We start from the raw sequence: 72089 nt of genomic DNA, 5'->3' as shown, positions 1-72089 counted from the left end.
TGCTGGCTGCTCGCGGGCGTCCGGACCGGGCCCTGTTGGTTCCACCTCCAGGTCCTCCAGCTCCCGTCCCTATGGAGCTAGGGGGGGCCGCGTCCAGGGGAACCGGAGGAGGAGGCTCCTCCTGTACCCAGTGTGGTCGGAGAGGACACACTACCGACCGGTGCTGGGAGAGCTCCTCTGGGAATCGAGATGGCAGGCGGAGCACTCCTCGTTCACCTCAGGTGAGTAAGCACCAACCTCACCCAGAGCTCCCTGTTGGTCATATGTTCGTCTTAGTAACTTTCCCCTTGTTTTCTCCCTCTTTCCAGCATAAGGCGCTAGTCGATTCAGGCGCAGCTGGAAACTTTATGGATCGTGGGCTCGCGTTAAGGCTAGGGATTCCCCTGGTGTCGTTGGACCAACCTTTCCCCGTGCACTCCTTAGATAGCCGACCATTAGGGTCAGGACTGGTCAGGGAGGCCACGGTGCCACTGGACATGGTAACGCAGGGGGATCATGGGGAACGGATTAGTCTCTTCCTTATTGATTCGCCTGCGTTTCCGGTGGTGCTGGGGATTCCCTGGCTGGCCAATCGCAATCCCAATATTTCGTGGAGACAGGGGGCTCTCAGAGGGTGGTCAGAGGAGTGCTCAGGCAGGTGTAAGGGAGTTTCCATCGGTGCGACGACGGTGGAGAGTCCAGACCAGGTTTCCACTGTGCGCATTCCCTCAGAGTATGCCGATTTGGCTATCGCCTTCTGTAAAAAGAGGGCGACCCAATTACCACCTCATCGACGAGGGGATTGCGTGATAAACCTCCAGGTAAACGCTACACTTCCCAGGAGTCACGTGTACCCATTGTCACAGGAGGAGACGTTGGCTATGGAGACATATGTCACGGAATCTCTGAGACAGGGGTACATTCGGCCCTACATGTCACCTGTCTCCTCGAGTTTCTTTTTCGTGAAGAAAAAGGATGGTGGGCTGCGTCCGTGCATTGATTATCGAGGTCTAAATTCTATCACAGTAGGGTTTAGTTACCCGCTACCTCTCATCGCTACGGCGGTGGAATCATTTCACGGCGCGCGTTTTTTCACGAAATTGGACCTCAGGAGCGCATACAATCTGGTGCATATCTGGGGAGGAGACGAGTGGAAAACCGCATTCAGTACCACATCGGGCCACTATGAGTACCTCGTCATGCCGTATGGGTTAAAGAATGCTCCAGCCGTCTTTCAATCCTTTGTTGACGAGATTCTCAGGGACCTGCACGGGCAGGGGGTGGTGGTGTATATTGATGACATCCTGATCTATTCCGCCACCCGCGCCGCGCATGTCTCCCTGGTGCGCAAGGTGCTTGGGCGACTGCTGGAGAATGACCTGTACGTCAAGGCTGAGAAATGTGAGTTTTTCAAACGAGCCGTTTCCTTCCTGGGGTATCGCATTTCCACCTCGGGGTTGGTGATGGAGGATGACCGCGTTAAAGCCGTGCGTAATTGGCCGACTCCGACCACGGTAAAGGAGGTGCAGCGGTTTTTAGGGTTTGCCAATTACTACCGGAGGTTTATCCGGGGCTTTGGTCAAGTTGCTGCTCCCATTACCTCACTGCTGAAGGGGGGTCCGGCACGCTTGCGCTGGTCAGCAGAGGCGAACAGAGCGTTCAGTCGCCTGAAGGAGCTGTTTACCAACGCTCCCGTGCTGGCTCATCCGGATCCCTCTTTGGCATTCATAGTGGAGGTGGACGCGCCCGAGACTGGGGTGGGGGCCGTGCTATCACAGCGCTTGGGCACGTCACCCAAACTCCGCTCGTGCGCTTTCTTTTCCAGGAAGCTCGGGCCGGCGGATCAGAACTATGACGTGGGGGACCGGGAGTTGTTAGCTGTGGTCAAGGCTCTGAAGGTGTGGAGACATTGGCTTGAGGGGGCTAAGCACCCTTTCCTCATCTGGACTGACCACCGTAATCTCGAGTACATCCGGGCAGCTAGGAGACTGAATCCGCGTCAGGCCAGGTGGGCCATGTTCTTTACCCGTTTCCGGTTCACGATCTCTTATCAGCCAGGTGCACTGAACACGAAGGCCGACGCACTGTCCCGCCTATATGACACCGAGGAGAGGGCCATCGATCCGGCTCCCATCATTCCAGCGTCGTGCTTGGTAGCTCCGGTGGTATGGGAGTTGGACGCGGAGATCGAGCGGGCGTTACGGTTGGAACCTGCAAATCAAATCAAATGTATTTATATAGCCCTTCGTACATCAGCTGATATCTCAAAGTGCTGTACAGAAACCCAGCCTAAAACCCCAAACAGCAAGCAAAGCATGTGAAAGAAGCACAGTGGCTAGGAAAAACTCCCTAGGAAAAACTCCCTAGAAAGGCCAAAAACCTAGGAAGAAACCTAGAGAGGAACCAGGCTATGAGGGGTGGCCAGTCCTCTTCTGGCTGTGCAGGGTGGATATTATAACAGAACATGGTCAAGATGTTAAAATGTTCATAAATGACCAGCATGGTCAAATAATAATAATCATAGTAGTTGTCGAGGGTGCAACAAGCACGTCCGGTGAACAGGTCAGGGTTCCATAGCCGCAGGCAGAACAGTTGAAACTGGAGCAGCAGCACGGCCAGGTGGACTGGGGACAGCAAGGAGCCATCATACCAGGTAGTCCTGAGGCATGGTCCTAGGGCTCAGGTCCTCCGAGAGAAAGACAGAAAGAGAGAAAGAGAGAATTAGAGAGAGCATATTTAAATTCACACAGGACACCGGATAAGACAAGAGAAATACTCCAGATGTAACAGACTGACCCTAGCCCCCGACACATAAACTACTGCAGCATAAATACTGGAGGCTGAGACAGGAGGGATCAGAAGACACTGTGGCCCCATCCGATGATACCCCCGGACAGGGCCAAACAGGCAGGATATAACCCCACCCACTTTGCCAAAGCACAGCCCCCACACCACTAGAGGGATGTCTCCAACCACCAACTTACCGTCCTAAGACAAGGCCGAGTATAGCCCACAACGATCTCCGCCATGGCACAACCCAAGGGGGGGCGCCAACCCAGACAGGAAGACCACGTCAGTGACTCAACCCACTCAAGTGACGCACCCCTCCCATGGACGGCATGGAAGAACACCAGTAAGCCAGTGACTCAGCCCCTGTAAAAGGGTTAGAGGCAGAGAATCCCAGTGGAAAGAGGGGAACCGCAGTGTCCGGCAGGTGTCCAGTACGTGCCGCTTGGTCTCCGTGATTGATTGATTCGATGGGCCCATAATCTCCCCTCTTCGGGTCACCCTGGGATCGAGAGGACAGTGCGGAACCTGAGGGGAAAGTACTGGTGGTCCACCTTGGCCAAGGACGTGCGGTTGTATGTTTCCTCCTGCTCGGTGTGCGCTCAGAGCAAGGCTCCTCGACACCTGCCTAGAGGGAAATTACACCCCCTCCCCGCACTTGTCAGTGGACTTCCTCACTGACCTTCCCGTCTCTCAGGGGAACACCACTATCTGTTTACCCATGTCTTCCGGCACTACGGGGTGCCCGAGGACATCATTTCTGATCGGGGTCCCCAGTTCACGTCCAGAGTTTGGAGGGCGTTCATGGAACGTTTGGGGGTCTCGGTCAGCCTGACCTCGGGTTACCACCCCGAAAGTAATGGGCAGGTGGAGAGGGTGAACCAAGAGGTGGGTAGGTTTCTAAGGACGTATTGCCGGGACCGGCCCAGGGAATGGGCGAGATGCGTCCCATGGGCAGAAATAGCCCAAAATTCCCTACGTCACTCATCGACCAACATGTCACTGTTCCAGTGCGTGTTGGGCTACCAGCCGGTCCTGGCTCCATGGCACCAGAGCCAGACCGAGGCTCCTGCAGTGGAGGATTGGGTGCAGCGCTCGAAGGACACTTGGAGAGCCGTCCAAGACGCACTCACTAAGGCGAGTGGACGGCAGAAGAAGAGCGCTGACCAGCACCGCAGTGAGACCCCTGTGTTTGCACCAGGGGATCGAGTCTGGCTCTCGGCTAGAAACCTGCCCCATCCGCTTGCCCTGCCGGAAGCTGGGCCCGCAGTGTGTAGGGCCGTTTAAAGTCCTGAGGAGGATAAACGAGGTGTGTTACCGGTTACAACTTCTATCTTACTACCGTATTAACCCCTCGTTTCATGTGTCTCTCCTCAGGCCGGTGGTGGCTGGTCCCATGCAGGAAGGTGAGGTGCCGGAGGTTCCTCCACCCCCGCTGGACATTGGGGGTCCCCATTCTGGACTCCAGACTTCGGGGGGGCCGGGGGCCTACAGTACCCCGTCGACTGGGAGGGGTACGGCGCGGAGGAGAGGTGCTGTGTACCTAGGAAGGACATTTTGGACCCCCCACTACTGAGGGAATTCCACCGCCTTCATGGGGATCGCCCTGCGCCTCGTCCTCCGGGTCGCCCTCGAGGCCGGTGGCGGCACGCTGCGGGAGCCGCACGTCAGGAGGGGGGTACTGTCACGAATTCCACCGAAGGTGACTCCCCTGCCTGCTCGGGCGACGCTCGGCGGTCGTCGTCACCGGCCTACTAGCCGCCGCTGATCCTTTTTCCTTTTCGTTTGGTATGTCTTATTGTTTGCACCTGTTCCCCATTTGGTTCTCTTGATTTATGGTTATTTAAGCCTGTTTAGCCCACCCAGGTTTGTGCGGGATTATTTACGTCAGTGTGTTTTGTTATTGAAAGTGCTGGCGATCGTATAGTGTTGTTTTATGTGCGTGCTGTGCACCTGTTTGTTTTGGGCACCTCGCATTTTCACGCCGGTTGTGTTGGCGTCGACCGTTTTTGTTGTGTTACGGAATAAACACATTATCTCCTTACCTCTGCTCTCTGCGCCTGACTCCTACCACCACTCCTAGCATTTACTGACACCAGGGGTAATCCTAAAACTTGGGTCCTCAGCCAAACCGGTTTTGTACACAGTGGGGGTAGTCAGACAGCCCAGGTCACAATGGGTAATCACACAGATATTTCTCTCTCTCTTCATAGCACACTGTTCTCACTCTCTTCATAACACACGCTTCCCTCTCCATTCTCTGCCCCCTTTGTGCAGGCCGCTTCCTCTTTTATCCCCAAGTACTCCCTGGCTTAATGATCCACAGGCTCGCCTCATTGGGCAGGAAGTCCATATAAGGCTCGGGAGTGGAGCCAGCGGGCTTCAACAAATCTCCCTTCAATAACCACTCCCCTCACATCTTCCTGCCATCTGCCACACAATATACATTTTACGTTCACAGTAGATTTTACATGAGTTATCTTGTTGTTATTAGTCCCACCCTTCAGCTCCATTCAACCGCTCCTATCTATCTCTTAACACCATCCATATTGGATTTCTATTTGCCAAGTATTTTTCAACTGTGCTGTTTCACAAAAGTTCTGAATCTTTCTATTCTCATATTTTCTACAGATTGTAAATTAAAGATAAAAAATGTTTCTAAAAGTATTATAATATTATTGATCGATTGACTGACTTTTCAAATCACCCAGTAGTGCTATCTGCAGAGTTAGCTCCAGTTAAATGTTGCAATTCTTCAGCCATTCCTGGACTTGTGAACAAAAACAAGCTACATATGGGCAGAACCAAATGAAATGATCCAATGACTCTGTGTCTTCAAAGAAAAATCTGCAGTGCTGTAACATTCTATTGTTTGCAAGAATTTTGTAAAATAATTTAACTGGAAAAATGATACGTTTTGAATCCAGCGTCATTTTGCGTATCAGTTCATAAACCATGTGCCATGGAATCGGTACATCGAAAATGTCTTCCCAACTATTTTGCAATCTATATGGCACAGCTGTAAATTTTTTGGTCCTTAAATGAAACTAGTATACTTTTTAACTTTTCACAATTTTCTTTAACCAATTTTGGTCTTTAATGCAGGACCAACAGAAAAGTTCCTTACTTTTCCCCCCTTCTGCTTGCCTCTTCCATATTTGCTGTAATGCTGCAATTATTTGGTTGTAATTTTGGGTAGAGCAGACATTTCCATATATTTTGTTAGCTTCATCTGAGAGTTGGGGCACTCGGCTGAGAGTCAGACTCAGCCTCCGGCAGTATTACTTATGGCTAGGATGGTTAATTGAGCTCGGGCTGATTCAGGTGTGAGTTATCTGGCCCAAATGTATATATTTCTTGGGGCTCGGGCCGATTCCAGTGTCAGCTATCTGGCCCAAATGTATTAATTGTGGCTCGGGCCGATTGGGGCTACTCTCTGGCAGATGATTACACAGGCTGCTTTATATAATTTCATTATATATTTTTCCATATTTTCTCATTGTTTCTGTGATCAAAAAATACAATTAACATTTAAATGCAATTCTTTAAGAGTCCTGTGTCGTATTTCAGTATTTTGATACTTTGTGCAAGGCAATTAATAAGCATTAAAAACTTTGCAGATGGAGCCTCCCGAGTGGCACAGCGGTCTAAGACACTGCATCGCAGTGCAAACTGCGTTGCTACAGATGCTGGTTCGAGACCCATGCCGGCCGCGACCTGAAGACCATTGAGACGACGCACAATTGGCCCAGCATCGTCCGAGTTAGGGGAGGGTTTATCCTTGTCTCATCGCACTGTAGCAACTCCTGTGGCGGGCCAGGCGCATGCATGCTGACACGGTCACCAGGTGTATGGTGTTTTCTCCGACACAAAATGTTTTTTGTGGATGGGTATAATTTGTATGTATAAAATGTATAATAGTAATGTTTAAAATTACTAAATCGGGTAATTTTGTATACATTTTACATTTGCATTGGGCCGTTTCTGGGGAGATTTTGGCAAGATGCCGGCAAAGACGGCTGAATTGCGGAAGACGGAAACGGCCAGATGTACTTGGGCCGATTCTGGGCAGTCATTCATTTTGATTCCAGGCCGAGTCTGACACCCTATTCCGGGCCACTTCTGGGCCGATTCCTTATTGCTAGCTGGGATGTGTGACATAAGTCCACCAGTCCTATTTATGATATAATTTACAAAAATTATTTAAAAAAATATATTTTTTTATCAATTAGTATATTGGCGTTTAACCAGTTTATCTGTCTGTCTTTTCTGGTGGATTAAACTGACAATGCAACCAACTTTCTATGGCTTGTTTTAAAAATAGCGATATTTTGGAAATTACTCAAATAGCCGAAAGTGAGAGGTTGTAATCTGAATAAAGGGGAAAAGCCATTCTTGAACATCGGGTGAGACGTTTTACTAATTTCATAGAGAACCAGTTTGGATTTAAGTATAACTTTTTTATGACTGACGTCTTTTGTGAGAGGTCTAATGCTTTAATATTTAATAATTTCTGCCCTCCGAATTCATATTCATTATATAAATAAGCCCTTTTAATTTTGTCTGACTTACCATTCCAAATAAAATTGAATATTTCTTGATCATATCATTTAAAAAACTGTTCGCTAAGTGTAGGCAAGACCATAAGCAAATAGGTAAACTGTGATATGACTAAAGAGTTAATCAGGGTGATTTTTCCACAAATAGACATGCATTTTCCTTAAAATTTTTTATTGGAGTGAGATATACATATATACCGATTATGTCCACATCACAGTCAGACCATTTTATTGGTAAACTACGTGGTAATGTAACGTTTTTTTTAGTGATCCAATGCGTAATATACAGTGGTTCTTCCTTTAAAAGTTTAAAGAATACACAGTGACCGTTAGTGGTAGATGGTGGCATTCTGTCATTGCACCACACGATCACAAGGGAGAGTTAGAATGCTGATCTGTCAGACTGACGATTTTCGAAAAATAGGCATGGTGGGCATTTGGTTTCTCCCTCTAAAAACAGAAATAAATCATTCAAAATAACAATCTGGCTTTATTTACCACAGTGTGAAAGAGTGATAGCCCCTCTATGTAAAGTGAGTTTCTGAAACATGGAGTCCTTCTTTGCTGATGTGAAGAAATGTAATGAAAGAGTCCAGCAATGATTTGTCAGCATAAAGTTGAGTGACTCACTCATTCATGGCTTTGGATCTAAATAAATAAGTACCAACATTCTTTCTGATAGTCTTTAACTTGGTCAAAACATTTCTTTATTAATCTGCTCATGTTGTGTGTGTTCAATTATTTGTGACGTGACATTTAAGGCATATTGAAGATAGAAGAGTTAATGAGTTCCGAGACCCGATCTGTTATCCAACGATTATTATTATTAACACTGCATTATATTTATATAAAAGTCCCTTAGATATTCTCACAGACCAGATTTGCCCTAACGAAAAATGCACCTTAGATATTAATTTAGAATCCTCCAATCCTCTAAATGCAATTAGATCTACAGGGACATTTTATTGACCTGCAAGTATTTTCATTTAGAAGCCACCTCTTATTGAGTTCCATGAGCCATCATACCAATTATTATTGGATTATTCACTCATCAATGGCTTTGAATCAAAATAAATAAGTACCAACATTTTTTCTGACAGTCTTTAATAAATAAGTGTTTGGACTGTTTTGACCAAGTTAATCGGCTCATGTTGCATATGTCCAGTTATTTGTTACATTGTGGTTACAATGAACAAAATTTCTAACTCAATATCACAGACCACAGTTGCCCTAACGAAAAATGCATCAAGCATTATGAGCATTTTTATATTTTAATCAAATTCAATAATATATTTGTACCACTTTAGATGCTGTGTTTTGATTTACAGTAGTGATGGAAAAGTAATTATAATATAGCAATTAAACACTGGGATGAATGTGAATGTGCAAGTTGAGATCCTGGGGTGCAAAATAAATAAATAAATACAGTATGGGGATGAGGTAGATTGGATGGGCTATTTACAGATGATCTATGTACAGGTGCAGTGATCTGTGAGCTGCTCTGACAGCTGGTGATTAAAGCTAGTGGGGGAGGTAAGAGTCTCCAGCTTCAGAGATTTTTGCAGTTTGTTCCAGTCATTGGCAGCAGAGATCTGGATGGCGATGCGGGCAAAGGAAGAATAGGCTTTGGGGGTGACCAGTGACCATATACCTGCTGGAGCGCGTGCTACGGGTGGGTGCTGCTATGGTGACCAGTGAGCTGAGATAAGGCGGGGCTTTACCTAGCAGAGACTTGTAGATGACCTGGAGCCAGTGGGTTTGGCAACGAGTATGAAGCATGGGCCAGCCAACGAGAGCATACAGGTCACCGTGGTGGGTAATACAGTATATGGAGCTTTGGTGACAGAACGGATGGCACTGTGATAGACTGCATCCAATTTGTTGAGTAGAGTGTTGGAGGTTATTTTGTAAATGACATCGCCAAAGTCGAGGATCGGTAGGATGGTGTGGCGGATGAATCAGAATTAGTTGGGTAACATAGATAATTATGATGCTTTATGTGTATAATATGCTTATGTGAGATACTTGTCATTAGAATGTATCCCTTTGGACTCTGGTGTTTTTCAGTTGCACTTTTCCCTTAGCTGGGGCTCAGTCACTTGGGGCCCAGAGAGGGGAGAGGTCAGACTTGTCTTTCACATATCCCTGGTGCTATGCAGAATATCAGAAAGGGAAGAGGACAGGATGGAACATTGTCTTCATATGTGAATGTATCTGTTAAACCATGTGAAGGGATGGCGTGATTAATGGGGAACCAATTACTTGTCTCCACAATGTCTGTGCGCAAGCCACTCCCTCCTTTGGCATTGGGGGAAGGTGTATGGCAGTGTCTGGACCATTGTATGTCCCCTCTGATGTTGCACTTATCCTGGGATAGTGTATGACCTAGAGGCTCACTCTCCTTAGTGAGCTTGTCTAGGAGTGGTGTCAAGAGGGGGTTTACTTGAGATGGGAGTATCTAGAGTTGTCAATTGATTTTTGCCATTGGATGAGCTAATGGTTCTGTTCTATACCGTACCAGGGAGAGACAGTTCCAGTTTGGAGTAGGAGGACCAGACACTGGTCTATACAATGAAAACTGTTGACACAGCAGTTGCTGTCTGCTATGTTTTATAGATATCTTTCATACAAATCTTAACCTTGTGACCCATTCTATGTATCTGTGGTTTGTCATGTACGTTGAGAGGGGTGTATCTTGGCTATAAAAGATCTTTGTACTTTTGTGTAGTCACTTTTCAATTGTTCATTTGAGATAGCGGATCATTGAAAGTCAAAGTGCTTTTGCAAAAGCTCTTAATTATTAAAGATGTAGTTTAAGTATAACTGACTGGTGTGTGAAGTTTGTTACTCTCCTCATTTGGTAATGCAGAAATTAGCCACCACAATGGTCAGTTTTACGAGGGTATGTTTGGCAGCATGAGTGAAGGATACTTTGTTGCAGGATGAATGAAAAAAGGAAACCGCACACTGTTCTTGATAGTATCACTGATATTTAATAAGCTTACGTATCGGCCTAACGGCCTTCGTCAGAGCTTTTGTGAATTTTCAGAAAACAGCACCTCTATGTAGACCTAGCCCCACCCACATCCGTTCCACGTATGGAAAGGGGTTGGAGGCAAAGGAAAAATAAATAAGTGCTACCAAACATAACAATATGCATTTCACAAATATTACAAAAGTGTATAGACAAGACGTACCGAACACATCCATAAAATCACAACGAGGACATAGCAAGTTTTCATTAATCATTGGGTACATCATACGAAAAAACAAAGTAATCTTAAATAGGAACATATTTTAAATTCACAACATAACATACATAGGCATTTCATCATTAAGTCCTTTAGGAAATAATGTCTGGAGGGTGAAAATCCAAAAACATTCTCTTTTGCTCAGAGTATTATTAATATCACCTCCCCTGTCTGATATCTTGACTTTCTCTATACCACAAAATCTAAAGGTAGAAATGTCATGCTTTTGGTCATTAAAATGTACTGCGACTGGATAATCCCTGTCGTTTCTCCTGATTGAACTTTTATGTTCACTAATTCTCTGTTTGAGAGAGCGGGAGGTTTTACCGACATAGCAGAGCCCACATGGACATTTAATAATGTAAATAACATGGGTGGTGGTGCACGTGATGATATCGTTAATTTGAAACCGTTTTCCTGTGTGTGGGTGGCAGAAATATTCACACTTCATCATATTGTTGCACTGTGCGCATCCTCTACATTTATAGCTACCATTTGGTAGCGGGCGTAAAAGAGCCTGGCTGATTTTCTTTCGTGGCTGGCAGTTGGCATGAACCAATTTATCGCGCAAATTGCGACCTCTCCTATACACAATGAGTGGTGGATTCTTGAATTCAGCCGGCAAAGCTGGGTCCGATGATAAAATATGCCAATGTTTCTTAACCTCTATGGGCTAGGTGGGACGCTAGCGTCCCCCCCGTGGTGCACTCCATCAACAGCAGGTGCATTTCAAGAGCGGCAAATTTGAAACCAAATAAATGTCAAAATTCAAATTTTTCAAACATACAACTATCTTACACCCTTTGAAAGATAAACATCTCCTTAATCTAACCACGTTGTCCGATTTCAAAAAGGTTTTACGGCGAAAGCATAAAGTTAGATTATGTTAGGAGAGTACATTGACAATAGCTGTGTGTAATGTTTTGTCAATTCAAAGACAGGGTCACCAAAACCATAAAACCAGCTAAAATGATGCACTAACCTTTTACAATCTCCATCAGATGACACTCCTAGGACATTATGTTAGGCAATGCATGCATTTTTAGTTCTATCAAGTTCATATTTATATCCAAAAACAGCGTTTTACTATGGCATTGATGTTGAGGAAATCGTTTCCCTCCAATAACCGGCAGTCAAGTCAGCACCACAAATTAAATAATTAAAATTAGAAAACATTGGTAAAATATTATATTGTCATTTAAAGAATTATAGATTTACATCTCTTGAACGCAATCAACTTGCCAACGAATGTAGTTTTGTTCAAAAAAGCTCATCATTTATGTCCAAAAATCTCCGTCTTGTTAGCATCTCCATCTAAGCCCGCCGGACTTCACTTCATGAACGAGGGGAAAAAATATATTTACGTTCGTTCAAACATGTCAAACGTTGTATAGCATAAATCATTAGGGCCTTTTTTAACCAGAACATGAATAATATTCAAGGTGGACGAATGCATTCTCTTTTATAACGTATTGGAACGAGGGTACCCAACATGAACTCGCGCGCCAGAGTCTAATCGGCCATCACCGTTCCATGGCTCTTGTTCGGTCAGATCTCACAGTAAAAGACTCAAAACACTTTGTAAAGGCTGGTGACATCTAGTGGAAGCAATAGGAAGTGCCAAAATATTCCTCAGCCCCTGTGTTTTTCAATGGCATAGGTTTAAAGGTAATACAACACATCAGATATCCACTTCCTGTCAGAATCTGTCTCAGGGTTTTGCCTGCCAAATGAGTTCTGTTATACTCACAGACACCATTCAAACAGTTTTAGAAACTTTAGGGTGTTTTCTATCCATATATAATAAGTATATGCATATTCTAGTTACTGGGTAGGATTTGTAACCAGATTAAATCGGGTACGTTTTTTTATCCAGCCGTGAAAATACTGCCCCCTAGCCCCAACAGGTTAACCACACCTCCCACTTTTCGCGAATTCAAAGTATATGTGGTTGTGAACATAACGGAGTGTTCTTTTGCTTTAGCTGGTCTTTTTTGTAACAATTCATCTCGTGTTTTTCCCAATGCCAAATGAAGAGCTTCATCCACACATTGTGGCGAATAGCCTCTTCTTAGAAACCTAGTGCGCATCTCCGCTGCTTTTTCTAGATAATCATCATTGGAATAGCATATACGGCGCAGTCTGAAAAACTGGCTTCTAGGAAGTCCTCTTTTTAATGGCTCAGGGTGGAAGCTGTCCCCCTGTAATAGAGTATTTCTGTCTGTTTCTTTTCGATACAGAGTTGTAAACAGGGTTCCATTTGATTTCTCAATCCACATATTGAGGTAATGAACGCGTTGAGTGTCACTTTCAATAGTAAATTTGAGATTGGGATCCATGTCATTGAGTAGTGCCATAAAATCTGACAGCTCTTGTTCAGTTCCATCCCATATGCAAAAAATGTCGTCAATATATCGATACCACTTCAGGATTTTATTCAAAAATGGATTTTCGTTTTTGTTAATGACTAAACGTTCTTCAAATAGACCCACATAAAGGTTAGCATAGCTCGGAGCGAATGTGGAGCCCATCGACGTTCCATTCGTTTGGAGGTAGTATTCATCATCAAACCTAAAATAGTTATACTTTAAAACATATTCTGCCAGCTCTAAAATAAAGTTTGTTGGTGGATATTCATTAGTATCTCTGTCTCCCAAATAGTGAGCTAGTGCTGCCAGCCCCCCGCATGGGGAATGCTGGTATATAGACTCTCGACATCTAATGTGACCAGAATACAGTCTTCTTTCAAACCCGTTATTGGTGAGATCTTGTTTATGAAGTCTATAGAGTCTTTTACATATGATGGCAATGCTTGCACATGAGTTTTAATAAAAGCGTCTACAAAGTTCGACAATGGCTCTAGCATTGAGCCTATTCCTGCAACCACTGGTCTGCCTGGATAATTGCCTTGTTGTGTTTTAGGTTTGTGTAATTTCGGTAAAATGTAGAGGCATGGACGTATGGCACATTTGCAGCAAAGATATTCATATTCAGGTTTTGAGATAAGGTGGTTTAATAGGGCTTGCTCCAAACTAGAGCATATATCCCTTTGGAACACCTGTGTGGGATCAACACTTAGTTTTCTATAGAAACGTTCATTACTGAGTTGTCTCTGAATTTCTTCTTTATATTTTTCATAGTCTAAAACAACTACAGCACCCCCCTTGTCTGCAGGTTTAATAACCAACGATGAATCTTTCATTAATTCATTAAGTGCCTGTTCTTCTGTTCTAGTGAGATTTTTCTGAATGTGGTTTGTTTGTCTCGTATACACTGACATGGCTTCTTGTTCGACTAACCTACAATAGGTATTAATCGAAGAATTGTTAACTATGGGACAGAATTTGCTTTTGGGCTTAAAATGTGTGCCAGTTCGTTGATGTGTTTCTTGGCCCGAAACAGTGTTTTGTGAAAACACATGCTTAAGTTTAATCTTTCGGAAGAATTTGAACAGATCTACTTTCGTATCAAATGGTTTATCTGTACATGTAGGTACAAAAGAGAGACCCTTAGATAAGACTGAGACTTGAGCGTCAGTAAGGTCTTTTTTGGAGAGGTTAATTACCGCGTCCTGCTGTAGCTCCGTGTCCACGGCCTGTGATCCTGGTCTCCTCTTCGACCGCTTGCCTCTCCTACATCGTTTCTTTTCTTTCGTAGAGCCTTGTGTTGCTTCCGGGCTAGAAAAACCGGCTGTGTGCCATGATAGCTGGAGTCACTGTCTGTAGGGAATTCACTCTCGGTGGATGCCTCTGTGTCCACATTTCCATGTCCTCCTGCTGCTGCGTATCTGCGTCCCACAATCAGTGGTGCGTCCCTACGTCGGCCTCTCCGTGCTCCTGTCCTTGGGCCTTCCCATGCATACACCTGGTTAAGCTGGTAATCCTCTGTGTCACGCTGATATTTCTTGATCTTTGTTGCTTGTAGAGAGTCTCTGTATTTCCCAATGGACTGGTTGATCGCGTCGTCTATGGCTGTAAAATTAAGGCCTAGAATCTCCTTCATCACAACCTCATGTTCGCTAATCTTAACTTCAACTTCTTTTGCTTCCTTCGACACATGCTCAACGATTAATAACATTAAATCTAGTGAACATTTATTGAGTATATCACCCCATTGATGAACAAAAGTTTTGTCGTTTTTCCCTATTGTAGGTTCCTTCTGTATTCTCAGTCCTCTTGGAATGCGCTTGTTGCGCCAATACTCGCTAAGAGTGATACTTTGTTGCGAAATAGGAAACCGATACTAGATTTAATTTTGGATTGGAGATGTTTAATGTGAGTCTGGAAGGAGAGTTTACAGTCTAACCAGACACCTAGGTATTTGTAGTTGTCCACATATTCTAAGTCAGAACCGTCCAGAGTAGTGATGCTGGACGGGCGGGAAGGTGCGGGCAGCGATCGGTTGAAGAGCATGCATTTAGTTTTACTTGCAGTTGGAGGCCACGGAAGGAGAGTTGTATGGCATTGAAGCTCATCTGGAGGTTAGTTAACACAGTGTCCAACGAAGGGCCAGAGGTATACAGAATGGTGTCGTCTGCGTAGATATGGATCAAAGAATCACCAGCAGCGAGAGCAACATCATTGATGTATACAGAGAAGAGAGTTGGCCCGAGAATTGAACCCTGTGGCACCCCCATAGAGACTGCCAGAGGTCCGGACAACAGGCCCTCCGATTTGACATACTGAACTCTATCAGGGAAGTAGTTGGTGAACCAAGCGAGACAATCATTTGAGAAACCAAGGCTGTTGAGTCTGCCATTAAGAATGTTGTGAATGACAGAGTCGAAAGCCTTAGCCAGGTCGATGAATACGGCTACACAGTAATGTCTCTTATCGATGGCGGTTATGATATTGTTTAGGACCTTGAGCGTGGCTGAGGTTCACAAATGACCAGCTCTGAAACAAGATTGCATAGCGGAGAAGGTACGGTGAGATTCAAAATGGTCGGTAATCTGTTTGTTAACTTAGAAAGGCAGGGTAGAATAGATATAGGTCTGTAGCAGTTTGGGTCTACAGTGTCTCCCCCTTTGAAGAGGGTGATGAAGGCTATTCCAAGAGAGAAATTGCCAAGAACCTGGAGATCTCGTTCAACGCTGTGTACTACTCCCTTCACAGAACAGCGCAAACTGGCTCTAACCAGAATTGAAAGAGGAGTGGGAAGGCCCACAAATACATCTCGTACAACGCAAGTACAAAAACCATGGGACTATGCAGTCGTCATACCGCTCAGGAAGGAGACATGTTCTGTCTCCTAGAGATGAACGTACTTTGGTGCGAAAAGTGCAAATCAATCCCAGAACAACAGCAAAGGACCCTGTGAAGATGCTGGAGGAAACAGGTACAAAAGTATCTATATCCACAGTCCTATATCGACATAACCTGAAAGGCCGCTCAGCAAAGAAGAAGCCACTGCTCTAAAATCACCATAAAAAAGCCAGACTACGGTTTGCAACTGCACATGGGGACAAAGATCGTACTTTTTGGAGAAATGTCCTCTGGTCTGATGAAACAAAAATATAACTGTTTGGCCATAAGGACCATCATTATGTTTGGAGGAAAAAGGGGGAGGCTTGCAAGCCGAAGAACACCATCACAACCGTGAAGCACGGGGGTGGCAGCATCATGTTGTGGGGGTGCTTTGCTGCAGGAGGGACTGGTGCACTTCACAAAATAGATGTCATCATGAGGCAGGAAAATTATGTGGATATATTGAAGCAACATCTCAAAACGTCAGTCAGGACGTTAAAGCTTGGTCGCAAACGGGTCTTCTAAATGCACAATGACCCCAAGCATACTTCCAAAGTTGTGGCAAACTGGCTTAAGGACAACAAAGTCAAGGTATTGGAGTAGCCATCAAAAAGCCCTGACCTCAATCCTATAGAACATTTGTGGACAGAACTTAAAAAGCATGTGCAAGCAAGGAGGCCTAGAAACCTGACTAAGTTACTCCAGCTCTCTCAGGAGGAATGGGCCACAATCCACCCAATTTATTGTGGGAAGCTTGTGGAAGGCTACCCGAAACGTTTGAGCCAAGTTAAACAATTTAAAGGCAATGCTACCAAATACTAATTGAGTGTATGTAAACTTCTGACCCACTGGGAATGTGATGAAAGAAATAAAATATGAAATATATCATTCTCTCTACTATGATTCTGTCATTTCACATTCTTAAAATATAGTGATCCTAACTGACCTAAGACTGGGAATTTTGACTTTGATTAAGTGTCAGGAATTGTGAAACTGAGTTTAAATGTATTTGGCTAAGGTGTATATAAACTTCCAACTTCAACTGTATTTATTTGTTTATAGATTATTCAATATTGTTTATGGATGACACCAATTCCCTTCAGTATCTAGGATTGTCAGATGGTATACTGTTCCATCAGTGTTACTTTCTTTTTCAATGTTGTTCACAGATGAGGTCTCAGTGAAAGTCTCTGACAAGACACTGATGATTGAGAGGATGTCAGGCCTTCAGGTGTCAAACAGCCTCTCTCAGGAGATCATAGTGACAGTGAGTGTCCACATGGCTGACAAGGTGTGTGGAGCTTGTGGAAGTCTGGATCCTTCAGGTGACATCCCGGGCCCTAGTCTCCACCTGACTATGCAGGAATACATGGACGGCTGGAATGCACCAGACTTCCCAACCTGCAGGTGAGTAACTGTATACATTTGAAACTGATTCAAATCTGAAAAGTATTCAATAACATTCAAGTTGTGAAAATGTATACTTAATTAGGGTCAAAGCTTCCTCAGTTGTATGCTCTTTGACCCCTTACAGTGGCGGCCTTTTCACACCTTGGAATATTCTTTCATCCACAAGGCAATTCAACTACCCTGATTAATCACCTCTGAGAGAGTCAGTCTTCAATAAATGTTTGTGATAACTTTAATTCTATTCTTACCGAACAATTACATTTTGTGAAATTATTCTGTAAAAACCAAACAATAAAATGTCTACAAGAAAAGCATCAATAACTGATGTATTGTCTATATTGTACTTCTCCAGATGATAATTAATTCCATGTTCTGCATTGGGGATTACATTAGGGACAGGTTATGGAAAATAGTTCATTTTTTACACAGAAATATATGGCTTCCTTGTGATGTCTTGGCAGGACATACAGTGCATAGTGGAAGTCTATACACCCCTTGCACAATCTTCACATTTTGCTGTTTTAAAATGACATTTAAAAAGGAATTAAATTAGAATTGTTTTCCGCCTACAGATCTCCACAATCTACTTCACATTTTCAAAGTTAAAGAAAATTATAGAACATTTTCCAATGAACAAAGATGTTTTGATTGTGTACACTCTAACAGGCTAACCACACCGCTCGCGTCGTGTGCACGTTGCAAAATAAATTTAGAAATCTATATTATTCAATTATTGCAGCCACACTGCTCGCTCGCGCCAACGAGCGTCTGCGTTGCCTAGGGCTAAAATAGAAATCAGTTCTATTTCTGACGTAGATCGCGCTGCAAGTCCTGCCTCTCCCATCTCCTCATTGGTTTATAGAAGCAGGTACCCATGTGCCATCTCCTCATTGGTTATACCCATGTGGGTGACTGAAAGACGAACGAGGTCAGTGGCGGTAATGCACCTAATTTATGAAATAAATGTATGCACGATGGCGCACGCTCTCAGACGGTTTGGGTTCCGTGTTAGAAAAAAGGCTCCAATAGGGTTCTTCGGCTGTCCCCATTGGAAAACCCTTTGTGTTCCCGAAAAGGTTCTACCTAGAAACAGGTAGATAGTATATTTTTTTCTAAGAGTATGTCTTCACACACCAGAGTTAATACTTGATGGAAGCACCTTTTACAGCTGTAAATCATTTTGAATAATATTCCGCCAGCAAGGCTGGCGGAATATGGCAACATTTATCCATTGTTTTTGTCAAAATTGCTCAAGCTCATTACATTTGGTTGGGAATCATTGATGGACAGCAGTATTCAAACTTTGTCTCTGATTTTCAAGCAAATTTAAAATCAGAACTGAGACTGGACCACTCAGGAACACTCAACACCTTTTGGAAAGCCGTTCTGGTGTGTCGTTGGCATTAAACCTTGTGAAATTTTCCCGCTGAAAAATAAAACTATCCAACTGTTAGGTTTTCAGAAGACTGAACCAGGTTTTTCTCTAACTTTTTACCTGGGCTTTGCTTCTTTCATGTCTTTTGATCCTGTAAAACTTTTTAGATTTCATTTTAAGTCTGTGCAAGGCGTGTGTAGACTTTCACTGGTGACTGTAGTGTTTTCTGGGCATGGGGAATGTTTTACATGAACAAGGAACAAGCTTGTATTTGACTGGTCACCACAGCACTATTTCCTTGATGTAATATACACGTTTATGAACCGAGATTTAATTGTATTTTTTATTACAAGAATGTGTATTCGGAAGGATACCTCCATCACAACACTAATTTATAATTCAGTATAATTTAAATATCAAATTACATGTAGAGATAATGAATCCAGCAAATCCAGCTTATTACTTTCTATTATATAGTAAATATTATTACTTTCTATTATATAGTAAATATTTTAAATCGACTTGATTACCATTGTAATGATTTGACCATTCCAAATCACATTCTGGAATTGTTTAGAAAATCTGCGGTGAGGTTTTGGCAGAAAATGTAATTCCTTCTACAAATATTTGAATTACTGTTTGTACAAATCATTGACAAATGGTCACAGTGATTTAGGCAATATATATTCTTGGTGGGATTCTCCAATAGCAGATTGTTCTTCAGTTATAGCATAGTCAGTTCTCTCATATCACATTAAAAGAGAAGGGGAAAGTTGTGAGTGCATATAATTTCCTACTGGAAGCTGTCATGTAAGCATGAATGCTAACACCTTTTTCTCAAATTACAGTGTGTACTAACTTTCAAACCTTCATTATGGAAGTTAAAATCACAAGTTTCAAGACCATAATCCCACAAACACCATTGTTTGACACTGTAAGGCTCTATATATTGATTCCTTAGACTGAATAACAGTCTCATATATTGAAGGTTAGGTTCATAATCATATGATATTACAGTGAAGTGGCTCAACATTGGGGGAAGTCAGAGGCTACTTACTTAACCATGTAATCCTGCATTAAAGAAATGGGTGGGGCTGGCTTAAGAGAGTGTGAACAATGCTGAATTGGTGTAGACAAAGGAGAGCTCTCCAGCAGTAGTACCAAAACATTCAAAGGCCATTTTCTCAAAATTGAGGTTACACGTTTATCAACTTTCAAAGCAGAATTACTTTCCCATTGTTCCTCAAAAATGCAGTGTATGATATACCATTTTGTAGCTCTATTTCTCTGCTTTCATTTCAAATGTTGCTACATAAGACCTATTCAAGGTGGTCGGTCACATATGGACTTGATATTTTACCAAATAGGGCTATCTTCTGTATACTACACTAACCTTGTCACAACACAACTAATTGGCTCAAACATATTAAGAAGGAAAGAAATTCCACAAATGAACTTTTAACAAGGTACAACTGTTGATTGAAATACATTCCAGGTGACTACCTCATGAAGCTGGTTGAGAGTGTGCAAAGCTGTCATCAAGGCAAAGGGTGGCTACTTTGAAGAATCTAAAATCTAAAATAAATTTTGATGTTTTAACCTGTTAGGGCTAGGGGGCAGTATTGACACGGCTGGATAAAAAACATACCCGATTTAATCTGGTTACCACTCCTACCCAGTAACTAGAATATGCATATACTTATTACATATCGATAGAAAACACCCTAAATTTTCTAAAACTGTTTGAATGGTGTCTGTGAGTATAACAGAACTCAAATGGCAGGTCAAAACCTGAGAGATTCCTTTACAGGAAGTGGCCTGTCTGACCATTTCTTGAACTTCTTTTCCATCTCTATCATTTACTAAGGATCTCTGCTCTAACGTGACACTTCCCACGTCGTCCATAGGCGCTCAGAGCCCGGGAAAAAACAGAATGTCGTCATTCCAGCCCCAGGCTGAAACACATTATCGCCTTTCTCAAGTGGCCGATCAAGGGACACTGGGCTTATGCGCGTGACCCCGACCGCCCCGCCTTTGGGATTTTTTCCTCTGTTTGCCGAAAAGGAGATTCCCTGTCGGAATATTATCGCTTTTCTACGAGAAAAATGTCGTAAAAATTGATTTTAAACAGCGGTTGACATGCTTCGAAGTACGGTAATGGAATATTTAGAATTTTATTGTCACGAATTGCGCCATGCGCGTGACACTTCTTTACTATTTCGGATAGTGTCTGGAACGCATACGAACAAAACGCCGCTATTCGGATATAACGATGGATTATTTTGGACCAAACCAACATTTGTTATTGAAGTAGCAGTCCTGGGTGTGCATTCTGACGAAGACAACAAAAGGTAATCAAACTTTTATAATAGTAAATATGATTATGGTGAGTGCTAAACTTGCCGGGTGTCTAAATAGCGAGCCCGTGATGCCTGGGCTATGTACTTAGAATATTGCAAAATGTGCTTTCACCAAAAAGCTATTTTAAAATCGGACATATCGAGTGCATAGAGGAGGTCTGTATCTATAATTCTTAAAATAATTGTTATGCTTTTTGTGAACGTTTATCGTGAGTAATTTAGTAAAATGTTAGCGAATTCCCCGGAAGTTTGCTAGTTCTGAACGTCGCATGCTAATGTAAAAAGCTGGTTTTTGATATAAATATGAACTTGATTGAACAAAACATGCATGTATTGTATAACATAATGTCCTAGGGTTGTCATCTGATGAAGATCATCAAAGGTGAGTGCTGCATTTAGCTGTCTTCTGGGTTCTGGTGACATTATATGCTGGCTTGAAAAATGGGTGTCTGATTATTTCTGGCTTGGTACTCTGCTGACATAATCTAATGTTTTGCTTTCGTTGTAAAGCCTTTTTGAAATCGGACAGTGTGGTTAGATTAACGAGAGTCTTGTCTTTAAATGGCTGTAAAATAGTCATATGTTTGAGAAATTGAAGTAATAGGATTTTTAAGGTTTTGAAAATCGCGCCACAGGCTGGCAGTGGCTGTTACGTAGGTGGGACGCTTGCCCATAGAGGTTAACCTTTTTTTGGTTACTACATGATTCCATATGTGTTATTTCATAGTTTTGATGTCTTCACTATTATTCTACAAAATAGTAAAAATAAAGAAAAACCCTTGAATGAGTAGGTGTGTCAACTTTTGACTGGTACTGTATATATTTACAAAAAACATATATGGTGGATTGGAAATGAAGCTACAATCTATCTGCAATATTAAAGCTGATCTACCCCCTAAAAAAATAATATATATATAAAAACATATATATATAGTTTTCTAAAGCATCTGTAATCTGATTACAATATTTTTGCTTGTAATGTAACTGATTACAGTTACAGTTTCTTTGTTTCTTTGTTACATGTAATCAGTCCTGCTTATATTATTGTTAATGTTCTATGGAGCTAATCATCACAAACAAAAGCATGCATGGCTACATACACACACTCAAGAGGGGGCCTATGGAATTCACCTTGAATAATCAGCAATTGGGGGTAGATGTTGCAATAAATATTCAGTTACTGTTAGTTTAGCCTACTCTTTGTTAGTAACTTCAGGCGGTACTTAATTTTTTTTTTAAGGAGAAGATTACCCCTCTAAGATCTCCATCTCCTTGTGCTATGTTGGTGTTGTCCCCCTGTCATTTGTTGCTCCTGCAGCAACAGGTAAATTTTGCAAATCCGACACGTGCGCCATCGAGACTCGCGAGTCTCCGTCGGGAGCGGGACATTCCGTAGTAGCAGGATGTGAGAGAGGTGACAGGAACTCCGCCGTCATGACAACAATCCGATTACATTGAGACACTTATCTGTGCAGGCTATTTATGTGCATACCAGCAGTGTTTAGGAGCAAGACCCACTTAGAAGAACCTTTGCAAGCACTAAACAAGGTGTATTTATTTGTATACTAGTTGTAATAGAAGAACTAAAGAGAAAGTACTTATTGAGCAACGTTGCAACTTTTCTTTGATGAACTAGCCTACCTATTTTATCAATGTCGGGATGTATGGAGGAATAATCTGTGGACATTTAGGCTATCAAGTGGAGGACACTACGCGCAAGAAAAGGTTGCCATATTTTAAGGTTGTTAATCAAATGCGTATTGTTGATTCAAACTTTTCTTTTGAACAGTAATCATGTCAAGTGTATGCATCAGGCTATATTTATGTTGGTTTTAGCGTGCATTCGTGCGTTTCGACGGGCTGCAGAATAGGCTGACCAGAATAGGCATAGGCCGATTTTTACTGTCGTTGTTTTGTTCCTTGAAGCAAGTTCTGAAAAACATATATAGAAATCTAATTTCAGTTTTTTATATTGGAAGAAAAAGAGACTGTGCTCATCCTCTGTCATTCAGGGGCTGATGAAGGTAACCTACATGGTGTAAAGATGGATACTAGTCCTACAAGAAGTATTGATGGACAGACATGTGTGGGGGAGAGCCCTGCCCGCAATGGGGAGTCCAGGCACCGAGGCAGCACCAGGGGCAGCTTCCGCGCCTTTGCCACATGGAGCTCATCCTCCCAGTCCTCCCAAAAGGAAGATCTAGGGAGCAATGTTAGTAAGAGACTTAATTCCATTGTCAACTCCCAATACAATGACCATCACAGCACCACAGCAGATCCCAAGGGCCAACTGTGGGTGTCAGCAGAACCTGACACAACCACCACCAATACCGCTACTACCACATTCTCCAAAGGAGCAGAAGTCATCACTTCTACTCAGGCCTCAGAGACGGAGGAGAATGACCATGTGGACCAGTCCACCTACTTTCAGAGGCAGTTTGGGGCGCTGCTCCAGCCAGGGGTCAACAAGTTCTCCCTGCGCATGTTTGGTAGTCACAAGGGCGTGGCAGCAGAACAGGCCAGGGTCAAATCCTTTGGAGTGTGGATCATCCACCCCTACAGTGACTTCAGGTAACTCAGAGAAGTGGGAGTGGAACAGGGCTACATAGAGAGCACAGAGGATTGGAAACATTTAAAGAAGCCTAGACTGAGTGGCAAGACCAATGGGGGAGGCCAATCAGATTTTTCAATGACTCAGATTAATAATCCAGTTCAGATTACAACCATCCATGATGCAATTTTGCTTCAGATTAGATAGAACCATCCATGATAACGTGCTATTTCTTGTCCATAACTTCTAAACAATCATAGCAACTCAAAAATGCTTTATTACTTAGGCCTATCACAAACTAGTTACATCAAGGGCAGTGTCCTGGACACAGATTACACCTGGTCCTGGAGTCAAAAGCAAGAAAATGCTTTTTAGTCTAGAAAAAACAAGATCAATAGAGAATCTCCATTGAAAAAGCTTTTTAGTCCAGGAGTAGGCTTGACTTCTGTACTGGAAACCGTCCCCAAGTGTACAGTAAGTAGACGGATGTTAGAGGCTAAAAACCTGCTATGATTTATTTTTCAAGGGCAGCCTGCACTGTCGATAAGAAGATAAAGGGATTTGATTAGTGATACAGTATATTGAATGAGATCATCTGGATTAGAGCAGAACCCTGCGTACCTTTGTGTCTCGCCCTGTCTGTAAACCTAACCCTAAAGGAAATGTTAAAATCCCATGCATGTACTAATCCAAACTCCCACAAAAGTTGCAATCAATTCAAGAATCTTATCGTTTTCAATTGGAGCGTGTTCAGCTTTTAAGATTTTTATCCAAACACTTTTCATGGAACATATAGTAAAGCCAGTCAATGGATGTGGCAGTGGCTTTAATGTCTATATATAAACATCATACATTTTCCACGTGTACTCAACACTATATAGGTCAATGCCAGACAGTGAGGTTAAATCCATGCTAAGGGATTATTGCCAACAAGAAGAAACCCCATAATTCCAATCTTGCCCTGTATTATGTCATAAATACTGAGACAGATGAGAGGAAGATTACTGTAGGTCTGCCCTCTGCCCTCTTCAACCTTATGTTCAACCTTCACTTTAATGGGGGTGGGTTTTGAAAACATACATCTATACATCCAATTGATCCAATTGATTGCTTTACCAATGTTATCAATCTAAAAAGGAAACTGTTCTGAAACTTGAATGCACACATGTGCTCACATACATTTATAGAGTAAGTAATAAGGGCAAGTGAGAATATACTCTCTTGTTGTGGATTTACAGTACAACTACAAACAGCTACTTTTAAACTGCCATTACTTGAGTGCAGGTAAAAAACTTAGAGGAAGGGAGGCCGGGGGAAAGTAAGCCGGTAAGGTCTGGTATGGTATGGGTACCCATACAGGGTAACGTACCGGTAAGACATGAGCCTATTACAATAATTAAAACAAAGATGTCAAGAAAACTATTAGGCTATTACACTATAATTTATCATTACTGCCTGTCAGCCGCATGAAAACTTTTTCCAAAGTAACTTCAGTTAAGAAAACTATATTTTACTTAAGGGTAGCTTTAGTGTAGATCAACTTCTTCCAGTGTGAAGTAATTGGTAGCTTGGTAAAATATATTTTCAGAGTAGCTTCCCCAACACTGCTATTAAGCCAATAAAAAATGTTTGTACACACACAAGCGTGTGCACACACCTGTACCAGGAAGAAATTAGATCTACTTTCACCACTGCTTACATCCCAAATGGCACTCTATTCTGGCACTCTGTTACCTTTATAGTGCACTTCTTTTGACCCGAGCTCAAAGGGCCCTTGTCAGAAGTAGTGCACTATAGGGTGCCATTGGATGCAGGCATTCAGTGGCAAAGAGATCCACTGAGTGACTGAGACCACTTTGGACATAGCAATTACACCCAAACCAAGTACACATTGCAAACCTAGACATGAGACAATGAGAGCTTATGTGACAACATGCGGTCATCTCTGTATGTACTGTCGTGTCTTTGGCTATGCCGGATTAAGTGATATGACATGCTATCCTATAAAATCCTTTCTCTGTAATTAATATCACCTGATTAGCTAATCATGTAAATGTAATTAACTAGAAAGTCGGGACACCACGGAAGAGTGTTTATAGAGCCGTTATCTTCCGAATAAATTCTTAAAAACGTAGTATTATTTTACATCGATAGCAGTCAATATTAATCGTCACCTTATTTTCAGTCTCATAATGAAAGTTGTAAATTCTTGGTTAACTTCACGAACCCTGGCTAACAAGTTGAATCAGCAATACAAAATTGGGTTTAATTATTTATTTACCAAATACCTAAACTAATCACACAGAATTACATATACCCAGAATGCAAATGATGTCATACAGAAAACGACCCTGGTGGACGGAGCCGACATGGCGGCTTGTTACACAAAGAAAGGGGGTTGGGCTTGAATGAAAGAGCGGGAAGACTGAGGAACACAGAAACAGCTTTGCTATGCCATCGTAAATACATTATCGTATGCATTCTAAATTACCGCCCATTTGGAAAAGGAAAATGCAATAAATATTTACTCTGAGCTGCGCTTCGGTAGGTTGGTCGTAGATGCTGGCCGTGTTGGCCAACAGAGATCTTTCTGTCCTCGGAAGAATGTCACTGGTGGTAAGGTGGATACGTTGTAGTGTCTTCGTCGTGTGTTAGACTAGATACGCCGTCCGTCCTTTCCTAGCCCACGTCTACAGCGGCCGCTGCTAACTCAACGGCTAGGGAGTATCACTTCTGTAGTGAATAAGGGTTCAAAGTTCATACCATTCGCAACCAAAGCTCACGCCGAGGTTGGCTTAGTTCTGTACTTGACATTTGTGTCCTTTTAACGCAGAGGCTGCAGACCTCACGTAGTGGAACCCTGGTTACATTGTGTCATTGTCTTATATAGTGGCGAGGGGAGAAGGGTGTGTTTCATCGTTTATAACCCCTGTCTCTTCACAGGGGCGGGCCACTGATTAAGCAGGGCACTTTCCTTATGAAAACCCAATTCGCTCATTTGGAAGCTAAAATTACATGTAATCTTCTAACAAACAGTTTCAATATCAAACATTTAACTTGCACAACAATTCCATGTGAATTTGATAACTAGAATATGTAGACTTCCCAGGTACAGTTTATGTCGTCCTGTCATCAGTCCTAATGTCTCAGATGACAACCGAACTGACATCCATACTCATTAAGTTCCAACGCATATTTCCAACTGGTTCTATTACCGAAATATGGTTCCTTTTCCCCATTTGTTTTATGTTCCCAGACTCTCTATATTTAACAAAGGCTATTCAACAGTCCTTCAGTAGGGTCAGAGAGAGAGGGGAAGGGAGAAAGGTATTTATGGGGGGGTCATAAACCTTACCCACAGGCCAAAGTCATGACAGTGCTGTAGAAGTCTTGGAATGTTCCCAGCTTTAGTGTACTAACTAGTGCATTATTAAACCAATTTATATTGTACTGTAGCAGACCCTCCTCTGTTTCTCTTCATGGAAGTTTGCTGAGGATGCTGTAGGCCTACTTGGTGTGATGTACATTTTTAATGAATGGCTTTCCTTTTACAGCAGGGACTGTCTGTGTTAGGCTCAGTAGCACTCAGAAACGACTCATTGGACATCTATCACTGTTCTGAGTGGATTGGCTTGCTTGGCCTTTATCTTTGTGACACTATTATGTCAAGGGGTACTCCTGTCACTTGAGTTCAAATTTCACTCAACATACATTTAAATTTAGTGGCAACAAGTGTCTGACAGTTACGAGAGCATTTCGAACAGGGGAAATGCTGATGTCATACAATAGATATGGGTCTTTCTATAAATAATGGGGCCAATGTGTGACATTGGGTTCAACATTTCAAAATGGTTAGAATTTAAAAAAATGTATGCAGTTCCACATGTGTATTTCAAGGAATCTATGGAAATTGGCCCATAACTCCACCTATACAACATACATCCTTCAAGCAGGGTTCATACAGACATTGGCAAGTCAAATTCAAGAACTTTCGGTGACTTTTTCAAACACTTAATTGTAATTTTCAAGGACCTCAATATTATACAATTGTAATTGTACATATAAGGCCTAATATAGAACCCCCCCAAAAAAGCATGCAAAAAATTTACAAAAAGTAGGCCATCGCCACTTTAAGAATAATTACTTGCCAATGCATTGATATTCAAATTATTATTACATTCTAAAAGATGTGAGAATAATGTGGACTTGCCTGACTAAATAAATAGGATACATTTTTCTGTAGCCTATATATATATATATATATATATATATATATTTTTTTAATTTAACCTTGATTTAACTAGGCAAGTCAGTTAAGAACAAATTCTTATTTACAATGACAGTCTACTGGGGAACGGGCAGAACACCAGACTTTTACCTTGTCACCTCGGGGATTCGATTCAGCAACCTTTCGGTTACTGGCCCAATGCTCTAACCACAAGCTACCAAAAAAACAGGTTCCTTTTGTAATGGAAGGATTTTTATGGAAAGCCAAGTTGAAGCCAGCATCTGGACAACCAATCAATCAAGACTTCCTGTACTGTACAAGCTGTGACAAAGGGATATAGGGATCACTGATATAGGGAGATGTTTGTAAGAATAATGTATTATTTTGGTTTGGATGTTTTTTTGTCTGCTTCATACGTATATGGTTTTACCGCAACAGAGTAGCGCAAAACCTCTCAATTGAAGTGGCGGGAAAAAATGAAAATGGCCAGGCACATCTCTCACAAAAACTGATTCACGGAAACGTATAAGGGACCAGGAGAACTTATACATTGGCTACACTAATTACAAGGCCATTTCAAATACCACATCGAGGAAATGTATGATTTTCAAGGTTGGCCGATGCCAGTACTTGAATTTCTCAGGTCCAAAAAATATAGTTCAAGTAACGTTAGACTACTTCAAGCCCCTTGTATTGTTTAAAATTGCAGGCTAACTTACTCTTGGGGTAAAACCATTTCATTACTAGATCATATTTTGAAGAAGCCCACTAGGCTTGGTAATTTGTTGTCAATATAATTAATAGGGATAGCGTAGGATTTTGCGCAATACACAATTGCGCACGGTATGACTCGGTGTCCAATCCGAGGCACAAAAACATTACCTTGATGCTTTTTTCTGTTAAATCTAATGAGACCATGCTGTAAATCAAGCAGACAACAGATGATCAGCATCAATTCGCTAGGGATATTAGATCCAACGTGGATCCAGGCACAATTGTCTTCACCGGTGTAACGAATGAGACACAAAAATATTCTGGACATTCCTCCTGAACACCTTTTTTTCCTGCACGTGGGCTTTTGTTTCATCGCATGCGCTATGACTATGACAACAGCCAGGGCCGGCGTTATGGGCGGGCCTTACACGAAACCCAAACCGTCTGCGCGCGTGCGCCATCGTGCATACATTTATTTTGCCCCCCCCCCCCCACACCAAACGCGATCACACGACACGCAGGTTAAAATATCAAAACAAACTCTGAACCAATTATATTAATTTGGGGACAGGTCGAAAAGCATTAAACATTTATGGAAATTTAGCTAGTTAGCTTGCACTTGCTAGCTAATTAGCCTATTTAGCTAGCTTGCTGTTGCTAGCTAATTTGTCCTGGGATATAAACATTGAGTTGTTATTTTACCTGAAATGCACATGGTCCTCTACACCACCAATTAATCCACACATAAAACGGTCAACCGAATCGTTTCTAGTCATCTCTCTTCCTTCCAGGCTTTTTCTTCTCTTGACTTTATATTGCAATTGGCAACTTTTGTATATTAGGTGCATTACCGCCACTGACCTCGTTCGTCTTTCAGTCACCCACGTGGGTATAACCAATGAAGAGATGGGAGAGGCAGGACTTGCAGCGCAATCTGCGTCAGAAATAGAACTGATTTCTATTTTAGCCCTTGGCAACGCAGACGCTCGTTGGCGCGCGCGAGCAGTGTGAGTGCAATAATTGAATAACATAGATTTCTAAATATATTATGTATAATTTCAGTTAAAGCATCCGAGCGAGCGAAACAGCGCCCCTCTATCAGTATGTGTATGTATCTGATGCTGTTTGGACCAAAAGAGTATGCCATGTCATACTATTTCTGTCCAGACAGCATCAGATACATGGGCTACATATTAGAGGGCCGCTGTTTCGCTCGCTCGGATGCTTTCTCCGGTGATATAGTTTCAGCAGAGTGGAAGAGGCGAAGCGAGAGGGCTCACTCTTGCCAAAATCTGTCCAGTATAAACCCAATGCGTTTCTATGGGAATAATATGCAGACAAAAGCTTGTCGCTTGCAGTCCCCGCTTTTGGGACAAATATCCCATTGTTAGGGCGGTGACATGAGCATCTCGTCATTATATATTGCTCTCTGATTTCAACCTCTTGCGAATTGGAAAGGAACGTTGGCGGGTGCACAGTGCACTGTTAGGATGCTGGATTGCCCTAAAGTAAATAGATGTTTCGCCAAAATTATATAATTACTTCTGTCTAAATAAAATCATTCAAAATACTTCCCCAGGGAGCATGACTTAGCCTCAGAGGATCATTCGCTTCTTCCTGTGGATTGTTTCAAATCACAAGTGTGTTTGGGAAGCCCAAAATGTGGGTAGTGCACGTGATAATAGGTCTAGCTGATTGAGTAGCGGCTGTCAGTGAAACGCGTCTAAAATATGTGTGAAGATAATGTGTCTTGAGTATAATAAGAAGTGTTGCATCAAGAAGGGGAGGGGACTGTGGCGAAGATGGTGCGTCTCCAGAATGTATGCATACAGTACTGTATGTAGGAAATTGCCCATTTGGCAATGTATTATTCCTGATTGTTTTAGCTCACCACGTACACCACTCATTTTTTCTTCGCCTCAAACAAGTCAACAAAGTCTGTTTTCTTTAACATCCATTGGGAATGATAGTTCCTCAGTATTTAAAAAATCACTCCCTGCCTCGATAATCACCAAGTCTCAATGTGAATGAGCAATATATCATGATCTGATGATCCCATATATCCAGTGGTGCAGTGGTGCAACTTTGAGGTCACGGTGGAATAGGCTAGTTAATACAATGTTGCAAGTTTGTTAACTACAGCGTGAGCTCTTGATACAATTTTCAACTTCACTAGCAATAGCGCAAGTCAAGACAGAAAGGGAGGCTAACAGACGGAGAAGAGATTCATGTGATTGAAAGAACCAACATTTTCATCAGGATATTTTCTACTGTTTTTTGTTGTTGTCATCTTTAGTCCTATGTATTTTACTTAAATAATGATGGAAATTATAGGCCTATTGGCTATACTCTATCTCTGAGTTATATGCTCTCATTTATTTAGCCGCCAGCAGACAAACCAGAACATGCCATACACTCACCTAGATGAGCTGGATCACAGTCCAGCCCTGAGGGGAGGGGCGCAGAATTGAGACATGAACCAACTGAAAGTGATTCTTCTACCCCACCAAGCTCTCCATCTCGTGGCCCTAATCCTACCCCTGTCAGAGCCAATACTTACTCACGGGTGGGTCGGCTGTGCAAGCCACCGGACAGGCTTACTCTGTAAGCAAGAGACTGTGTTAACTTGTCCTCTGTTTATAAAAAAAAAAGGAAAAAAAGGAAGATGACAATTGAAGTAAAAAGAAAATGTCATGCTTTTTCAATTGTTATGACTTGACTGTTAAGAACTTAATGTTATGCCGTTATGTTTGCACTTTCTATTGAAAAGGATGATGTTATGGAGTCCAGTTGATAGGTAATCGACTAGCAGATCACAGTGTATCAATTTGTCCATATGGCATAGGCTAGTGCTATAGCCATAGTTGGAATTTGAACTTTTGGATTTTTCTCATTTTACTTCAGATTTGTATGAGTGACCACGTGACAATGATTTTGAGAAATGAAAACATTATTATTGAAATGCAACTGTTCCACCAAAATGTGCATATATAAATATTCATAACTGGCACGCAGAGCGGTAGAAATGGTAGGATAAATTGTAAGCTTCCCCAAACTTGAAACTCACGAGCTGCCTATCTATGGTCTTTACTATTACACCCATTTAAAAAATGCGTGCAAGCGCGCACATAGGAGGACCCGTGAAAAAATGGGCACGTCTATGGAAATCAAATAAATGCCTGTCCAACTGATTTTTGGGGGATTTGTGTGCCAATGAAAACTGTTTTACCCCATAACCGCCGTCATTGTAAATAAGAATTTGTTCTTAACTGACTTGCCTAGTTAAGGTTAAAGGTTAAGTACTTTTTTTTTTTTTTTTAAACAACATATGGAGTTTTGAAATGTTATGTAGATCCAACAACTAGATCCAGGATTTTTACAGGGTTCAAGTTAGATGTGTGATTTCACTGATTAATGCTTAATATATGATATAACAACAATTTACATTGCCATAAATGCATTGACAGAACAGTAATGTTTTATGACACAGCTGTAACAAGTTGCTCGGTGTAGTAAAGCCTCTCTGGTACCCACATTTATAGAAAGAGCCATAGTCAATTTCACTATTCTGGATCCTGAAGTTTGACAGTGGAAACCGTGGAAACACAATACTTTCATTTGATGTGGAAATACAAGATTTCTGTAACAATGACCTACTCTCTCAGCCTGTTCCCAGATCTGTTTGTGCTCTTTCCAACTCCCTGACCTCAACCCCCCGTCCTATCCAGGTTCTATTGGGACATTGTGATGCTACTCCTGATGATGTGCAACCTGGTCATCCTCCCCTGGGGCATCACCTTCTTCGAAGACCAGAAAACTTTGCCCTGGATCTCCTTCAACGTCATCTCTGACACCTGCTTCCTGGTCGACCTGGTCCTCAACTTCCGCACGGGCGTCCTAGAGGGAGACGACCAGATCATCCTGGACCCCAAGGTTACATTTCACTAATTTTCAAGACAGCTGGAAACAAAGGGGGATATTGGCAAATGGGAGAACAGTAAGAAGGGTGGTCACATGCTGAGAATACAACAGGTGTAGATTTTACTTTGAAATGCTTAGTTATGAGCCCATTCCCAACAATGCAGAGTTAAAAAGTAAGACAAATAATTGCTAAATAAAAAAATAAAAACAATAAAGAGGCTATATACAGGGAGTACCAGTGCTGAGTCAATGTGCAGGGGTAAAAGGTAGTTGAGATAATACAGTATGTACATGTGGGTAAGGATAAAAGTGGCTAGGCAATCAGGATATATCATGTAAATTGTCCAGGTAGCCATGTTACTAACTGTTCATTGGTCTTAAGGCTTGAGGGTAGAAGCTGTTCAGGTGCCTTTTGGTCCCAGACTTGGTACCGCTTGCTGTACGGTAGCAGAGAGAACAGTCTATGACTTGGGTGGCTGGAGTCTTTGACAATTTTTAGGGCCTTCCTCTGACACTGCCTGGTATATAGGTCCTGGATGGCAAGGAGTTCGGCCCCAGTGATGTACTGGGCCATATGCACTACCCTCTTTAGCTCCTTACAGTCAGATGCCGAGCAGTTGCCATACCAAGCGGTGATGCAGCGTCAAGATGCTCTCAATGGTGCAGCTGAACCCCAGTCTCCGGTGGGGAGTTTATGTGACTGACCGGGAGTGTTATTGCTATTGACAGGCTTTGCTGCATTAGTCTCTCAAGTCCACTGTTATTTTACTACTAATATCTATTTACATCTTGTCTAGAAGTGATTATATATGTTTTATTTTTTGTTATTGTCACGTTCTTGGAAATGAGCAGACCAAGGCGCAGTGTGAGTATAGTTCCACATATTTATTTAAGTGAAACTAACAAAACAAAATAACAAAACTTACAAAGACCGTGAGGACGTCGTGTCCAAACACACTAACAATCAATCAATATCCTACAAAACACAGGTGGGGAAATAGCTACCTAAATATGATTCCCAATCAGAGGCAACGATAAACAGCTGCCTCTAATTGGGAAGCATATTTGCACCAACATAGAAATAGACATACAAGATCACCCCCTAGTCACGCCCTGACCTACTACACCATAGAGAACCAAGGGCTCTCTATGGTCAGGGACAATTATTCATTCTGTAGCTAGGTGAAACCCTTTGCACTGATGCATTTTATTGTATGAAATGTGCTTAACAAATGCAGTTTGAGTCAGTGATTTAATGAAGGTCAAATCAATCAGTCAATCAATAATTTAATCATAGGTGATCCGTATGCGTTACCTGAAGACTTGGTTCGTGGTGGACTTCATCTCCTCCATCCCAATGGACTACATCTTCCTGATAGTGGACCTGGAGGCCCAGATGGAGGCTTCGGATGTGTACCGCACGGCCCGTGCTCTCCGTATCGTCCGCTTCACCAAGATCCTCAGCCTGCTGCGCCTCCTGAGACTGTCCCGCTTCATCCGCTACATCCATCAGTGGGAGGAGGTGAGGGAGAGGGGGAAGGACATAGTTTTATTGTGGACTGTGAGCATATTTCATGTAGGATAAGGCTATATACTTAAACGCTGTGTACTTACACACTCACATTGTAAAATCACTCAGTCAAAGATTCACTCATACTCATACTGTCTAGAAATTGATCCAATACCCATACCTCTCTATTAGCATGAATACAGTGAGCTCCAAAAGTATTGGGACAGTGACACATATTTGTTCATTACGCTCTGTACTCCAGCACCTGGAGTTCAAATTATTTAACTTAAGGATATTTTCATTCATATCAGGTGAAATTACAGCACTTGTTGTACATAGTCCCCCCATTTTAGGGGAGAAAAGGTATTGTATAAAATACACCAAAAAATGTCACTGTCCCAATACTTTTGGAGCTCACTGTAAACCACATAATTATTGATGTGTCCCAAATGGCACCCTGTACCTTTTAAATGCACTATTTTTGACCAGAGCCCTATGGGGCCTGGTCAAAAGTATTGCACTATTAAGGGAGTAGGGTGCCATTTAGGAGACAACCATTGTAAGTCCTTGCCAGTGTTGACATTCCTCTCTATAACTCTATAACAAATTCTCCCTCTCAGATATTCCACATGACCTATGACCTGGCCAGTGCTGTTGTGCGTATAGTAAACCTGATTGGTATGATGCTACTGCTGTGCCATTGGGACGGCTGCATGCAATTCATGGTGCCCATGTTGCAGGATTTCCCACCAGATTGCTGGGTTACCAAGAACAACATGGTGGTGAGTGAGGACTGGAAGGTGGCGAATTCCCATTGTGGTTTATAACGATAAATAATACTAATACATTTTATTTTAAGCACTTTTCAAAACACCCAAAGTTACTTTACATAGTCAGCAAGATAATCAGCCAGGTAAGAAAGCAATCAAATTATCCTGCACATTGAATACGTCCTATTCAATATGACACCCCTTTGCTACCTCAGTCTTGCCTCCTCACCCCTTGTTTCTCTCTTTCACAGAATTCCACATGGCATTTACAGTACTCATATGCCCTGTTCATGGCGATGAGTCACATGTTGTGTATAGGATATGGTGCCCAGGCTCCTGAGGGCATGACGGACGTATGGCTGACTATCATGAGTATGATTGTGGGCGCCACCTGCTATGCCATGTTTCTGGGCCATGCCGCCAACCTAGTTCAGTCTATAGACGCCTCCCGCCGACAGTATCAGGATAAGGTACCCAGCTCTTTGTCTCACATGAGCAGAGTACTTTTACAAATAGATGAGAAACATATACTCTAGTACATTGTTGTTCTTTCTTCAACACAGTACAGTGCCACATAAATCTACATTTTACATCAAATATGTACAGTCTGCTGCCCTCTTTTTTAATATATTTTACTTTATTTAACTAGGCAAGTATGTTAAGAACAAATTCTTATTTACAATGACGGCCTCTTAGCCAGGTCTCCCTTGTAAAAGAGGTCTTCTGACCTCAACAGGACTTACTGGATAAGGTTAAAACAAATTAAACAGACACACTCACAATGTTCTCTGTCTGTAACCCATGTTTTCAGTATAAGCAGGTGGAGCAGTACATGTCGTTCCATAAGCTGCCGGCGGACGTGAGGCAGAGGATCCATGAGTACTATGAGATTCGCTTCCAGGGCAAGATGTTTGACGAAGATAGTATTCTGGGAGAACTCAGCGACCCGCTCAAGGAGGTCTTTTCCATTACACCTCAATCTCTTCTCTGTCTCTCTCTCTCTTTCACTCTCTCTCTCTGTCTATACCCTTACATACTTGCCATTTCCCCTTTCAAAACAGTTGGAGCAAACATACACTAACGGACACAAGTTTTAAAACATCTACTCATTCAAGGGTTTTTCTTTATTTTTACTGTTTTCTACATTGTAGAAAAATAGTGAAGACATCAAAACTATTAAATAACACATATGGAATCATGTAATAACCAAAAAAGTGTTAAACAAATCAAAATATATTTTAGATTTTAGATTCTTCAAAATAGCCACCCTTTGCCTTGATGACAGCTTTGCACACTCTGGGCATTCTCTCAACCAGCTTCACCTGGAATGCTTTTACAACAGTCTTGAAGGATTTCCCACATATGCTGAGCACTTGTTAGCTGCTTTTCCTTCACTCTGCGGTCCAACTCATCCCAAACCATGTCAATTTGTTTGAGGTCGGGGGATTGTGGAGGCTAGGTCATCTGATGCAGCACTCCATCACTCTCCTTCTTGGTCAAATAGCCATTACACAGCCTGGAGGTGTGTTGGATCATTGTCCTGTTGAATAACAAATGATAGTCCCACTAAGCCTCAACCAGATGGGATGGCATATCGCTGCAGAATGCTGTGGTAGCCATGCTGGTTAAGTGTGCCTTGAATTCTAAATAAATCACAGACAGTGTCACCAGCAAAGCACCCCCACACCGTAGCACCTCCTCCTCCATGCTTTTACGGTGGGAATTACACATGCCGAGATCATCCGTTCAACCACACCGCATCTCTTAAAGAAATGGCGCTTGGAACCAAAAATCTCCAATTTGGACTCCAGACCAAAGGACAGATTTCCACCGGTCTAATGTCCATTGCTCGTGTTTCTTGGCCCAAGCAAGTCTCTTCTTCTTATTGGTGTCCTTTAGTGGTGGTTTCTCTGCAACAATTCGACCATGAAGGCCTGATTCACACAGTGTCCTCTGAACAGTTGATGTTGAGATGTGTCTGTGTCTTGGGCTGTAATTCCTGACATTGATAACTCTAATGAACTTATCCTCTGCAGCAGAGGTAACTCTGGGTCTTACATTCCTGTGGCGGTCCTCATGAGAGCCAGTTTCATCATAGCGCTTGATGGTTTTTGTGACAGCACTTTCAAGTTCTTGACATTTTCCGTATTGACTGATGACTAATGTCAAAGTAATGATGGACTTTCGTTTCTCTTTGCTTATTTGAGCTGTTCTTGCCAAATTAACTTTTAAGAAAGCATACCTGTTATTTGAAATGCATTCCAGGGACTACCTTATGAATGTGGTTGAGAGAATGCAAAGAGTGTGCAAAGCTGTCATCAAGGCAAAGGGTGGCTATTTGAAATATAAAATATATTTGATTTGTTTAACACTTTTTTGGTTACTACATGATTCCATTTGTGTTATTTCATAGTTTGATGTCTTCACTATTATTCTACAATGTAGAAAATAGTACAAATAAAGAAAAACCCTTGAATGAGTAGGTGTTCTAAAACTTTTGACCGGTAGTGTAGAAAGACAAAGAAAACTATTTATATTTGCCCAAGATGTGGTCTATCTCTGTTTCACTGTCACAGACTATCTACAGTACTCCTGTACTGTACACACATTCTGTTCTTAATGATTCCTCTCTTCTCTTCTTTTCTCCATTAGGAAATTGTGAGCTTCAACTGCCGCGGGTTGGTAGCCAACATGCCGCTGTTTGCCAATACAGACCCTCATTTTGTAACAGTGATTCTGACCAAGCTGCGCTTTGAGGTCTTTCAGCCTAATGACTTCATCATACGGGAGGGGACACTGGGGCGGAAGATGTACTTTGTCCAACACGGCTGCGTTACCGTGCTCCCCCGCGGAAAAAAGGAGATACAGCTTAGCGATGGAGCCTACTTTGGGGGTGAGCTGTTTGCGAGTTTGGTTTAAAAGCGCTCTCCACCAATGTTTTACACCCTCTTTTCTCATTCACCCCTTTGATTTACTCTTCTCTCAACTTTCTTCCTTTGTCCTCAACTCATGTTTCTACTCTCCCTTTTCTCTTTCTTCTATCCTTTCCTTTTTGATTTTCCTCTATATCGCTACTCTTCTTCCCTACTCTTTACTTTATTCTGTTTAATACCCTTGCATCCCAACACTGCGAAACAATCAATGTAACTGTTTTATACAGCCAACTTTATTGGGAAATATTATTCACCTTAAACATCACATGTATGTTGAGTACATGGGATAAACTGAATAAAATCTCCTCTCCTCCCTTAGAGATCTGCCTGCTGACCCGTGGACGTCGGACGGCAAGCGTGAGGGCTGATACGTACTGCCGCCTCTACTCCCTGAGCGTGGACAGCTTCAACGAGGTCCTGGAGGAGCACCCGCTGATGAGGAGGGCCTTTGAGAGCGTGGCTGTGGACCGCCTGGACCGGGTACAGGGGCGAGAACCCTTCATGAGCTTCTCCACAGACTGACTGACACTTATGGGCTCATAGAGGAGAGCTAACACAGGCAGCACAGTGGAAATCTATGTGACAAGATGGAGGGCATTCAACTGATAAAGATCAGACAGTAAATGGACATGTTGCTCTTGTTTTTAGTTTGGGAACCTACTTATAGAAAGTTATGCTTCAAATATGTTTATTAAGAAGCATATTACAATGGAAACAAGTGTATAAACATATCAATGAGCTTCCCTTTTTAACAGATAAAATAACAGTAATATACATCAAAACAAAATGGACACATCAAAACCAACACACAAAAAAATATTAAATAAAAATGTATAGTACCCCCCTCCCCTCTTCACACCCAGTCCCCCACATACAGTGCATTTGGAAAGTATTTAGACCCCTTGACTTTTTCCACATTTTGTTACGTTACAGCCTTATTCTACAATTGATTAAATAGGTTTTTTCCTCATCAATCTACACACAATACCCCATAATGACAAAGCAAAAACAGGGTATTCAGACCCTTTACTCAGTAATTTGTTGAAGCACCTTTGGCTACGATTACAGCCTCAAGTCTTCTTGAGTATGACGCTACTAGCTTGGCACACTAGAATTTGGGGAATTTCTACCATTCTTCTCTGCAGATCCTCTCAAGCTCTGTCAGGTTGGATGGGGAGCATCTCTGCACAGCTATTTTCAGGTCTCTCCAAATATCTTCAATCGGATTCAAGTCCGGGCTCTGGCTGGGCCACTCAACAACATTCAGAGACTTTTCCCAAAGCCACTCCTGCATTTTCTTGGCTGTGTGCTTAGGGTCGTTGTCCTGTTGGAAGGTGAAGCTTTGCCCCAGTCTGAAGTCCTCAGCGTTCTGGAGCAGGTTTTCACCAATGATCTCTCTGTACTTTGCTCCATTCATCTTCCCCTCGATCCTGACTAGTCTCCCAGTCCCTGCCGCTGAAAAACATCCCCACAGCATGATGCTGCCACCACCATGCTTCACTTTAGGGATGGTGCCAGATTTCCTCCAGATGTGACGCTTGGCATTCAGGCCAAAGAGTTCAATCTTGGTTTCATTAGACCAGAGAATCTTTTCTCATTGTCTGAGAGGCTTTAGGTGCCTTTTGGCAAACTCCAAGTGGGCTGTCATGTGCCATTTACTGAGGAGTGACGTCTGTCTGGCCACTCTACCATAAAGGCCTGATTGGTGGAATGCTGCAGAGATGGTTGTCCTTCTGGAAGGTTCTCCCATCTCCACAGAAGAACTCTGGAGCTCTGTCAGAGTGACCATCAGGTTCTTGGTTACCTCCCTGACCAAGGCCCTTCTCCCACTCTTCAAGCTCTGTCAAGCTGGTTGTTGCTAGACAAGTTTTGCCATAGATTTTCAAGCCAATTTAAGTCAAAACTGTAACTAGGCCACTCAAGAACATTCAATGTCATCTTGGTAAGCAATTCCAGTGTATATTTGGCCTTGTGCTTTAGGTAATTGTCCTTGTGAAAGGTGAATTTGTCTCCCATTGTCTCTTGAAAAGCAGACTGAACCAGGTGTTCCTCTAGGATTTTGCCTGTGCTTAGGTCTATTCCGTAAATGTTTATCCTAAAAAACTCCCTAGTCCTTGCCGATGACAAGCATACCCATAGCATGATTCAGCCACCACCATGCTTGAAAATATGAAGAGTGATACTCAGTGATGTGTTGTGTTAGTTTTGCCCCAAACATAACACTTCGTTTTCAGGACATCAAGTTAATTTCTTTGTCACGTTTTTTGCAGTTTTACTTTTATTGCCTTGTTGCAACTGGATGCGTGTTTTGGAATATGTGTATTCTGTACGGGCTTCTTTCTTTTCACTCTGTCATTTAGGTTAGTATTGTGGAGTAACTACAATGTTCTTGATCCATCCCCAGTTTTCACCCCAATCATAGCCATTAAACTCTGTAACTGTTTTAAAGTCACCATTGGCCTCATGGTGAAATCCCTGAGCGGTTTCCTTCCTCTCCAGCAACTGAGTTAGGAAGGATGCCTGTATCTTTGTAGTGACTCTGTGTATTGATACACCATCTAAAGTGTAATTATTAAGTTCTGTCTGCCTTTTTATTTTTACCCATCTACCAATAGGTGCCCTTCTTTGCGAGGCATTGGAAAACCTCAATGGTCTTTCTGGTTGAATCTGTGTTTGTAATTCATTGCTTGACTCAGGGACCTTACAGATAATTGTTTGTGTGGGGTACAGAGATGTGGTAGTCATTCAAAAGTCATGTTAAACACTGTTATTGCACACAGAGTGAGTCCATGCAGCTTATTATTTGACTTGTTAAGCAAATTGTTACTACTGAACTTATTTAGGCTTGCCATAACAAAGGGGTTGAATACTTATTGACACAAGACATTTCAGCTTTAATTTTTTTATGAATTTGGGAAAAAATCATAAAACATAATTCAACTTTGACATTATGGGGTATTGTGTGTAGGCCAGTGACACAAAAATGCAATTGAATCCATTTTAAATTCAGTCTGTAACACAACAAAATGTGGAAAAAGTCAAGTAGTGTGAATACTTTCTGAAGACACAGTACATGTGATGTTACTTCATCTCACGATGCCAGAGATAGTTTGCATTGGCTTCACTGGCTAGTAGTTTTCTGCATTAGGTTAGTGAGGACATTTGCGATAATGCTGTTTAATATTTTACCTTTTGTAACCCCTTAAATTAGGCTTTACCAATGCTCAACATAAATATAAATGCAACATGTAAAGTGTTGGTCCCATGTTTCATGAGCTGAAATAAATTATCCCTGAAATGTTCCATACGCACAAAAAGCTTATTTCTCAAAAATGTTGTGCACACATTTGTTTATATCCCTGTTAGTGAGTATTCCTTCTTTGCCAAAATAATCCATCCACCTGACAGGTGTTGCATATCAAGATGCTGATTAAACAGCATGATCATTACACAGGTGCACCTTGTGCTGTGGACAATAAAAGGACACTCTAAAATGTGCAGTTTTATAACACAACACAATGCCACAGATGTCTAAAGTTTTGAGTGTGTATTGGCATACTGACAGCAGGAATGTCCACCAAAGCTGTTGCCAGAGCATTTAATGTTCATTTCTCTACCATAAACTGCCTCCAATGTCATTTTAGTGAATTTGGGAGTACGTCCAACCGGCCTCACAACCACAGAACATGTGTATGGCGTCATATGGGCGAGCGGTTTTCTGATGTCAACGTTGTGAACAGAGTGCCCCATGGTCGCGGTGGTGTTATGGCACTGTATGTGCAGGCATAACAAATGGACAATGGACACAACTGCATCTTATCGATGGCAATTTGAGGTGTCTGTGACCATCTGATGCATATCTGTATTCCCAGTCATTTGAAATCCATAGATTAGGGCATAATTTATTTATTTCAATTGACTGATTTCCTCATATGAACTGTAACTCAGTAAAATCTTTGAAATTGTTGCATGTTGCGTTTATATTTTTGTTCAGTATACAGTGAGGGAAAAAAGTATTTGATCCCCTGCTGATTTTGTACGTTTGCCCACTGACAAAGAAATGATCAGTCTATAATTTTAATGGTAGGTTTATTTGAACAGTGAGAGACAGAAAAACAACAAAAAATCCAGAAAAACGCATGTAAAAAATGTTATGAATTGATTTGCATTTTAATGAGGTAAATAAGTATTTGACCCCCTCTCAATCAGAAAGATTTCTGGCTCCCAGGTGTCTTTTATACAGGTAACTTGCTGAAATTAGGAGCACACTCTTAAAGGGAGTGCTCCTAATCTCAGCTTGTTACCTATATAAAAGACACCTGTCCACAGAAGCAATCAATCAATCAGACTCCAAACTCTCCACCATGGCCAAGACCAAAGAGCTCTCCAAGGATGTCAGGGACAAGATTGTAGGCCTACACAAGGCTGGAATGGGCTACAAGACCATCGCCAAGCAGCTTGGTGAGAAGGTGACAACAGTTGGTGCGATTATTTGCAAATGGAAGAAACACAAATGAACTGTCAATCTCCATCGGCCTGGGGCTCCATGCAAGATCTCACCTCGTGGAGTTGCAATGATCATGAGAACGGTGAGGAATCATCCCAGAACTACACGGGAGGATCTCGTCAATGATCTCAAGGCAGCTGGGACCATAGTCACCAAGAAAACAATTGGTAACACACTACGCCGTGAAGGACTGAAATCCTGCAGCGCCCGCAAGGTCCGCCTGCTCAAGAAAGCACATATACATGCCCGTCTGAAGTTTTCCAATGAACATCTGAATGATTCAGAGGACAACTGGGTGAAAGTGTTGTGGTTAGATGAGACCAAAATGGAGCTCTTTGGCATCAACTCAACTCTCCGTGTTTGGAGGAGGAGGAATGCTGCCTATGACCCCAAGAAAACCATCCCCACCGTCAAACATGGAGGTGGAAACGTTATGCTTTGGGGGTGTTTTTCTGATAAGGGAACAGGACAACTTCACCGCATCAAAGGGACGATGGACGGGGCCATGTACCGTCAAATCTTGGGTGAGAACCTCCTTCCCTCAGCCAGGGCATTGAAAATGGGTCGTGGATGGGTATTCCATCATGACAATGACCCAAAACATACGGTCAAGGCAACAAAGGAGTGGCTCAAGAAGAAGCACATTAACCTGTTGGGTCTAGGGGGCAGCATTTGCACGTCTGGATAAAAAAAATGTACCCGATTTAATCTGGTTACTAATCCTACCCAGTAACTAGAATATGCATATACTTATTATATATGGATAGAAAACACTCTAAAGTTTCCAAAACTGTTTGAATGGTGTCTGTGAGTATAACAGAACTCATTTGGCAGGCAAAACCCTGAGACATTTTCTGACAGGAAGTGGATACCTGATGTGTTGTATTGATTTTAAACCTATCCCATTGAAAAACACAGGGGTTTAGGAATATTTTGGCACTTCCTATTGCTTCCACTAGATGTCACCAGCCTTTACAAAGTGTTTTGAGTCTTCTGGAGGGAGATCTGACCGAACAAGAGCCATGGAACGGTGATGTCCCATTAGACACCTGGCGCGCTACTTCATGTTGGGTACCCTCGTTCCAATACGTTATAAAAGGCTATGCATTCGTCCACCTTGAATATTATTCATGTTCTGGTTAAAAAGGCCCTAATGATTTATGCTATACAACGTTTGACATGTTTGAACGAACGGAAATATATTTTTTCCCCTCGTTCATGACGAGAAGTCCGGCTGGCTTACATCATGTGCTAACGAGACGGAGATTTTTGGACATAAATGATGAGCTTTTTTGAACAAAACTACATTCGTTATGGACCTGTGATACCTGGAAGTGACATCTGATGAAGAGAATCAAAGGTAATGGATTATTTACATAGTATTTTCGATTTTAGATCTCCCCAACATGACGTCTAGTCTGTATCGCAACGCGTATTTTTCTGGGCACAGTGCTCAGATTATTGCAAAGTGTGATTTCCCAGTAAGGTTATTTTTAAATCTGGCAAGTTGATTGCGTTCAAAAGATGTAAATCTATAATTCTTTAAATGACAATATAATATTTTACCAATGTTTTCTAATTTTAATTATTTAATTTGTGACGCTGACTTGACTGCCGGTTATTGGAGGGAAACGATTTCCTCAACATCAATGCCATAGTAAAACGCTGTTTTTGTATATAAATATGAACTTGATAGAACTAAAAATGCATGCATTGTCTAACATAATGTCCTAGGAGTGTCATCTGATGGAGATTGTAAAAGGTTAGTGTATCATTTTAGCTGGTTTTATGGTTTTGGTGACCCTGTCTTTGACTTGACAAAACATTACACACAACTCTTGTAAATGTACTGTCCTAACATACTCTAAATTTATGCTTTCGCCGTAAAACCTTTTTGAAATCGTAAAACGTGGTTAGATTAAGGAGATGTTTATCTTTCAAATGGTGTAACATAGTTGTATTTTTGAAAAATTTGAATTTTGACATTTATTTGGATTCAAATTTGCCGCTCTTGAAATGCACCTGCTGTTGATGGAGTGCACCACAGGTGGCACGCTAGCGTCCCACCTAGCCCCAAGAGGTTTTAAGGTCCTGGAGTGGCCTAGCCAGTCTCCAGACCTTAATCCCATAGAAAATCTGTGGAGGGAGCTGAATGTTCGAGTTGCCAAACGTCAGCCTCGAAACCTTAATGGCTTGGAGAAGATCTGCAAAGAGGAGTGGGACAAAATCCCTCCTGAGATGTGTGCAAACCTGGTGGCCAACTACAAGAAACGTCTGACCACTGTGATTGCCAACAAGGGTTTTGCCACCAAGTACTAAGTCATGTTTTGCAGAGGGGTCAAATACTTATTTCCTTCATTAAAATGCAAATCAATTTATAACATTTTTGACATGCGATTTTCTGGATTTTTTGTTGTTGTTTTTCTGTCTCTCACTGTTCAAATAAACCTACCATTAAAATTATAGACTGATCATTTCTTTGTCAGTGGGCAAGCTTACAAAATCAGCAGGGGATCAAATACTTTTTTCCCTCACTGTAATTTATTTCTATTTACTTCTGTTGCCCAAAATGTAACTTAACTATTTATCTATCCTCTATGTTACGTTTAGTTTCTCTTGATATAGTCTGTCTTATCAATTTATTCCTCATTAGCTTAAAGAAATTATGCTTTATTTGATTGTATATTATGTGTACTATGGCACATGTAAATACAATTTATTTAGGTCTTACGGAACAAAAAAAATGCACTTATGAATTGAAAAAGATGGACATTGCTAATGACCGATATGTTGACAGACAGACAGAGACAGATAGACACAAAATGAAGGTGCCTCGTTGAATAAAACATGGGAGGGTGGTATACACTCAGAGGCCAGTTTATTAGGTTTGCCATTCACGAAAATGGTTCGCTCCTACAGACTGTGAGTCACGTGGTCGTGGCTTGCTATATAAAGCAGGCAGACAGGCATTGAGGCATTCAGTTAGTGTTCGATTGAACAAAAATAGTGACCTAAGCAACTTTGAGCATGATTTGATCGTCGGTGCCAGGCGCGCCAGTTTCAGTATCTCAGAAATGGGCTTTTCACACACAACAGTGTCTAGGGTTTACCGAGAATGTTGCGACAAACAAAAAACATCCAGTCAGCAACAGTCCTGTGGGTGAAAACAGCTCTTTGATGAGAGAGGTCAAAGGAGAATGGCAAGAATCTTGCAAGCTAACAGGCGGGGCATAAACAGGCAAATAATGGCGCAGTATAACAGTGGTGTGTGTTCAATCTTATACTTACAACTCGTACTAAATTAAGATATTATACTGAATGAAATCAACCAGACTCAGAGGTAAACTTCAACATGTCTTTACTCCATCACTATCCGTGTAATCCCCACATTCCTTTACCGACGTCCTATCTCAGTATGTCACGTCAATACACAACATCTCCTTTACATGGATATGAACGTCAATGTCAACCTGACATACACAACAGCACTTATTCTTTATCTGTATAGCAACCTTTATCTTATCAATAAACAACTGAAATCTGTTCAATGGCTTATTATTTCTGTTCTCCTAATGGACTTCCCTTTTTTTTGCGGCAAAACATTTTTCACTTTTTTTTTTCACAACATAACTCAAACATTCAGAGTCTTCGCATCAGGATAATTATTTAATGACAAAGTCTGTTAACTTCTGTGGCAGTTTAATTTGTCTGTGAGACCTGACTGGCATGGGTGTCTGTGGTCTTTGTAGTGATCCCTCACAGATGGTCTCTGGTTTGGATTCTATGTACTGTCTCAGATTAGTTGTCCTTTGATTGTGGATCCGGCTCCTCAATTATATACCTCTTCACAAATGTTGTATTCCTTAAATACCTGGCTCCAGTTGGAGATTGAACAACCACATTGGTTCCCTCTTTCTTGATCACTGTGTGTGGTATCTTGTTGAAAGTTGTTGTGAACTTGTCTGTTTTGTCCTGTTGTAGGAGAACCTGATCTCTGACGTCCACGTAAGAGTGTTTGGCTCTGCGACAGTTGTCTGCATAGATTTTGGATTTCCCTTTCTGCTCGGCATCATAGTCCCGTGTCTCCAGGTCACTCTGTGGTGTAGCTATATCTGGAAGCTTTCCCCTCATTTTCCTTTTGAAAAGGAGCTCAGCTGGGCTCCTGCCCGTGGTAAAGTGATCAATGGTTCTATATACTGTCACGTACTTGCGTAGCTCCCGCTTTCAGTCCAGCCCCTCAGCTTGTGCAATGCGAATCCATTTCATGAGGGAGGCATTTTGCCCCTCCACTTCATCATTGCCTGTGCCAATTTTGGCATTGTTTATACCTGCTGTATCCCATTTTCCTGGCAGAAGTTCTGGAACTGCGATTATATGTACTGTGACCATTACCGAGGCGGACTGTTTCCGGGCGAGAGGCATTAGCTTCCGCTCATGAGGCGAAATGCTGCAATTGTGGTGGCGAGCATGCGCCAGAATTCATGAAGTGCTCTGTTAGGGTGATGGAGACCGAGGTGGCAAGAATAAGGGCTGTCCAGCATGTCGCCTATCTGGAGGCGGTGAGAAGAGTAACATTGAAGAAACCATGGTAGTTGGATTGTTAAGCTTATGGGCATGTGGCAGCAGTGTGTAGGAGGGAGGTTCCTAGATGTGAGAAGTGTGCAGAAGGGCATGAGATAAAGGAATGTGTAGCATTGGGGAAAGTAGTGTAATGTGTTAATTGTAGGGGTGCCCATGGGGCTGGGGATCAGAAATGTCCCGTGCGAGAGAGACAGGTTGAGGTTTCCAGGGTTAGAGTAGTGCAGAAGTTGTCATATGCTGAGGCAGTGAAGAAAGTAGAGGAAGATGGGTCAAGGGGGAGGGATCCTGAGAGGAGTGGTGTGAGTAGTAGATCTGTACCAGTACAGAGGGATAGGCCATCAAGTGATATGTGTTTCAGTAAGATTGGAGTTTTAGCATTTACAGTTATGGTTATCAATTGTATTACAGGAATGGAATGTAAGTTGCAGAACATTTAAGTTGTGGTGGCAGTTGCAGAGAGGTATTTGGGTGTACGAGATTTGACATCAAGAGTTACAGGGTGTGTTAAGTGGTGATGTTCCATCCTTTCCTTGTGGCAGCAGGTAGCCTAGTGGTTAGAGTGTTGGGCCAGTAACTGAAAAGTTGCTAGATCGAATTCCTGAGCTGACAAAGTAAAAATCTGTTGTTCTACCCCTGAACAAGGCAGTTAACCCAATGTTCATAGGCTTTAATTGTAAATAAGAATTTGTTCTTAACCGACTTGCCTGGTTAAATTTAAAACAAATTAAATTAAAATTTAGGATGATGAGGTAGTAATAAATGCCTTTAATTAGTGGAGTAGGGTGGTGTTCATTTTATTTTATATAATTTTGAAATTAGTGAGCGTAGTGTTAGAGGGTAGGGTATTTATTTGTTACATTTTATCTATCAAGTGAAGTGTAAGGGAGTTGTACTCCAGTGTAGTAGGTGGCGGTAATGCAACAAAGTGGATGCCTCATAGAAACCTCATAGAAGAAGAAGAAGAAGAACGTCATTTTGTAACACAGGTTCGGGACACAACACCAAGGTACGAAGACCACTTTTGCAACAGAAACATTGGTGATTTTGTTTTCATAGCTACATTAATATATCATGCAAAACGTAACAAAAATAATAAGATTATTATGAGACTTGGAGCAGTTTTATGCATCAGAAGTTGATTGTCGTAGCCTGTTTAGCATGCTAGCTAGCTACTGTAACGTTAGCAATCACAAAGTGGAGGTCATGGTGGGACGTTTGCAGGTCCTGCTAGTGCTATGCCAGGGGAAATGTGTTTGGCTTTTAGCTAGATTTTTGACGATTTCTCCTTATACACCTTTGAACATTAGGCCCGTGAAATGTTACAATTTCAGTGCTATGCATCCTTATCTAACTAACACCTCTGATTAGCTAGCTAAGTTAGCTAATGTATTTAGTTGACAATGACAACAGTATTCTTTGTTCAGTGGCGGCGAAAAAAGTTGCCTGACACATAAGCAATAGGTACGCTTCCTTGGCATGGATTTTATGATGACATTGTTGCCATTCATGTAACGGCGCCTAATGTTTTTGTGTTGTATTTGGGCCGTGTCACATTGCCATTGGGTTTTGTAATGTTGTTGCTTGAGCTTTTGTAATGGGGATGGAACTGAAGCCTGCTCTGGATGTTGACCAATGTATTTAATTGTATTGTGGCTACATTTGAAATTATTTGAACTATCTACTTGACTGCATCCTGTCCCGCAACCAGTTATCAGGATGCTGTCCTTGTCCCGGTTGGCTTTGGTCTGTGCTGCGGCTCGGGGCCCAGTTGCTGTCTGTCAAGGCAGAGTGACGTCCATTACACGATTCAACAGCACAACTGCTGAGGTATCCTTCCACAAGCTGTGTAAAGTGCAAACTTGACAGTTCCAGACTATTGGTACCAAATATTCTGTATTGTATTTAGACTATTAGGCCTAATGTTTTGCAATCTCTTTAGGCACCACCAAAGAAGATCACATTTGGACCCCTGGCTGACCAGGATAGAATTTTCACCAACCTGTATGGCCGACATGACTGGAGGTACCATTACAAACGGTTCTCTATACACAATAACACACTACACAGTGTCAGAAATGCTGGCCTTTGGGGTATGAGATCTTGGACCAGCATTCTTCATCTGTACAAATATATAACTTTTCATGCATATTACTTAATCATACAGTAATATGCTAATGTAATAGTATTCTTAGGAATTAGGTGTCATATTTTTACTCTCTCCCTATGTCGTTCCAGGCTAAAGGGAGCTCAAAGTCGTGGTGACTGGTATAAGACCAAGGAGATCCTGCTGAAGGGAGTGGACTGGATCCTCAACGAGATCAAAGTTTCAGGGCTGCGGGGGAGAGGTGGAGCAGGGTTCCCCACCGGCATGAAGTGGGGCTTCATGAACAAGCCCAGTGATGGCAGGTCAGTGGTACTGCCTATGTTGCTCACGTGATGCTCCGTTGTGACGTTTCCCCTAGGTACTGATCTAGGATCAGCTTTCCCTCCCCCAATACTAACCATAACCATTAGTGGGGAGAATGCTAAGCTTACCCAAAATCTGAATCCAGGGGCAACTTTACCCTATACCCCCATTTGACGCTGTGCCAACTTTGACCTGAGAAAGGAATCTAAAACTCCTATCCCCCTTCATCTGATCTTTAGACCAAAGTACCTGGTGGTGAATGCTGATGAAGGAGAGCCTGGCACCTGTAAGGACAGGGAGATCATGCGTAACGACCCCCACAAGCTGGTGGAGGGCTGCCTGGTGGCCGGGAGGGCCATGGGAGCCCGCGCTGCCTACATTTACATCAGGGGAGAGTTCTACAATGAGTCCTCCAACCTGCAGGTGAGAGCGTGGACTGCATGAAAAGGGAAAACAAGTTCATAACTACAATGGTTTAGAGGTCGATCTCTAGACAGTTATGCTTACTCTTCTTAGATGTGGCACACTTTTTCACCTTTTTCAATGTTCTTAGTACGTTCAACACATATATGGTTTCTTTTAAGGTAATTGATTTTGAATGACTTTCGTTGACGTCTTCTTTGATCTTGGCCATCTCCACCCGGCACAGCCAGAAGTGGACTGGCCACCCCTCAAAGCCTGGTTCCTCTCTAGGTTTCTTCTTAGATTCTGGCCTTTCTAGGGAGTTTTTCCTAGCCACCGTGCTTCTACACCTGCATTGCTTGCTGTTTGGGGTTTTAGGCTGGGTTTCTGTACAGCACTTTAAGATATCAGCTGATGTAAGAAGGGCTTTATAAATAAATTTGATTTCATCCCGGTTTTGACCTCAGGTGGCTATCAACGAGGCCTATGCAGCTGGTCTGATTGGGAAGAACTCCTGCGGCTCTGGCTACGACTTTGACGTGTTTGTGATGCGTGGGGCTGGTGCCTACATCTGTGGAGAGGAGACGGCACTCATCGAGTCCCTTGAGGGCAAGCAGGGGAAGCCCCGCCTGAAGCCCCCATTCCCTGCTGACGTTGGTGAGTTTCTGAGGTGGAGAGGAAGATGGAGTCCCCCCCCATGATGTACAGTGAGGGGAAAAAAGTATTTGATCCCCTGCTGATTTTGTACGTTTGCCCGCTGACAAAGAAATTATCAGTCTATAATTTTAGTGATAGTTTTATTTGAACACTGAGAGACAGAATAACAACAAAAAAATCCAGAAAAACACATGTCAAAAATGTTATATATAGATTTGCATTTTAATGAGGTAAATAAGTATTTGACCCCCTCTCAATCAGAAATATTTCTGGCTCCCAGGTGTCTTTTATACAGGTAACGAGCTGAGATTAGGAGCACACTCTTAAATGGAGTGCTCCTAATCTCAGCTTGTTACCTGTATAAAAGACACCTGTCCACAGAAGCAATCAATCAGATTCCAAAGTCTCCACCATGGCCAAGACCAAAGAGCTCTCGAAGGATGTCAGGGACAAGATTGTAGACCTACACAAGGCTGGAATGGGCTACAAGACCATCGCCAAGCACCTTGGTGAGAAGGTGACAACAGTTGGTGCGATTATTCGCAAATGGAAGAAAGACAAAAGAACTGTCAATCTCCCTGGGGCTCCATGCAAGATCTCACCTCGTGGAGTTGCAATGATCATGAGAACGGTGAGGAATCAGCCCAGAACTACACGAGAGGATCTTGTCAATGATCTCAAGGCAGCTGGGACCATAGTCACCAAGAAAACAATTGGTAACGCACTACGCTGTGAAGGACTGAAATCCTGCAGTGCCTGCAAGGTCCCCCTGCTCAAGAAAGCACATATACATGCCCATCTGAAGTTTGCCAATGAACATCTGAATGATTCAGAGGACAACTGGGTGAAAGTGTTGTGGTCAGATGAGACCAAAATGGAGCTCTTTGGCATCAACTCAACTCTCCATGTTTGGAGGAGGAGGAATGCTGCCTATGACCCCAGGAACACCATCCCCACCGTCAAACATGGAGGTGGAAACATTATGCTTTGGGGGTGTTTTTCTGCTAAGGGGACAGGACAACTTCACCGCATCAAAGGGACGATGGACGGGGCCATGTACCGTCAAATCTTGGGTGAGAACCTTCTTCCCTCAGCCAGGGCATTGAAAATGGGTCGTGGATGGGTATTCCAGCATGACAATGACCCAAAACACACGGCCAAGGCAACAAAGGAGTGGCTCAAGAAGAAGCACATTAAGGTCCTGGAGTGGCCTAGCCAGTCTCCAGACCTTAATCCCATAGAAAATCTGTGGAGGGAGCTGAAGGTTCGAGTTAGTAAACGTCACCCTCAACCTTAATGACTTGGAGAAGATCTGCAAAGAGGAGTGGGACAAAATCCCTACTGAGATTTGTGCAAACCTGGTGGCCAACTACAAGAAATGTCTGACCTCTGTGATTGCCAACAAGGGTTTTGCCACCAAGAACTAAGTCATGTTTTGCAGAGTGGTCAAATACTTATTTCCCTCATTAAAATGCAAATCATTTTATAAATGGTTTTTCAGGATTTTTTTGTTGTTATTCTGTCTCACTGTTCAAATAAACCTACCATTTTAAAATTATAGACTGATCATTTCTTTGTCAGTGGGCAAATGTACAAAATTAGCAGGGGATCAAATACTTTTTTCCCTCAATGTAGTAATACCAGAATATGGAACTAATCATGGCATGGCAATGATATGTTTTTGATGATAATAGGTCAATTTTAGAGGTTAAACAGAACACCTTCTACACCAATAACATCCAATTATCCTTTAACTTTTCTTCTAAAAGTTTAGTTCTAAACTGGTCGACCATTTTGTTCCCTCCAAGGTGTGTTTGGTTGCCCAACAACTGTCGCCAACGTGGAAACGGTAGCCGTGGCGCCCACTATTTGTCGCCGTGGTGGCACGTGGTTCCTAGGCTTTGGCAGAGAGAGGAATTCGGGCACAAAGCTCTTCAACATCTCAGGTCATGTCAACACCCCCTGCACAGTGGAGGAGGAGATGTCTATTCCTCTCAAGGACCTCATCGAGAGACACGCTGGTATGTCCTTACCATACACCACGTGAGCATTTAAAACTGAGCTGCATTTCTCTTCCCAATGTATAATAACCACCTCACCATTGTTGCTACAGTTAGCAAACATGTTAGTTCAGATATCCAATATATGTACTGTATGTTGTCTTAAAATCTTCTGGATTGCTTTATTACTAATTTAAGATTATCAGGTGGTTTTGTATCAAAGCCCTGAATCAGGTTTCCTAGTAAACACCACAACAGACCCTTTTCAGTATTAAGGTACAGTATATATATCGTACTTGTTCATTAACTCATGTGCAGCCTCAATTCAACTGACCAAAGTGAATGTCTCTCTCTCTCCCAGGTGGTGTGCGCGGTGGATGGGACAATCTGTTGTGTGTGATCCCTGGAGGCTCTTCCACACCCCTCATCCCCCGTTCAGTGTGTGACACCGTGCTGATGGACTTTGACGGCCTGGTCCAGGCTCAGACTGGCCTCGGCACTGCCGCTCTCATCGTCATGGACAAATCGGTAAACTCTCGTCCACACTGTATGGGCTGGTTTCTCAGACAGTGATCAAGCCTAGTCCTGGAATAAGAAACACTTTCAATGGACAATCTCCATTGAAAAGGATATTTTGGACAGGTCTAGGGTTAATCTGTGTCTGGGAAACCGGCCCTGTATGTATAAGTAACAGTATAACACTGATGAGAAAGTGATTCTTACATCTAGGTTCATTGATATTATATCTGACACATTGAGATATGTTGTTGAGAGATGTACTTTCATTGCAGACTGACGTCATCAGAGCCATCGCCCGCTTGATTGAGTTCTATAAACACGAGAGCTGTGGCCAGTGCACCCCCTGCAGGGAGGGTAAGGAAGGCTACTTAACTATTTTGATCCTAATGTTGTGCCTTTTAACCTCTTACATCTAGACGTTCCGCTAGCGGAACACCTGCTCCAATATCCAATGATAGGCGTGGCGCGAATTACAAATTCCTCAAAAATACAAAAACTTCAATTTTTCAAACATATGACTATTTCACAGCATTTTAAAGACAAGACTCTCCTTTATCTAACCACACTGTCCGATTTCAAAAAGGCTTTACAGCGAAAGCAAAACATTAGATTATGTCAGCAGAGTACCAAGCCAGAAATAATCAGACACCCATTTTTCAAGCTAGCATATAATGTCACAAAAACCCAGAAGACAGCTAAATGCAGCACTAACCTTTGATGATCTTCATCAGATGACACACCTAGGACATTATGTTATACAATACATGCATGTTTTGTTCAATCAAGTTCATATTTATATAAAAAAACTGCTTTTTACATTAGCATGGGACGTTCAGAACTAGCATATCCCCCGCAAACTTCCGGGGAATTTGCTAACAATTTACTAAATTACTCACGATAAACGTTCACAAAAAGCATAACAATTATTTTAAGAATTATAGATACAGAACTCCTCTATGCACTCGATATGTCCGATTTTAAAATAGCTTTTTGGTGAAAGAATATTGCAAAATGTGCTAAGTACATAGCCCAGCCATCACGGGCTAGCTATTTAGACACCCGGCAAGTTTAGCCTTCACCAAAATCAGATTTACTATTATAAAAGTTTGATTACCTTTTGTTGTCTTCGTCAGAATGCACTCCCAGGACTGCTACTTCAATAACAAATGTTGGTTTGGTCCAAAATAATCCATCGTTATATCCGAATAGCGGCGTTTTGTTCGTGCGTCCCAGACACTATCCGAAATGGTAAATCGGGGTCGCATGGCGCAATTCGTGACAAAAAAATTCTAAATATTCCATTACCGTACTTCGAAGCATGTCAACCGCTGTTTAAAATCAATTTTTTATGCAATTTATCTCGTAAAAAAGCGATAATATTCCGACCGGGAATCTCCTTTTCGGCAAACAGAGGAAAAATCACAAAGACGGGGGCGGCCAGGGCACGCGCCTAAGCCCACAGTCCCTTGATCGGCCACTTGAGAAAGGCGATAATGTGTTTCAGCCTGGGGCTGGAATGACGACATTCAGGTTTTTCCCGGGCTCTGAGCGCCCATGGAAGACGTAGGAAGTGTCACGTTAGAGCAGAGATCCTTTGTAAAAGATAGAGATGGCAAAGAAGTTCAAGAAATGGTCAGACAGGCCACTTCCTGTAAAGGAATCTCTCAGGTTTTGACCTGCCATTTGAGTTCTGTTATACTCACAGACACCATTCAAACAGTTTTAGAAACTTTGGAGTGTTTTCTATCCAAAGCCAATAATTATATGCATATTCTAGTTACTGGGCAGGAGTAGTAACCAGATTAAATCGGGTACATTTTTTATCCAGCCGTGAAAATACTGCCCCCTAGCCATAACAGGTTAAAATAATTATGCTTTTTGTGAACGTTTATCGTGAGTAATTTAGTAAATTCACCGGCAGTGTTCGGTGGGAATGCTAGTCACATGCTAGTCACATGCTAATGTAAAAAGCTGGTTTTTGATATAAATCTGAACTTGATTGAACAAAACATGCATGTATTGTATAACATAATGTCCTAGGGTTGTCATCTGATGAAGATCATCAAAGGTGAGTGCTGCATTTAGCTGTGGTTTGGGTTTATGTGACATTATATGCTAGCTTGAAAAATGGGTGTCTGATTATTTCTGGCTGGGTACTCTGCTGACATAATCTAATGTTTTGCTTTCGTTGTAAAGCCTTTTTGAAAACGGACAGTGTGGTTAGATTAACGAGAGTCTTATCTTTAAAATGGTGTAAAATAGTCATATGTTTGAAAAATTGAAGGTTTTGCATTTTTGAGGAATTTGAATAACGCGCCACGGGATTACACTGGCTGTTGAGTAGGTGGGACGCTAGCCCATAGAGGTTAAAGACTGCTACAAGTCTCTTTGTCTCTCTCTTTCTACCCTATTCCCATATTTATCTTACTTATTCTCTCCATCTTACTTATTCTCTCCATCTCTCTTTCCCTCTGTCCTCTGTGAAGGAGTGGACTGGATGAACAAGATGATGTGGCGCTTTGTGAAGGGTGATGCACGGGCGGCTGAGATCGACATGATCTGGGAAATCAGCAAGCAGATTGAGGGGCACACCATCTGTGCCCTGGGTGATGGAGCCGCGTGGCCCGTACAGGTAAATACAGGATATGCTGTATACAAAGTGCATTCTGAAAAAATTCAGACCCCTTTTTCCACATTTTGGCATGTTACAGCCTTATTCTAAAATGAATTAAATAGTCCTCCCCCCTCAATCTACACACAATACCCCATAATGAAAGCAATTACAGGTTTTGAAATTTTTGCAAATGTATAAGAAAAAAAAAGAAATCACATTTACCTGAGTATTCAGACCCTTTACTCAGTACTTTGTTGAAGCACCTTTGGCAGCGATTACAGACTCAAGTCTTCTTGGGTATGACACTACAAGCTTGACACACCTGTATTTGGGGAGTTTCTCCTATTCTCTGCAGATCCTCTCAAGCTCTGTAAGGTTGGATGGGGAGCATTGCTGCACAGCTATTTTCAGGTCTCTCCAGAGATGTTCGCTTGGGTTCAAGTCCTGGCTGTGGCTGGGCCACTCAAGGACATTCAGAGACTTGTCCCGAAGCCACTCCGGCTATGTGCTTAGGGTCGTTGTTCTGTTGGAAGGTGAACCTTTGCCCCAGTCTGAGGTCCTGAGCGCTCTGGAGCAGGTTTTCGTCAAGTATGTCTCTGTACTTTACTCCGTTCATCTTTCCGTCCAACCTGACTAGTCTCCCAGTCCCTGCCGTTGGAAAAACATCCCCATAGCATGATGCTGCCACCACCATGCTTCACCGTAGGGATGGTGCCAGGTTTCCTCCAGACGTGACGCTTGGTATTCAGACCAAAGAGTTCAATCTTGCTTTCATCAGACCATAGAATCTTGTTTCTCATGGTCAGAGAGGCCTTTAGGTGCCTTTTGGTAAACTCCAAGCGGGATGTCATGTGCCTTTTACTGACGAGTGGCTTCCGTCTGGCCACTTTACCATTAGGCCTGATTAGTGGAGTGCTGCAGAGATGGTTGTCCTTCTGGAAGTTTCTCCCATCGCCAGAGGAACACTGGAGCTCTGTCAGAGTGACCATCGGTTTCTTGGTCACCACCCTGACCAAGGCCCTTCTCCACCTATTGCTCTGTTTGGCCCGAAGAGTTTGGTTGTTCCAAACGTCTTCCATTTAAGAATGATGGAGATCACTCAGCTTTTGGGGACCTTCAATGCTGCAGAAATGTTTTGGTACCCATCCCCAGATATGTGCCTCGACACAATCGTGTCTCGGAGCTCTACGGACAACTTCTTCGACCTCATGGCTTGGTTTTTTAATTTAAGCATTTTTAGAATAAGGCTGTAACGTAACAATGTCTAAAAAGTCAAGGGGTCTGAATCATTTCCGAATGCACTGTACATACACTCACTGAGGCTCAAGTTGTTATGCCTGATTCACATTATAGTGCCAAGCTAAGCTATCATGGGCTGGCCTGGTTACACAATAATCCCTCATTGTGAAAATATCCAAGCCATCCAATGTTTCGAGTCAGTCCTATAGAGTGAGCCATTAGTGTGTATTGGTGGTAAGTAATACAGGTTTCTATGGACTATGCCTGCATCTCTCCATAGAGACTGCTATTTAAACAGACTGTATTTGATTTGGTAATAGTGTAGTCGGCTGACTTGCCCTTTTCTTAACTCACTCTCCTACTCTTCTTTCTCTCTATAGGGATTGATCAGACACTTCAGGCCTATTATGGAGACCCGAATTGCAGAGTTCCAGCAGAAGGACCAAGCCAGAGCTTAAATCACTCCTTCGTCCCTTTCCTCTACCCTTCATTCACAATTATTTAAATAAGAATGCGTTGCCTCATTCATTGTGAATAATTGCCTTCCCGTTTTTGCCTTTGTCTGAAGTCGCCAATAAAGCTGTATGTAACTAAAATAGTTAAGCAATTTAACAGTTGTGCTGTATACAGTATATGTATTGTTCATTTAAGACTTAAAAAATTCAATCTTGGAATTGCTATTTGTTTCTTCATTTTGATGAATCGGTATTTGTTTCTCCTGTCGTTTAACAGAAGGAACATTGTTTTGAAGCATGCTACACAATTGCAGCTCTTGATGATACAAATGAACTACTGTATGAATATCAGTATCCTGCAATTGCCTTGTGTGGTCATTTTAAATTTCTCACAGCAGAAATAGATGAATCCAGAGTGAAACAGACCAAGAACAGTCTGGCATGTGATCTTACTGAATTAGGACCCCCCCCCCCCACCCTCCAATAATTTTTGATTAGGCTCTTCAGATAGTATATAAACATTTCATAAGCATATATTTTATTTTTGAATTACAGAAAATTTGCTTTAAAAATACAACATGTTCTCTCAGCCTCATGGCAAATGTGTAAAATAGCATGAGTTTAGCTATAAATCTGCAAATGTTTCTCTGCCCCGTTAACTTTGCGGGCCCCGCGAAACGGAGCTACGCCGCCGTTAGGACCGCATGGTCTATTAAGCACATACAATGCCACAGTATGATTCATAACACCCCTAAAACCTAGCGGTCAAACAGGAAAATGGTTTCAATAGTTTTTATCCACCATTACATTTTAGAAACACCACCGCTAACTAACTAGCCATTTCACATTGGTTACACTCACCCCCCTTTTGACCTCTTTTTCCACAGCAACCAGTTGTCCGGGTCACAGCACCAATGTAACAGTTTAGCTTCTGTCCCTCTCCTCACCCCAACCTAGGCTTGAACCAGGGACCCTCTGCACACATCAACAACTGACACCCCACGAAGCATCGTTACCCATCGTGCCACAAGAGCCGTGGCCCTTGCAGAGCAAGGGGAACAACTAGTTCAGGTCTCAGAGCGAGTGACGTCACCCGATTGAAACGCTATTAGCGCGCACCACCGCTAACTAACTAGGCATTTCATATCGGTTACACATGGTCACGCAGTCGTGGGTGAACAGGGAATACAGGAGGGGGCTGAGAATGCACCCTTGTGTTGAGGATCAGCGTAGTGGAGATGTTGTTTCCTACATTCACCACCTGGGGGCAGACCATCAGGAAGTCCAGGACCCAGTTGCACAGCAGGGTTGAGACCCACGGCCTCAAGCTTAATGATGAGCTTGGAGGGTACTATGGTGTTGAATGCTGAGCTATAGTCCATGAACAACATTCTAATGTAGGTATTCCTCTTGTCCAGATGGAATAGGGCAGTGTGCAGTGTGATGGCAATTATTGGGGTGGTAAGCAAATTGAAGTGGGCCTAGGGTGACAGGTAGGGTGCAGGTGATATGATCCTTGATTAGTCTCTCAAAGCACTTCATGATGACAAGTGAGTGCTACGGGGCGATAGTAATTTAGTTCAGTTACCTTAGCTTTCTTGGGAACAGGAACAATGGTGGCCAGCTTGAAGCATGTGGGGACAGCAGACTTGGATACTGATTGTTTCAATATGTCCGTAAACACACCAGCGGGCTGGTCTGCACATGCTCTGAGGACGCGGCTAGAGATGCCGTCTGGGCCAGCAGCCTTACGAGGGTTAACACGTTTAAATGTTTTACTCACGTCGGCCATGGAGGAGAGCCCACAGTCTTTGGTAGAGGGCCGTGTTCGTGGCACTGTATTGTCCTCAAAGCGCGCAAAGAAGTTGTTGAATTTTTCTGGGAGCAAGACGTTAATGATCGCGATGGTGCTGGTTTTCGTTTTGTAATCCGTGATTGTAGATCCTGCCACACACTTCTCGTGTTTGAGCCGTTGAATTGCGACCCCACTTTGTCTCTATACTTACGCTTTGCTTGTTTGATTGCCTTACAGGGGGAATAACTACACTGTTTATATTTGGCCATGTTTCCAGTCGTCTTGCCATGATTAAATGCGGTGGTACGTGCTTTCAGTTTTGTGCGAATGTTGGCATCAATCCACGGGAAGGTTTTAATCGTCACAGTGGGTACAACATCTTACATACACTTCCTTATAAACTCGCTCACCGAGTCAGCGTATACGCCAATGTTATTGTCTGAGGCTACCTGGAGCATATCTCAGTCCACGTGATCGAAGAAATCTTGAAGCATGGATTCCGATTGGTCTGACCAGCTTTGGATAGACCTAAGCACGAGCACTTCCTGTTTTAGTTTCTGCCTATAGGAGGGGAGAAACAAGATGGAGTAATGGTCAGATTTGTCAAAAGGGGGGCGGGGAAGGGCCTTGTATGCATCTCGGAAGTTAGAGAAACAATGGTCGAGCGTGTTACTCGCTCGTGTACGGCAATCAATATGCTGATAGAATTTAGGAAGCCTTGTTCTCAAATTAGCTTTGCTAAAATCCCCAGCTACAATAAATGCAGCCTCAGGATGTATGGTTTCCAGTTTGCATAAAGTCCAGTGAAGTTCCATGATGGCCGTCTTGGTATCCGCTTGGGGAGGGATATACACGGCTGTGACGATAACCAAGGAGAGTTCTCTTGGGAGATAATTCGGTGGGCATTTGATGGTGAGGACTTCTAGGTCAGGTGAACAAAAGGACTGGATGTTGTTACAATTACACCATGAGTCGTTAATCATGAAACACACACCCCCACCCTTCTTACTGGAGAAATGTTTGTTCCTATGCACTCAAAATCTCATTGGCTGTACGGACTCCGACAGAATGTCCCCAGCTAGCCATGTCTCCCTGAAACAGAGTATGTTACAATCCCGGATATCTCTTTGGAAAGCAACTCTTGCCCTAATTTCGTCGACTTTGTTAGTAACTAGGGACTGGACATTAGCGAGTAATACAATCGGAAGTGGTGGGTGGTGTGCACGCATCCGAAAACTCACTAGAAGACTGCTCCGGCACCCTCTCCTCCGATGGCGTTGTTTTGGGTCGGCCTCTGGAATCAGGTCAAATGCCCTGGGAGGTGCAGATAAAGGATCCGCTTTGGGAAAGTTGGATTCCTGGTTGTAGTGCTGGATGTGCTGGTAAGTTGACGTCTCTCTGATATCCAATAGTTCTTCCCGGCTGTATGTAATAACACTTAAGGTATTCTGGGCTAACAATATAAGAAATAATACATAAAAAAACGAAATACTGCACAGTTTCCTAAGGACTAGAAGTGAAGCTGCCATCTCTATTTGCACCATCTTGCTCTATCTCTCCTATGGTGTGATGGTCTGATGAGTCCAAATGTGAGATTTTTTGTTCCAACCGCCGTGTCTTTGTGAGACGCAGAGTAGGTGAACGGACGATCTCTGCATGTGTGGTTCCCCCCATGAAGCATGGAGAAGGAGGTGCGATGGTGTGGGGGTGCTTTGCTTGTGACACTTTCTGTGATTTATTTAGAATTCACAGCACACTTAACCAGCATTGCTACCACAGCATTCTGCAGCAATACGCCATCCCATTTGGTTTGTGCTTAGTGGGACTATCATTTGTTTTTTAACAGGACAGTTACCCAAAACACATCTCCAGGCTGTGTAAGGGCTATTTGACCAAGAAGGAGAGCGATGGAGTGCTGCATCAGATGACCTGGACTCCACAGTCATCCGACCTCAACCCAATTGAGATGGTTTGGGATGAGTTGGACCGCAGAGTGAAGGAAAAGCAGCCAACAAGTGCTCAGCATATGTGGGAACTTCTTCAAGTCTGTTGGAAAAGAATTCCAGGTGAAGCTGGTTGAGAAAATGCCAAGAGTGTGCAAAGCTGTTATCAAGGCAAAGGGTGGCTACTTTGAAGAATATAAAATATATTTTGATTTGTTTAACTCTTTTTTGGTTACAACATTATTCCATATGTATTATGTCATAGTTGTGATGTCTTCACTGTTATTCTACAATGTAGAAAATAGTAAAATAAAGAAAAACCCCACTGTACCTAATACCTAGATCATATTAACAACATACCCTTCATTTAACAGCTCCTCTTCTCCTTCAGCCGGTGGAGGTCTTTATTTAATCCCATATAATTTCTGCCAACTATATGAACAAGGTGAAATCTGTTTCAAGTAATGGTGTTAGAATTCACTGCTATATTAGAGCAATTCAGAAGTCACTAGTTGACATGTTCTGTTGCAGATTCAAATCCAGATGAACTCATTGCAGAATGTATCCATCATCATGCATATTAATTTGACAAGAATGCACCTAGTCACCCATAAAACACCTGAACTCCAACATGTAAATGTTTTTAAATAAATTAAAATAGTAAAATAATGCATACATATGCCCTATATACATAACATACAGTGCTATCGGAAAGTATTCAGACTCCTTGACTTTTTCCACATTTTCTTATGTTACAGCCTTATTCTAAAATTGATTAAATTGTATTTTTTATTCATCAATCTACACACAATACCCCATAATGACAAAGCCAAAACAGTTTTTTAGAAATATTTGGAACATTTAAATAAGTATTCAGACCCTTTACTCAGTACTTTGTTGAAGGACATTTGGCAGCGATTATAGCCTTGAGTCTTCTTGGGTATGACGCTACAAGCTTGGCACACCTGTATTTGGGGAGTTTCTCCCATTCTTCTCTGCAGATCCTCTCAAGCTCTGTCAGGTTGGATGGGGAATGTCACTGCATAGCTATTTTCCGGTCTCTCCAGAGATGTTCGATCGGGTTTAAGTCCGAGCTCTGGCTGGACCACTCAAGGTCATTCAGAGACTTGTCCCAAAGCCACTCCTGAGTTGCCATGGCTGTGTGCTTAAGGTTGTTGTCCTGTTGGAAGGTGAATCTTTGCCCCAGTCGAGGTCCTGAGTGCTCTGGAGCAGGTTTTCATCAAGGATCTCTCTGTACTTTTCTCAGTTCATCTTTCCCTCCAACCTGACTAGCATGATGCTGCCACCACCATGCTTCACCGTAGTGATGGTGCCAGGTTTCCTCCAGACGTGACGCTTAGCAATCAGACCAAAGAGTTCAATCTTGCTTTCATCAGACAAGAGAATCTTGTTTCTTATGTTCTGAGAGTCTTTAGGTGCCTTTTGGCAAACCCCAAGCGGGCTGTCGTGTGCCTTTTACTGAAGAGTGGCTTCTGTCTGGCCACTCTACCATAAAAGCCTGATTGGAGTGTTGTAGAGATAGTTGTCCTTCTGGAAGGTTCTCCCATCTTCACAGAGGAACTCTGGAGCTCTGTCAGAGTGACCATCAGGTTCTTGGTCACCTCCATGATCAAGGCCTTTCTCCCCCAATTGCTCAGTTTGTAGCCGGTCGGGCGCAACCCAGGCGACATGGAGATGCGAAGCAGAATTCACCAAGCGTTGGATTGTTCACCCACTAATAGGGAACGTGAGCTGGGTTTAGACCGTCGTGAGACAGGATAGTTTTACCATACTGATGATGTGTTGTTGCCATTGTAATCCTGCTCAGTACGAAAGGAACCGCAGGTTCAGACATTTGGTGTATGATGTAGGCCACTGTGTTCTTGGGGACTTTCAATGCTGCAGAAATGTTTTGCTACCCTTCCTTCCCCAGATCTGTACCATGACACAATCCTGTCTCAGAGCTCTACCGACAATTCCTTCAACGTCATGGCATGGTTTTTTCTCTGACATGCACTGTCAACTGTGGGACCTTATTCCACAGGTGGACTCCAAGTTGTAAAAACATCTCAAGGATGATCAATGGAAACAGGATGCACCTGAGCTCAATTTCGAGTCTTATAGCAAAGGGTCTGAATACTTATGTAAATGTGATATTTCCGTTTTTTCTTTTGAATACATTTGCACAAAAAAACGAACTGTTTTCGCTTTGTCATTATGGGGTATTGTGTTTAGATTGATGAGGGAAAAATGTATTTAATACATTTTAGAATAAGGCTGTAACGTAACAAAATGTTGATAAAGTCAAGGTATCTGAATATTTTCCGAATGCACTGTATAACTCCAGAATTTAAGTATACATTAAATTACTCATTCATGAATGCCACAAACCTCGGAACAAACCTGAACTATTATTACTATCCGAGAGCGCCAGATTCTTCTTATTTTCCATTTTAGGAATAAAACCAGCACAAATAACACAACGTAAATGATTGAAGAGATTGAGATAAAACTGTCCAGTTTGAGTGTTTGTTGCAGCTCGTTCCAGTCGCTAGCTGCAGCGAACTGAAAACAGGAGTGACCCATGGATGTGTGTGCTTTGGGGACCTTTAACAGAATGTGACCGGCAGAACGGGTGTTGCATGTGGAGGATAAGAGCTGCAGTAGATATCTCAGATATGGGGGAGTGAGGCCTAAGAGGGTTTTATAAATAAGCATCAACCAGTGGGTCTTGTGACGGGTATACAGAGATGACCAGTTTACAGAGGAGTATCGAGTGCAGTGATGTGTCCTATAATGAGCATTGGTGGAAAATCTGATGGCCGAATGGTAAAGAACATCTAGCCGCTCGAGAGCACCCTTTACGAGCCGATCTAAAAATGATGTCTCCGTAATCTAGCATGGGTAGGATGGTCATCTGAATCAGGGTTAGTTTGGCAGCTGGGGTGAAAAAGGAGCGATTACGATAGAGGAAACCAAGTTTAGATTTAACTTTAGCCTGCAGCTTTGATGTGTGCTGAGAGAAGGACAGTGTGCCATCTAGCCATACTCCCAAGTACTTGTATGAGGTGACTACCTCAAGCTCTAAACCCTCAGAGGTAGTAATCACACCTGTGGGCAGAGGGGTATTCTTCCTACCAAACCACATGACCTTTGTTTTGGAGGTGTTCAGAACAAGGTTAAGGGTAGAGAAAGCTTTTTTGACACTAAGTAAGCTTTGTTGTAGAGCATTTAACCTGTTAGGGCTAGGGGGCAGTATTGACACGGCTGGATAAAAAACATACCCGATTTAATCTGGTTACCACTCCTACCCAGTAACTAGAATATGCATATACTTATTACATATGGATAGAAAAGACCCTAAAGTTTCTAAAACTGTTTGAATGGTGTCTGTGAGTATAACAGAACTCAAATGGCAGGTCAAAACCTGAGAGATTCCTTTACAGGAAGTGGCCTGTCTGACCATTTCTTGAACTTCTTTTCCATCTCTATCATTTACTAAGGATCTCTGCTCTAACGTGCCACTTCCCACGTCGTCCATAGGCGCTCAGAGCCCGGGAAAAAACAGAATGTCGTCATTCCAGCCCCAGGCTGAAACACATTATCGCCTTTCTCAAGTGGCCGATCAAGGGACTCTGGGCTTATGCGCATGACCCGACCGCCCCCGCCTTTGGGATTTTTTCCTCCGTTTGCCGAAAAGGAGATTCCTTGTCGGAATATTATCGCTTTTCTACGAGAAAAATGGCGTAAAAATTGATTTTAAACAGCGGTTGACATGCTTCGAAGTACGGTAATGGAATATTTTGAATTTTATTGTCACGAATTGCGCCATGCGCGCGACACTTCTTTACTATTTCGGATAGTGTCTGGAACGCACGAACAAAACGCCGCTATTCGGATATAACGATGGATTATTTTGGACCAAACCAACATTTGTTATTGAAGTAGCAGTCCTGGGAGTGCATTCTGACGAAGACAACAAAAGGTAATCAAACTTTTATAATAGTAAATATGATTATGGTGAGTGCTAAACTTGCCGGGTGTCTAAATAGCGAGCCCGTGATGCCTGGGCTATGTACTTAGAATATTGCAAAATGTGCTTTCACCAAAAGCTATTTTAAAATCGGACATATCGAGTGCATAGAGGAGGTCTGTATCTATAATTCTTAAAAAAATTGTTATGCTTTTTGTGAACGTTTATCGTGAGTAATTTAGTAAAATGTTAGCGAATTCCCCGGAAGTTTGCGGGGGTATGCTAGTTCTGAACGTCACATGCTAATGTAAAAAGCTGGTTTTTGATATAAATATGAACTTGATTGAACAAAACATGCATGTATTGTATAACATAATGTCCTAGGGTTGTCATCTGATGAAGATCATCAAAGGTGAGTGCTGCATTTAGCTGTCTTCTGGGTTTTGGTGACATTATATGCTGGCTTGAAAAATGGGTGTCTGATTATTTCTGGCTTGGTACTCTGCTGACATAATCTAATGTTTTGCTTTCGTTGTAAAGCCTTTTTGAAATCGGACAGTGTGGTTAGATTAACGAGAGTCTTGTCTTTAAATAGCTGTAAAATAGTCATATGTTTGAGAAATTGAAGTAATAGGATTTTTAAGGTTTTGAAAATCGCGCCTTAGCCTGCAAGTGGCTGTTACGTAGGTGGGACGAATTCGTCCCGCCTAGCCCAGAGAGGTTAACTGGATGAGACTATCATCTGCATTTAACTGGATGACAGAGCTTCCTACTGCCTGAGCTATGTTGTTGATGTAAATTGAGAAGAGCGTGGGGCCTAGGATCGAGCCTTGGGGTACTCCCTTGGTAACAGGCAGCGGCTGAGACAGCAGATGTTCTGACTTTATATATCTGCACTCTTTGAGAGAGGTAGTTAGCAAACCAGGCCAAAGACCCCTCAGAGACAGCAATACTCCTTAGCTGGCCCACAAGAATGGAATGGTCTACCGTGTCAAAATCTTTGGCCAAGTCAATAAAAATAGCAGCACAACATTGGTTAGAATCAAGGGCAATGGTGACATCATTGAGGACCTTTAAGGTTGCAGTGACACATCCATAACCTGAGCAGAAACCAGATTGCATACCAGAGAGTATATTATAGACATCAAGAAAGCCAGTCAGTTGATTATTGACAAGTTTTTCCAACACTTTGATAAACAGGGCAAAATAGAAATAGGCCTATAATAGTTAGACTCAGCTTCATCTCCCCCTTTAAATAAAGGATGAACCGTGGCTGCCTTCCAAGCAATGGGAACGGAACCTCCCCAGAAAGAAGAGAGAGGTTAAAAAGTTCAGAGATAGGCTTGGCGACGATAGAGGAAGCAACCTTAAAGAAGAAAGGGTCTAAACCATCTGAACCAGATGTTTTTTATTGGTCAAGTTAACCTGTTATGGCTAGGGGGCAGTATTTTCACAGCCGGATAAAAAACGTACCCGATTTAATCTGATTATTACTCCTGCCCAGAAACTAGAATATGCATATAATTATTAGCTTTGGATAGAAAACACTCCAAAGTTTCTAAAACTGTTTGAATGGTGTCTGTGAGTATAACAGAACTCATTTGGCAGGCCAAAACCTGAGAAGATTCCATGCAGGAAGTGCCCTGTCTGACAATTTCTTGCCCTTCTTGATTATCTCTATCCATTACAGAGGATCTCTGCTGTTACGTGACACTTCCTACGGCTCCCATGGGCTCTCAGAAGGCGGCAAAAAGCTGAATCGTGGCTTTGCAGGCTCTGGCTGAAAAAAGTAGCGCGTTTGGGTAGTGGCTGGTTACAGTACTGTGAGACTCAGGCTCGTGCCCGCGTCGACCCCATGCTTTGATTTCTTTCGTCTGTTTACCTAAACGCAGATTCCCGGTCTGAATATTATCGCTTTTTTTTACGAGAAAAATGGCATAAAAATTGATTTTAAACAGCGGTTGACATGCTGTAATGGAATATTTAGAAATCTTTTGTCACGAAATGCGCCATGCTCGTGACCCTTATTTACACTTCGGATAGTGTGTTGAACGCACGAACAAAACGCCGCTGTTTGAACATAACTATGGATTATTTTGAACCAAACCAACATTTGTTATTGAAGTAGCAGTCCTGGGAGTGCATTCTGATGAAGAACACCAAAGGTAATCAAACTTTTGTAATAATAAATCGGAGTTTGGTCAGGGCTAAACTTGGTCGGTGTCTAAATGGCTAGCCGTGATGGCTGGGCTATCTACTGAGAATATTGCAAAATGTGCTTTCACCGAAAAGCTATTTTAAAATCGGACATATCGAGTGCATAGAGGAGTTCTGTATCTATAATTCTTAAAGTAATTGTTATGTTTTTTTTGTGAATGTTTATCGTGAGTAATTTTGTAAATTCACCGGATGTTTGCGGGGGGTATGCTAGTTCTGAACGTCACATGCTAATGTAAAAAGCTGGTTTTTGATATAAATATGAACTTGATTGAACAAAACATGCATATATTGTATAACATAATGTCCTAGGAGTGTCATCTGATGAAGAAGGTTAGTGCTGCATTTAGCTGTGGTTTGGGTTTTTGTGACATTATATGCTAGCTTGAAAAATGGGTGTGTGATTATTTCTGGCTGGGTACTCTCCTGACATAATCTAATGTTTTTCTTTCGCTGTAAAGCCTTTTTGAAATCGGACAATGTGGTTAGATTAACAAGAGTCTTGTCTTTAAAATGGTGTAAAATAGTCATATGTTTGAGAAATTGAAGTAATAGCATTTTTAAGGTTTTTGAATATCGCGCCACTCGATTCCACTGGCTGTTGACCACATACCCGAGAGAGGTTAAGTCTTTACCTTAAGAATTGACTGATCTACACAGGGTTGAATTGCGTGATTTTCACAATCTGCAGGTTGGTTGTTATATTATAACAGCTTTAGGGTGTTTTTAAGGGTTAATGCCACATGGTAAAGGTTAGGCTTGCACAGATCGGGAGGACCTCAGGAACATTCCTGAGGTCGAATTGTGCTTCTAACCCTAACGGTTCTCTCGCTGTCACCCAAAAGCACTTGACATTTCGGGCCAGGCTTCATTTTGGGCCTACTTTTTCTCACGGTCGCTGCGCTCAGACCGAGCGAGCTACGGTCAAGCGGGGAATCTCGTTGAACTCGTCACAGCCTAGAGATAATGGTAATGCCATTGCAGGCTCTGTGTGTCTTTAAGCTCCGCACTCTGTCACTCCATCTTTGCTGTGTGTGTGTGTGTGTGTGTGTGTGTGTGTGTGTGTGTGTGTGTGTGTGTGTGTGTGTCAGAGAGCTTTTCTTTGACATCTGATGGGATAAATGACTGATGTACAGTTCATGAGGGTTACCTAGTCACACATATGAAGTTTTGGAAAGATGTGACTTTTTTAACCCTTCAAAACAGCTACTCTGACCCCAATTTAAGGCACTTCCGGTTGGCACAGGAAGCTTAGAATCGACACACGTTGTCTTTGGGGTAGGCTTTCACAGAATCCTGAGTTTAAGTCTTTACCTTAAGAATTGACTGATCTACACAGGGTTGAATTGAGTGATTTTCTGAATCTGCTGGTTGGTTCTATTATAACAGCTTTAGGGTGTTTTTAACAACTTCCGGTTGCTCCAGGAAGCTTAGAATCGACACAGGTAGACCTCACAGTAGCCTGATGGATTGTTATAGAAGACAGGTTCATAAGGCATTCATAACCCACATAGGCTTCAGGTTGAATTAAGGGGAATAGGCAATGTATTCTTATGGGGAGAATTCATTGCACACTGTTTGATGTAAACACCTACTTTTCAATGTTAACCTGTTGGGGATAGGGGGCAGTATTTGCACGGCCGGATAAAAAACGTACCCGATTTAATCTGGTTACTACTCCTGCCCAGTAACTAGAATATGCATATAATTATTGGCTTTGGATAGAAAACACCCTAAAGTTTCTAAAACTCTTTGGGCTTCTTGGCTCTGTTTATTGAAAACTTAGGATCTTTGCTGTAACGTGACACTTCCTACGGCTCCCATAGGCTCTCAGAACCTGGGAAAAAGCTGAATGATGTAATTCCAGCCGCTGGCTGAAAAACTTTAGCGCCTTTGGTAAGTGCTCTATCAGAGGACCATCAGACTGAGGCTCGTGCACGAGGGGATCCCATGTTTTTATTTTCTCTCTCTTTGAACGTAAACACGCTTTCCCGGTCGGAATATTATCGCTTTTTTACGAGAAAAATGGCATAAAAATTGATTTTAAACAGCGGTTGACATGCTTCGAAGTACGGTAATCGAATATTTAGAATTTTTTTGTCACGAAACGCGTCGTGCGCGTCACCCTTCTTTACACTTCGGATAGTGTCTTGAACGCACGAACAAAACAGAGGATATTTGAACATAACTATGGATTATTTTGAACCAAACCAACATTTGTTATTGAAGTAGAAGTCCTGGGAGTGCATTCTGACGAAGAACAGCAAAGGTAATAACATTTTTCTTATAGTAAATCTGACTTTGGTGAGGGCTAAACTTGGTGGGTGTCAAAATAGCTAGCCCTGTGATGCCGGGCTATCTACTTAGAATATTGCAAAATGTGCTTTCACCGAAAAGCTATTTTAAAATCGGACATAGCGAGTGCATAGAGGAGTTCTGTATCTATAATTCTTAAAATAATTGTTATGTTTTTTGTGAACGTTTATCGTGAGTAATTTAGTAAATTCACCGGAAGTTTGCTAGTTCTGAACATCACATGCTAATGTAAAAAGCTGGTTTTTGATATAAATATGAACTTGATTGAACAAAACATGCATGTATTGTATAACATAATGTCCTAGGAGTGTCATCTGATGAAGATCATCAAAGGTTAGTGCTGCATTTAGCTGTGGTTTTGGTTTTTGTGACATATATGCTTGCTTTGAAAATGGCTGTGTGATTATTTTTGGCAAGGTACTCTCCTGACATAATCAAATGTTTTGCTTTCGCTGTAAAGCCTTTTTGAAATCGGACAATGTGGTTAGATTAGTGAGAGTCTTGTCTTTAAAATGGTGTAAAATAGTCATATGTTTGAGAAATTGAAGTTATAGCATTTTTGAGGTATTTGTATTTCACGCCACGTGATTCCCCTGGCTGTTGACTAGGGTGGGACGCAAACGTCCCACCTAGCCCATAGAAGATAAGCAAGAAGAGTCCTGCCAGGTGGTGGGAAGATAAACAAGACAGGGGGTTGGAGAAGTAAGGCTGTGTATGGACACAAGAGCCACCTTATGCTGAGTGGTAAATTGGTTGCTAAACACCCCTAGGTTGGATGCATACAGGCGGTTGAGTAACAGACCACGGATGAATAACACAGCCACGGCTGGATGAGCAGTACCGGGTGGATAGCCCAGCCATAATCACAGTGTGAAACATGTTGCAATGATACGGCCCTTTGTAATGTATGTGAATAACAAGAACAAGGCTCTGACATGACTGGTGATACACTTTATTGAAAGACTGGTGATACACTTTATTGTTTGCATGCCAATATAATGATATGTATATTATAATGACACATATACTGTCCCAAATATTAGTTGAGATGTACAGGAATGCAATGGTCATGGCCTATACCTTTGGTCATAGGGGCTAGTCTGTATGGACCGTTTGAGACTGGGTTGATCACCACTTGTCTCCAATGGTCTCCTCCTTCTCCCTCCTGTTACATCCATCGTGCTCATGCACAGGTCCTGTGCTGTAGGAAGGGGTCTTGGTACAAAGGACACCTTTACAACCGTTGTCATATGGTCCAGCAAACTTGTCATTGAGTTAATACATCTAGACGTTCCGCTAGCGGAACAGCTGCTCCAATATCCAATGATAGGTGTGGCGCGAATTACAAATTCCTCAAAAATACAAAAACTTCAATTTTTCAAACATATGACTATTTTACAGCATTTTAAAGACAAGACTCTCCTTTATCCTGTTAGGGCTAGGGGGCAGTATTGACACGGCTGGATAAAAAACATACCCGATTTAATCTGGTTACCACTCCTACCCAGTAACTAGAATATGCATATACTTATTACATATGGATAGAAAATACCCTAAAGTTTCTAAAACTGTTTGAATGGTGTCTGTGAGTATAACAGAACTCAAATGGCAGGTCAAAACCTGAGAGATTCCTTTACAGGAAGTGGCCTGTCTGACCATTTCTTGAACTTCTTTTCCATCTCTATCTTTTACTAAGGATCTCTGCTCTAACGTGCCACTTCCCACGTCGTCCATAGGCGCTCAGAGCCCGGGAAAAAACAGAATGTCGTCATTCCAGCCCCAGGCTGAAACACATTATCGCCTTTCTCAAGTGGCCGATCAAGGGACTCTGGGCTTATGCGCATGACCCGCCTTTGTGATTTTTTTCCTCTGTTTGCCGAAAAGGAGATTCCCTGTCGGAATATTATCGCTTTTCTACGAGAAAAATGGCGTAAAAATTGATTTTAAACAGCGGTTGACATGCTTCGAAGTACGGTAATGGAATATTTAGAATTTTATTGTCACGAATTGCGCCATGCGCGCGACACTTCTTTACCATTTCGGATAGTGTCTGGAATGCACGAACAAAACGCCGCTATTCGGATATAACGATGGATTATTTTGGACCAAACCAACATTTGTTATTGAAGTAGCAGTCCTGGGTGTGCATTCTGACGAAGACAACAAAAGGTAATGAAACTTTTATAATAGTAAATATGATTATGGTGAGTGCTAAACTTGCCGGGTGTCTAAATAGCGAGCCCGTGATGCCTGGGCTTTGTACTTAGAATATTGCAAAATGTGCTTTCACCAAAAAGCTATTTTAAAATCGGACATATCGAGTGCATAGAGGAGGTCTGTATCTATAATTCTTAAAATAATTGTTATGCTTTTTGTGAACGTTTATCGTGAGTAATTTACTAAAATGTTAGCGAATTCCCCGGAAGTTTGCGGGGGGTATGCTAGTTCTGAACGTCACATGCTAATGTAAAAAGCTGTTTTTGATATAAATATGAACTTGATTGAACAAAACATGCATGTATTGTATAACATAATGTCCTAGGGTTGTCATCTGATGAAGATCATCAAAGGTGAGTGCTGCATTTAGCTGTCTTCTGGGTTTTTGTGACATTATATGCTAGCTTGAAAAATGGGTGTCTGATTATTTCTGGCTTGGTACTCTGCTGACATAATCTAATGTTTTGCTTTTCGTTGTAAATCGGACTTTTATCGTGTGGTTAGATTAACGAGAGTGTCTTGCTTTAAATAGCTGTAAAATGTTAGTCATATGTTTGAGACTTAATTGAAGTAATAGATTTTTAAGGTTTTGAAAATCGCGCCACAGGCTTCAAGTGGCGTTTTGCGATTCGTCGGCCGCCTAGCCCAGGAGG

The 72089-nt window shown here is 42.3% G+C and overlaps 2 protein-coding genes across 4 annotated transcripts; both read left to right on the top strand.

Annotated features, from left to right (window-relative positions):
- The first annotated feature begins 22342 nt into the window (after positions 1-22342).
- Positions 22343-38600, top strand: hcn3 (hyperpolarization activated cyclic nucleotide-gated potassium channel 3). Its single transcript, XM_045709447.1, has 8 exons — positions 22343-23538; positions 32189-32393; positions 33679-33903; positions 34512-34673; positions 34913-35131; positions 35473-35619; positions 37314-37554; positions 37914-38600. Exons 1-8 carry the CDS (start codon positions 23012-23014, stop codon positions 38114-38116), a joined length of 1929 nt encoding a protein of 642 aa, XP_045565403.1. The 5' UTR covers positions 22343-23011; the 3' UTR covers positions 38117-38600.
- An 8826-nt stretch (positions 38601-47426) lies between these two features.
- ndufv1 (NADH:ubiquinone oxidoreductase core subunit V1) lies at positions 47427-57329 on the top strand. Of its 3 annotated transcripts, XM_014176848.2 has the most exons (12): positions 47665-47688; positions 48107-48143; positions 48391-48509; positions 48622-48704; positions 48918-49088; positions 49329-49512; positions 49959-50148; positions 51957-52169; positions 52510-52676; positions 52940-53021; positions 55154-55299; positions 56901-57329. In XM_014176848.2, the coding sequence occupies exons 3-12, from the start codon at positions 48399-48401 to the stop codon at positions 56976-56978; spliced, it is 1425 nt and encodes a 474-aa protein (XP_014032323.1). In that variant the 5' UTR covers positions 47665-47688; positions 48107-48143; positions 48391-48398; the 3' UTR covers positions 56979-57329. The 3 variants fall into 3 exon arrangements, with proteins under 3 accessions (XP_014032322.1, XP_014032320.2, XP_014032323.1); XM_014176847.2 differs by lacking the exon at positions 48107-48143 and having other exon boundaries at positions 47427-47688; XM_014176845.2 differs by lacking the exon at positions 48107-48143 and having other exon boundaries at positions 47597-47720.
- Positions 57330-72089: the final 14760 nt, after the last annotated feature.

Source organism: Salmo salar, chromosome ssa27, assembly GCF_905237065.1.
Source record: "Salmo salar chromosome ssa27, Ssal_v3.1, whole genome shotgun sequence".
NCBI classification, from domain to species: domain Eukaryota; kingdom Metazoa; phylum Chordata; class Actinopteri; order Salmoniformes; family Salmonidae; genus Salmo; species Salmo salar.
The sequence above is the reverse complement of the archived record's forward strand: the minus strand, read 5'-3'. Positions and strand labels throughout refer to the sequence as shown.

Coding starts and splice junctions, on each gene's coding strand:
- hcn3 (XM_045709447.1), top strand. CDS start 23,012: ATGGATACTAGTCCTACAAGAAGTATTGATGGACAGACATGTGTGGGG. Junction 33,904..34,511: donor ACATCCATCAGTGGGAGGAG/GTGAGGGAGAGG, acceptor TCTCCCTCTCAG/ATATTCCACATGACCTATGA. Junction 35,620..37,313: donor TCAGCGACCCGCTCAAGGAG/GTCTTTTCCATT, acceptor TTTCTCCATTAG/GAAATTGTGAGCTTCAACTG.
- ndufv1 (XM_014176845.2), top strand. CDS start 47,612: ATGCCTCATAGAAACCTCATAGAAGAAGAAGAAGAAGAACGTCATTTT. Junction 48,705..48,917: donor TATGGCCGACATGACTGGAG/GTACCATTACAA, acceptor ATGTCGTTCCAG/GCTAAAGGGAGCTCAAAGTC. Junction 49,513..49,958: donor ATGAGTCCTCCAACCTGCAG/GTGAGAGCGTGG, acceptor TTTTGACCTCAG/GTGGCTATCAACGAGGCCTA.